At 48.1% G+C, this 67,408-nt stretch overlaps 4 protein-coding genes across 5 annotated transcripts; all 4 read left to right on the top strand.

The window, feature by feature from the left end:
• Positions 1–37,876: 37,876 nt before the first annotated feature.
• LOC120688616 (probable inactive receptor kinase At5g10020) lies at positions 37,877–43,515 on the top strand. Of its 2 annotated transcripts, XM_039970993.1 has the most exons (4): positions 37,877–38,303; positions 38,392–39,531; positions 40,393–42,024; positions 42,600–43,515. In XM_039970993.1, the coding sequence occupies exons 2-4, from the start codon at positions 38,610–38,612 to the stop codon at positions 43,187–43,189; spliced, it is 3,144 nt and encodes a 1,047-aa protein (XP_039826927.1). In that variant the 5' UTR covers positions 37,877–38,303; positions 38,392–38,609; the 3' UTR covers positions 43,190–43,515. The 2 variants fall into 2 exon arrangements, with proteins under 2 accessions (XP_039826927.1, XP_039826926.1); XM_039970992.1 differs by having other exon boundaries at positions 37,877–39,531.
• A 2,493-nt stretch (positions 43,516–46,008) lies between these two features.
• LOC120690690 (guanylate kinase 2, chloroplastic/mitochondrial) lies at positions 46,009–52,294 on the top strand. Its single transcript, XM_039973438.1, has 4 exons — positions 46,009–46,337; positions 46,428–46,559; positions 46,657–46,848; positions 51,602–52,294. Exons 1-4 carry the CDS (start codon positions 46,134–46,136, stop codon positions 51,938–51,940), a joined length of 867 nt encoding a protein of 288 aa, XP_039829372.1. The 5' UTR covers positions 46,009–46,133; the 3' UTR covers positions 51,941–52,294.
• Positions 52,295–53,408: 1,114 nt separating this feature from the next.
• Positions 53,409–56,108, top strand: LOC120688340 (membrane steroid-binding protein 1-like). The gene is made up of 2 exons (XM_039970622.1): positions 53,409–53,962; positions 55,488–56,108. The coding sequence occupies exons 1-2, from the start codon at positions 53,604–53,606 to the stop codon at positions 55,750–55,752; spliced, it is 624 nt and encodes a 207-aa protein (XP_039826556.1). The 5' UTR covers positions 53,409–53,603; the 3' UTR covers positions 55,753–56,108.
• Positions 56,109–58,659: 2,551 nt separating this feature from the next.
• LOC120688339 (F-box protein At4g18380-like) lies at positions 58,660–61,197 on the top strand. The gene has a single exon (XM_039970621.1). The coding sequence runs from the start codon at positions 59,543–59,545 to the stop codon at positions 60,845–60,847; it is 1,305 nt and encodes a 434-aa protein (XP_039826555.1). The 5' UTR covers positions 58,660–59,542; the 3' UTR covers positions 60,848–61,197.
• The last annotated feature ends 6,211 nt before the right edge of the window (positions 61,198–67,408 follow it).

The following is a 67,408-nucleotide window of genomic DNA, read 5'->3' as shown; positions in this document are numbered from 1 at the left end:
TATGATGAAAGTGTAAGGATAAATAAAGGAGACCTCTCATTCCATTCAAAAGGTATATTCTTTTAACCCATTGATAGTACGGATATTAAAAAGCTATAAATCCTACCTCATTAAATTACAAATAACCTTGTTTTTCAACTAAAAATTCAATTTTAGCCTAGCAAATGATCTTAGATTTGAGTGTGTTCTAGTCCTATTTGCTCAGAAGAACACCTAGTTTTTTATCATATTTTTTTCCTAATTTTTTACAAATATTTTTGAATTTTTAAATTTGAAAACGGAAAATGGCGAAAAATACCGGAATTCCATTTCCCGGCTACTAGCGGAAACGGAAAATTTTCCGGTTTTCCGGCGGTTTTCCGCCGGAAAGTTGAACCCTGGGCCATACCACCGTACTTCCAAGTGTTGCGACTTGCGACCAGCTTGGCAGCTTCCTGGATTCCTTTTGCGCCGGGCAATAGGCATGTCAGGCCTTAACTTTGCATTTTGTATTTTTGTATTTTTGGAAGGAAATTTTCAACATTTAAAGTATTAAATGTAGATTAATAAAAAACTAATTACAGATCTTGTCTGTAAACTACGAGACGGATCTAATGAGCCTAATTAATTCATCATCAGAGTAGCAATTTAATGTCTAATCACGTCCTAATTAGGCTCATTAGATTCGTCTCGCGATTTACAGTTCATTTGTGTAATGCGATTTATTTTTCGACTACATTTACTACATCATGCAAGCGATTTACAAAAAAAATTGTATTTTACGTTTTGGGATCTAAACAGGACCTCAATACTAATAGTGGCATCACAAATTCATAACTCAAATTCAGTCCAGCTAGCCAGACACCATTTTTATTCTCTGCTGCATTGGAGGAGTAGTTTGGGTGGCACAGCACTTGATCGCTCCCACGGGCACGCCTACTGCTTGCTGTATCGAAGGATAACGCCAGCGATGTCACTGAAATGTTGCAAGCTAGGGCAGCAAGAAAAGTCTGAATCCGGAGAGCGTTCGACTAGGTTAGCTCAAAAAACAGAGCAAATACCGGAGCAATGTGTTATGTCGACGCGAATGAAGTTATGTGAATGGGTTTCTGAAGCTACATGAAGTTATGTGGATGGGCTTTAACCATTCTTAATAACGAACTAAAAACAAAACCTTATTATCTCTTTGCCCTTTAAAGCTAAAGGAAGTTAGGAGTATGTGAATGAGTTTAGGAGATTTTTTTTTCTATTTCAGTTTAAAACCATTTTTACATAACATTTTTCCTAGATGAGGACATGATGATATCAGTATGTGGTAATCAACCACTGCCACAGCATTTCTGTTTGCTTGGATTTACAGGCACGTCAAGGCAGCACATTAGAATACTCCTCATGTGATACTCCCCGCTTTGACTTGCTGCGTCTCCGTCTCGTCCACTTGGTCCTTTCTGTTGAATTGTGACTAGGAGCTTAGGGGTAGTCTAATCCAAAGCCCAATAGCCACAAACTGATTAGTATTTAATAGCATTGCATAAAATTAAATATATGTGCTAAAGCCACCAAACATGATGATGACAAATATAGAATATGATTTAAAAAGTCTTTCATCCTTTGCGAGCGAAAGGTAAAGGTAGGTTTGGATGATATCTCATTGTCTTTGATTTTTATGGGCTGCTAGCATCCTAACCTCGTTCCCTAGCTAGTGCCTAGGTCAATGGCTGATAGCACCTAACAATCCAACAACACAGAACTGAAGGTTGACACGGTGCTGTGCCTACTACTACAGTTGTGTACTCAGGATTTTTTTTTTGAAAAAAAACACTTGATGTTTTCAATTTTTTTTTATCCCCTGGCGCTGCTTACTGCTGCTTCATGTGCATATCTACCCTTTGATCTTCTAACGTACACAAGGTCTTCTAAAGTATCATATGGCTGCTTTCATGCCGCAAAGCACGCAAAGCATCATTCGCCCAACCGTATGTGACGTGTGCTAACAAACAGCAGTTAGCTGAAGCCAGAATGCCAGAACAAGTCTATTCGATCAAGTGCTACTAGTTACAGGCGCAGTACACGATTGGCCGCAGGCCTGCAACCTATAGTGGCACTATGATCTAGTATGGAGTTTATTGTTGATAGGTCAACCAATTAGGCAGGCCGTGCCCAACCTGCACCCCCCCTGTTCTACTTGCGACTCCGAAGTCGCTGGTGAATGTGCTTATACACGTTGGCAGTGATGTCATGTTGAGGAACGAGGAGGTACTTCATACAAAACGAAGCTTAGTAACACCAAGTTATGAAAGGAGAGAAAAACCCATTCTTGCCCACGATACCAAGTACAATCACATAGCGTAGGTGCTACTGTTAAAGTGTTGATCTTTCTTCGTATGGAGAAAATGCGACACCCTTTGTTTGTACACGGCAAGGCGAAAGGCGAAAGGCCGGTCCATTTTGGGGCGGATGAAAGGGCGCTGTCTGGGCCCCCACTGTGATATCCGTCCTGTGACTATTGGGCTGGGATGGAAAGCCTAGTCAGTCAGTCATTCTTCGGATGGGCCATATCGGGAAATCGGTACCAGGTGTCGTGGGCCCGTCCGTCTGTCCAGGCCACAAGGCTCAAGTATCTACTACTGTCCCATTTTTAAACAGGTGTCACCCTGTCATCGACATGGATTACTGCACCCATAAAAAGCTCATACTGGAGCGTCACCGTTCCATTACCATTTCATGTCAAGACAGGGAAACCTCTTTATATAACAGCTGATTTAGCTGCAACCAGTGGCGGATCCAAAATATTATTAGAAGGAACTTTCTTCTATCTCTAAATAAAATAATTTTAGTTTCTTCTTGTAGTGTATTCATGTCAAAACATTCTAGAAAATACTTAGGAGGGGCTCTATAGATCTAGCGGTAGTGGGACTGGAGCTTCTCCAGACCTACCGCTGGATCCGCTCCTGCCTGCAGCTGGACACTAGAGTACATACTACACGATCCAGAAAACAACTCACGCACTAGGCAAGTAACTCCTTTCACACTCCGTTGGAAGCCCCAGCCTGCTCTCCCGGCGACAGGAACACGAAGGCAATGCCGCCATGTGCGGCCGGTTGGGCCAGGCATAAATCCAGCCGTCTGTATCAGGGTTCAATTTCCCGACCGGACCGGCCTAACCGCCGGGCTCCGGTACCGGTTTGCCGGTCCGGTTAGGCCGGTTACCGGTCGGAACCGGTCAAATGTGAATTTGAATTCAAATTTTACCGTGGTGGCGGTTCCGACCGGTATACCGGCCGGGTATACCGGTATACCGGCCGGTTTGGCCGGTATACCGGCCGGTTTTGTGTTGCGGCTCACTGCGGTATACCGACCGGTTACACCGGTATACCGGCCGGTTTGGCCGGTATACCGGTTGTTTAGAGTATTTTTTCGCCGCTTGAAAAATTGATTCCCGGTGTGAAATAAAAGGAAATTTCGACATGAGCTATGCACATTTTAATGTAAATGACCCTACCAAAGCAATGAGTTATAATTATGCATACAAATACAATAGTAATAGGGTGCATACAAATACGGAGTCATACACTTATACACATGAAATGAAAAGTTCAACGTAGGAATGGGAAGACCCCCATTTGAGATGCGGTTTGGTATTCGGCGGTGGACATCAAAGCGATACCTCGCACTCTAAGCAGCTCAGCCTTGTAGTGTTGCCAAGTTTGGCCCGTCCACGCCGATGTTGTCTGCCATTCCTGAACTAACATAGTGTAAAAATGGGGGTCTTCCCATTCGTACACCCATCTCGTCGGTGGCTGCATGCTGATGTCAGGAATGGGATAGTGAAAAGAGTGCCTCGAATCGCTGTAGGAGGAAGAAGAGTTCTGTGGACTGTCATAGTCCGTCGGTCCACCTGTTCTCCTCTGCGATTGCGGTGCTCCATGGTCGGTGTCCTGAGTAGCATGTGTGAACTGAGTTTCCCCTGCAATCAACCATATTTCATAATTAGTAGTCAATAGTCAGAAATATGTGTGTATTTATATGTGCAATATATACCTGTGAAACGAACACCACGAGCATGACCACTACCACCAGCAGCAGCATCAGCACCACTACCTCCACCACCAGCATTAGGCTGAGCACCGTCACCATCATCACCATCATCGGCCGAGCTGCTATCCTCGGACTCCTGATACGGAGGACTACGCTCACCTTCGCCATCATCAGTCTCGGTGTCGCTGCTCACTGGTTTTGCTGTTCCTTTGCCTTTTCGACGCTTCGAGTCACCCTTCTTAGGCCCCTTGTGCAACTTTCTCTTCCCTAGGTGAGTGTCACCTATATTTTGACGTGCCCAATCGCTGATGGAATCATTCCCCGTAGCCTCACGTAGATCTGACACGTTTATTTGATTTCTGACAATATGGGACGGGAGAGGGATCACCTCTGCCCCGCGCCCAGCCAAATGTTGTTTCAATCTAGTCGCACCACCTCCTCCTTTCTGCGTACGACAATAGTTACATCGCCATCCGGGATAAAGATTTTCACCGTGTTCCCACACAACATCTCTGCTTGCCATTGTCTATCTGCATACATGCACAACAAAAATATATCATCTAATATTCTTACTCCTACCTAAGTTATAGTGTCAAAAATCATCTAATACACCTAAATTAAATCTAGCTAAAATCTACTACATAGTGCAAAAAATCATGTAATATAAATAAATCTTCCCTAAATTCTAAATATACCTAAGTCATACACCTAAATCCTAAAACAAAACATCTAAATACACCTAAATCCTAGGGAAAAAAAAAACTAACCTGACCGCGGCTTACCGACGCTAATCGGCGGTTTACCGCCTCCCCATACCGGTAAACCGGCCTCCCCGGGCGGAAAACCGGACGGGACCGGTAGATCTGCTACCGGTCCGGCTTACCGGTGAGGGAGACCGGTTAGCCGGGATCTGAGAGCGGCTAACCGGCCTCGAGCGGCGGGCGGCGACTTCTGGCGGCGGACAGGAGTCAGTGAGGGGGGAGCGGGTGAGGGAGGCGCTGGTGAGGCTTCGGCTGAGGGACACGCGACGTTAAATGACCTCTGCCGCGCGATGGGCCTTAATGGGCCGCGGTTTTTTTCTTTTTCTTTTTTTATTTAACTTATAAATTCCGAAAACCATACTAAATGAACGAATTTTGGAGAAAATTTGACACCATTAGATTCATTGCACCTTGAAGTATTTTTAGGAATTTTTTGGGAATTTTTCATTTTTTGAATTCAAATTTAAATTTTGAATTTAGACCGGTTTCATACCGGACCGAACCGGTACCGGTCCGGACCGGTTTGACCGGTAACCGGTCAAACCGGACCGGTTACCGACGGTTCGGTTAACCCTGGTCTGTATCCTTCCCATCGCCGATGCAGACGACCAACCGGAGGGCGGACCAGAGCTTACCTGCACTGTAGCCGGGCCTGCCGGGCCGTGCATCTGGTCCCATGCGGCCATGCCCATCGTCCACGCACGGCCACTGGGGTATGGCTGCGGTGCCCGGCAGGCAGCCAGGGGCCACCAGGGCATGTGCAATAAAGATCATCCGCGCGCTCACATGCACCGCCACCACGCACAGGACCTTGCCTAACCTAACCCGCCGGCGGCCCTACTACTGCGGCGACCGGCGACTAGGCGGCGAGCCTGCGCGGCGGGGGTCGTTGAGTTGACTCATCGCCGTCTTTTTCACCAACCCACCGGCTTTTCACCTGCGTGCGTTTCGTGCCGCGGGGACATGCCGAACCTCCGTCTCGTCAATCGCCACGCCACAACCGGTCTCGCGAGCTGTCAGCTGTGATCGAGGGGGCCGGGATTAAAAAGGCGGAAAAAAAAGTCCGGTCCTTTCGCGCGCGCGCCTGTGGATTTCTGTGATGTACCGTATGGTTTGTGCTTTTTTTAGGAGGGCCTTTTATGAGAACGCCGTCGCCGTGGAGTTACGAGTGGGCGCGTACGGCCGGATTGCTGCGCTGGCGTGTGTCAGCGCCGGGCACGGTTCCAGCTCCGGTGCTTGAATGTCCATTTAGGGGTTGTTTAGTTCCCAATTTTTTTTGACCAAAATTTTTTGTCTTTCCTTTGAACACATACATAAAACATTAAAAATAATTAACAACAAAACTAATTGCACAATTTAGATTTACACGATGAGACAAATCTTTTGAGCCTAATTAGTGCGTGATTAGTCATTAGTGCTACAGTAACCCACATGTGCTAATGATGTGGTCAAAGGCTTCAAAAGATTCGTCTCGCGATTTCCAAGCAAGTTTTGAAATTAGTATCCAAAAAAAACCCTCCCGATATGTCGTGGTAAGGCAAACCACAGCCGGGTGGCGGAATGCACCCGCCTAAACCCAGAGGGTGAGTACTCGGGGGTTAGCTAGGACTAGTTCGATCTCGCTCAAGAACACGATGAACACAGCAGGTTTAGAGTGGTTCGGGCCGCCGGAGCGTAATACCCTACGTCCAATGTGTGTTGTATTGCCTTTGCCTCGAGAGAGTCTGCGAGAGCTTGTGCTGAGTCCAGCGTGCGTCTGTGTGTGCTCTAGAGAGCTCCCCGTGTACAGCGAGCGCCTCCCTTTTATATCTCAAGGGAGGCGCGTACATGGCCGTTGGGTCCCCGACAGGTGGGCCCAAACGATGTAGTATAAAATAACGTATTGTTCATATATTATGGTGTTGCAGGCGAAGGAAATCTCATTCCTGGATTCCCTTGCCTGCTCCTGGAATCCTCCGTTCAGCATGTCCAGGCGCTGTCTTGTCGAAACAGCGCCAGGTGTAGCTTGCGGCGTCGTCTGTAGTGTAGCTGAACGGGCCGTGTAGCTTGCACCGTAGGCGGCATGATGGAAAAGTGTCATGCCGTCGTATCCAATTAATGCGGCAGATGGGCTTTGCGCGGCTGCTGCGCAGGCGGCTGCACTGTGTACCTCGGTAAAATGCGATCTACAGTGAGGCCTGACAAAGGCTGCCCCGCGTGCCGCGGTGGCAGAGCACGCCTCAACCACCTGCATTGAATGCGGTGGGTGGGCGAGTCTTCCAGCGGAAGACTCGCGCCCGCGCCCGCGCCCGCGGGACGCGTGGCGGCTCCGGACCCCCCCGGTGGTATATTGGTTCCACCCGCGTGGGAGGTCCCGGACCCCTACGGGGGGTCCGAGCCTTCGGCTGCTGGTTCGGAGCTTCCCTACCCCAGGGTCACGTGGCGTCACCGGACCCGTCCCAGAGCGGGGAGCGGGTCCGGGGCCGTTTGGCCCGGTGAGGTAAGAGCCTGACCTGTGGGGCCGGCTGCTCCACCCCTTATGGCGTAGTTACGGACGATTACGCGCGTCCTGCCTTTCTGCAGTAAGAGTGGGTATCCCTGCTACGGGGTACCGACACAATATATGGTCAAACCAAGGTTTTAAATAGCGGGCTATGGTAAATAGCGGCGTATTTTTTTTCCGAGGCTAAGAGGCTATAGCGGAGGCTATAGCGGGCTATGGCAAATAGCGGTTTACTACTAAACCATGAAAAATACAAGTAATAGATGCACAAAAACATAGTAATTAACGAATTTTATAAACATAAATATGTTTCGAGGGCTACAGGAATATTAGTTAAGTTGACAATACAACAAAATTCATACAATCAAATATTAAGTTGTCCAAAAGACCAAAACAGTAGTAATGAGCTAAGTATAAGACTGTAGCGGCGCTAAGGCTACGCCATTTAGCGCAGCTATAGCACAATTTAGCGTCCATAGCTGACATAGCGGTATAAATACAAATAACGTAGCGGGGACTCTCTAAAAAAACTATAGCGGAGCTATAGCCCGCTATTTAAAACCATGAGTCAAACAATCGATGTGACATTTAAACTAAAAGTTTTCACTAACTAAACACCGCCTCGATACCCTAATTCTCTACACTCTCTGGCTCTCTGCGACCGGATCGCGCCGCATTTACTACGGGAATAAATTCTGGTATTCTACTCGCAACGTACATCAAAACTATGCAATTAGTTTTTTTATTTATCTACATTTAGTACTCCATACGTAAGTCATTTGCTATATTTAATGTTTCGATGTGATGGAGTTGTGATGGAAAATTTGGATTTTGGGAGGGTTTTTGAGGGATCTAAACACACCCCCGGTGTGCAAGGACAACGGCTTGGGCTGGGCGAGCAGAGAGGCCTCACTCAAATCCTCCTCCCACGGCCCGCCTAGAAGCAAGCGCGAGGCGAGCTGAGATTACTAGTTGCTGTCACCTGGCCCTGGCTGGGTCCACCATCGAGCGTGCGCAACGCAAAAGCCGATCGACCCCCGGCACCCGCAGATCTCCATGCGCGGAGAGCCGGGCCGTGCGTGCAGGCGCGCACCAAGGAAAAGAGAAAAAAAAAGGGCGCGCCTCCAGCACGGGCACGGCGGCGGTCCCTCGACCGGCAGATGATGCCCCGCGAGTGGCGCGCAGTCTGCCGGCCGCGGGCGCCGCTCCGGCGCTCCCTCGGGACGCGGTTACCGTCAGCATAGGGTAGGTACCCACCTGACCCCACCGGCTAGCTTGTCACCGCCGCTGGCCGCCGCCCACCACCCATCCCGCCCGCCCGGCCGGGGGTGCTGTCGCACCCCCTCGCCCACCGCCGCCGGACGAACTGCCGCCGCCACCGCCGAGCCGCCGCCGCCGCCGAATCCCTAAGGTCCGCCGCTGCCCACCACCACCCTGGCCGCCGGCGACCACGCCGGCGACCGCCCCCACCCACCAACCACCCCGGACGGCGCCGAGGACGTCGAGGACGCCGGGTGGGTATGTATCCCTATGCTGACGATAACATTTGCGCGCTCCCTCGTCCCCCTCTGCATTGGAGGGAATGACGCTTGGCGCGGACGCGCGAGCGACGACCTCAGGGCCTCTACCCGGCTGCCGGCTGCCGTGCCGGAGTACTTGCCCGCGCGCCAGGTTTTTGCCGTGCCCATGCGCGGCTCCTGGACCGGGCCGCCGCCGGAGTTAAGTGAGCCATTACGCAGGAGAGCCCGAGACCGGCGAGCGCCAACACCCTGCTCTTGTTTAAAGAAGGCGTGGTAGGTGATGCGTATTGATTGCGGCGGAGATTACTTAATGATGGGAAGCCCGCCGCGTGCGCCGGCAGCGCACTCGAGTTGCAGGCAGATGCAGTCGTCCCGTGCGGTGCCGGTGCGATCGATGCCAAGAACTACTGAAAACTAGCAGTACTAGTTCTGCGTGATGCCCAGTGATTTGTCCTGATTGCGCCCATCAGCCTGTTGCTTATCGCCGTACTAATCATTTGTGCGCTCGGGGACGGGGCAGCGGCTGTCCCCGTCGCGTACGCCCACTTGCTCGCGCATCATTAGGGCAGTCCCAATGCAGACTCCACTCATAGAGTCTAAGTCTCAAAGACTCCATCACAAGAAACTATATTTTCCAATGCAAAGTGTGTTACTTTAGTTTATATGGCCCACTTGTCTCTCTCACATTCATTCTTGATTTGCGTGAAGACTTGGAGTCTAAATAAGACTTGGAGTCTTGATTTCTCTCCCTCTCTCTTCCATAAATATACTGCCACATCAGCAAAACACAATAAATAGGAGCCTTAGACTCCATGGTAGAGTCTGGGTTGGGACTGCCCTTACGGCCACCAGGCGCGCGGCGCCACACCGATCCCGGCGCTACCAGGCTGCGGTTTTTAGTTTCCAGATGCTCAAACAGAGAGCATGAACAGTATAAAAATAATAATAAAAGAAAATACTTAATTCTTTAGTAATAACCAGAAAATTTAACTCTTTACATTGTGGAGAGAAGGGGCTATTTATACCCATAGTCCTCGGCCAGGCTTTCTTAAATTGCCCCATTCCAAACCATTTACAGCTCACTTACAGCCGGTTTCAGAGTAAAATTACAAGGTAAGAGGTGTACAAATCCGACCTTCTCACGTATTCACGTTTTACACGCATGTCCACTACCGACGAAGGTCCTGATGTCCTTCGTTTGGGTTGCACTCTGTCCCCAATGTCCTTCGGGTGCAGGTCCTGGGGCGATCTCGCGAGCGATCGTCACCCTTTAGGTATGCTTGCCTTCCTTTGTTGGAGCCCTGCAAACGAGTTAGGGAGCATTTCTAAGGGTGGGATCGACCTCCGGGAGTCTGTCCGAAGGTCCAATCCCCAACAGTAGCCCCTCGAGGGCGAGGTCCAAAGCCGACGGTCCGAACCCGCGTTAAAGAAGAAGATTGCGCGTAACCTTCGGGAAGCTCCCGAGGAAAAACATATCCCGAACCGTCGGCTGCAACGGTCGGTTTTGATTGTGCACGTGTCAGGCTCCGATTGCGTCGCTTGGGTGGCCGACTCATCGATTTTACCGTTGGTACTGTTGCTTTCACCCCGCCTATATAAGCGGGGGGGGGGGGGTGGGGGTAAAACCTGTGCCCTCTTGAGCTTTGCTTATCTTCGACGCTTTTCTGCTATAAAGCGCTTCTTCTGAAGGTTCCACTTCATGCGTGATCAAGCTACTCGTTTTTCTCGGTGTAAGTAGAATAGCGGTTCATGGCTCGTACTAAGCAAACAACGAGGTTGATCGAAGGTTCGTTTGAACCCTTTTTCCGAATTTGCCTTTCTTCGCTTTTGTGTAGATATGACATTTATTAAGAGGGCGGTTCTCCGCGCAGACTCTGATCCCATTGAACACCCCGAAGGATCCGAGGTTTCGCGTTCGCCAGCCCAACAAGAACAGGCCAGCGGAAGTCTGTCGGGGGTTTCAGCGAGTGTTTCCGACCTGGTGGGTCCTGAGAAGCGTAAGACCTTGCTCTTCGAGCCATCTGTCACCTCTCAGAGTACGATCGATTTCTATGTTTCAAAAGGATATTTTCCCGAGAGGGTGTGTCGCCCTCCTGGCCCAGAGGTTTTCCCGGTGCCTCAGACTAGAGAGGTGGTTGTTTTTAAGGATTTTTTTACCGCTGGGTTGCGTATTCCGATGGATCCTGTAGTTCCGAAGCTACTAGAGCCATTCAATGTGAAGCTTCACCATTTCACCCCGAATGGGATAGTAGTGTTGTCAAATTTTTTGTGGGTTGCGAGGACGTTCGGAGGTGGGGTGTCCGTTGATGCCTTTTGTAGGCTGTTTCAGTTGCACTGTCAGCCTCGGAAGGTTTTTGTGGATGATGATGATGAAGAGAGTGAGGCGCAGAATGAGTGTTGCACCTTAGTCCCTCGCAAGTCCAACAAGAAGACATGCTTGACCAAGGTTGTGCTTGCCGCAGCCCAGAAAAATAAATAGGAGGGGAACTGGCTGGGGTACTGGATTTATGCCAAGATGTAGGGTCGAGATGGCGGACTAGAGGGGGGGTGAATAGTCCTTTCTAAAACTAATTGCGCCGGCTAACCGAAACTTATGCAGAATTGAAACTATTCGCTTAGCCAAGACTTCACCATTCTAACTAGAACTCTAAGGCACCTCCAAAAAGATTCTACACAAAACAAATGGAGTGCCAAGCTAGTAAGAGCTCTCCTAACAAATCTAATGCCGAGGCATACAAGCCTAAGCACTAGTACTTCACAAACCGGGGGAGCTCCTACACAATTCTAATAAGCAAAAGCACAAAGCCAAACCTAAACTCACTAGATGCTCAATGACAAGGATACACAATCCAAATCCAAGAGCTCAACTTGCTTAGCTACACAATCTAAGCAAAAGCAACTAATTAAGCTACACAAGCTAACTAGTTACACTAGGATCTCTACTTCTAGCTACACAAGCAAGAAGATGATTAGCAAGCTACACAAGCTAACTAATCACTAGAGAGCAACTACACAAGCACAAGAAAAAGATGAATGTAAATACAAGGCTTGTGATTTGGAGAATGCAAACCACCGAGAAGAGTAGACAAGATTGACACGGTGATGTTTATCCCGAGATTCACTTGGATGCCACCAAGCTAATCCCCATTGAGACAAGCTCCAAGGTTGCCGCCGATCCTCTTGCTAGTGGTGACTCTCAAGTCACACTCTCCCACGTGGAGTGCTCATACCGAGCTCTAGCACATGATCCGGCCGGACCACTTGTTGCTCTTCACGTCTCGCTCAACTAGAGTTGCTCTTCGCGGCTCCCGCGGGGTGAGCACAATACCCCTCACAATCTCTTCTCCGGAGCACCGCACAATTTTCTTGCGGGCTTCAACTGAGCCTCTTGCCACCAAGCCGTCTAGGAGGTGGCAACCTCCAAGAGTAACAAGCACACCGGCTTGCAACACGATCACCTAGTGCCACTCGATGCAATCTCTCAAAGCAATCGCACTAGAATCGCTCTATCACTCGATCGGATGATTACTATCAAGTTAGAGTGAGTAGAGGGCTCTTAAGCACTCTCACACATGGACACCAAGTCCCCAAGGTGCTCAGCAACCTCAAATGGCCGGCCACTCCCTCTATTTATAGAGGGAGGCCACAAACTAGCCGTTACACTTAAACCCCGTGGAAACAGAGTTTTCGCGGACTGTCCGCCTCACAAAAACCGGACTGTCCGCCATTCAAACCCAACGGCTAGAACTGCAATGATTATGTGTCAGAGTCGACCGTTAGAGCCCCGGGCGGACTGTCCGCGCCCCTGGGGCGGACTGTCCGCGGTTCAAAACTTCGAACCAACCGATTTGCAAACGTCTCTGACTGAATCTGGAAATGACCGGCGGACTGTCCGCTCCCCAGGGGCGGACTGTCCGCAATTCAAAAAGTGAGCACACACAGAAACCGTAGTATTTCTGTCCCAGAATTTTCAGTAGGAGGCGGACCGTCCGCCCCCAAGGACCGGACGGTCCGCAGTTCATTTTGGACACCCAAGACAGAACTAACAAGTTTCTGCGCCCGTTTCAGCTTTTAAAGGCGGACCGTCCGCCCCCATGGACCGGACGGTCCGCAGTTCATTTTGGACCACCAACAGAGCCAAAAACGGCTATGTTAGAGCTCATCCGAGATAACGGCGGACCGTCCGCCCCCCATGGGTGGACCGTCCGCAGGTCTATTTCCAGCAGAAATGTACCTCGGTAAAACGGCCATAACTCTTAGCTCCGATGTCCAAATTATGTGATCTTGGACTCTATGGAAAGCTAATTCAGAGGGCTACACAACCCAACTGAATACTTGATCCAAAACACAATGGATCAAAGCAGTATTCCACTCCAAGGGACAACCTAATTTCCGGAGAAAACCGAAAAACCTTTCTTGCTTCCCAAAGTTGATCAACATCAAATCCAACTCTTTCTCCTTTGCAAATGTGCCGACACCAGCATGTGAACAACACCATGTGCATGTGTGTTAGCATTTCACAATCATTTTCAAAGAACTTTCACTTGATCTCACCACGCCACTCGATCCTAGCAACATCGCAATGTTAGATCGCTCAAGTGGCATTAGATGACCGATATGCAAACTAGTTTGCCCCTCTTTATAGTACGGCCATCTATCCTAAATCCGGTCATGCACTTCTCTACACAACCTTTGACCGGTGAAATGAAATGCCCTACAAGTCATACCTTTGCCTTGCGCATTCCATTTCATCTTCCCAAATGTTGATGCCACACAAGCACCAAACTCCATCAAGCCTTTTGATCATCATCATGAGTCAACACTTGGCTTGATCTTTCTTAAATGATATGATCCACTCCATATCATCACATGACCTCTTTGGTCCATCGATCTTGACCTTGCTCGCTCTTCACCGTTGCCTCGGTCCATCGGCGCCAAATCTTGCCCAAGCTTCACCGCCTTGCGGTCCCTCGCTTCAAAGCCTTGACTTGCCCTTCTCCATTGCAACCGGTCCATCAAGCCAAGCCTTGTCTTGATCTTCTCCACTTTGGTCACATAACTCCATGTCATGTCTCATATGCAATGAGCTTCTCGATCACACTATATGAGCATAGCATCAACCCTTAGCCATTTCTCCTCCATGGCACATGTTGCTCATATTAGTGTCTTTGTGTGGACTAATTTCCTGTGTATCTCACCTAAACAAGGGCCTTTCAATCTCCCCCCTTTTTGGTAATTGATGACAACTCTATAAAGATATGAAAATTAAGCATATTCCAAGCTAGCACTTCACACACGTGTAAATAGCTAACTTGGTTTGGATTTTATGTTTCTTATCCACCATTTAGACTACTTGAAAAAGATTGGATAAGCACCATAAAAATCCGACTTGGTAGTGATAACTCCCCCTACATGTGTGTTTAAGAGATTTGGTTTTAAACTCACACACATGCATAAATATGAAATTTGTGGGATTGTTATCACTACTAAGTGATGCTAAGGTATATAAGATAAACCTTTGAAGCGTGATACCAATTTGAATTGCATCCTTGAAGTTCATTCCTTAGCATCAATGAGTAACTAGACATTCATCAAAAACTCAAGATACCTCATGAGATCAACAATATTAGCAAGCCTCTTGATTCACTTGTAAAAAAAAAATGTCTAGCTACACTCTATGCATGCTAGTTATCAAATCATCAATCAAGTTCTATGACTAGCATACATCACACATAAGCAATGCATATATAAATTTTAAAACTTATGCAAATGCAAGCAAGCACATGAATATGCACATATCAAATGCAAACAACTAAGTTCATGAGCTTGCTCCCCCTACTTGTGTGCTCCTCTTGTCCAAGAATATTTATCCTCTTCAATATTGCTCCTTTTGATCCATGTCCATGATCGCACTCTCATCTCATCCCCCCCTTTGTCATCCAAGGATAATTCATATCTTTGTTCATTCCTCTCCCCCTTTGTCATCAATGACCATAAAAAGGGCCGAAACCACATGAAATTTGCCATGTGAAGATCAATGGCCACCACTTGAAGTTGTACATCTTGTACTTGTAGGGTTACCACTTGGATACCTCTTGTAGGCAATCATATGAAGCGCTTGTGGTTTGATACAAAGAGTTGGACTTGGGTAGATGGTTGAGTCTTGAATCTTCATTTTTGATGGACACTTTCAATTTGATTAAAATTGACACCACTTGTAACAACAACATGTGAAAGCATGAAGACCACATTGAAATGCCACATGTAGGATACTAGTAGGATTCTTGACCTTGATACCTTGTAGTGGGGCTCCTCCCCCTATGTCAAAGTGTTTGTCAATCTACTTGAATCTTGAGCTCTTCTTGATGAGGGTAGCTTTGATGATTTGAATTGATCACTTAAAGTTGAGGATCACTTGTGGGACCACCATTGTTGCACTAGTTCTACTTGAATGAATACCACTTGTATGACCATGTATATCACTTGTAGAGATACAATGATATACCTTGTTGAATCTAGTATCACTTGTAAAATCATGATGGACCACTTTGTTGAATTTGACATTGATAACCAATTCTTGAACTAGATTGTTTCCATGAGCTTCTTTCTCTTTGACTTGATCTAGACTACTTGCCCAAATAATTCAACTCGGTTTGAACCAATGACAAGCTTCTTCACACCTCATTCTAAGGGTTATCTTGACAATGTTGAGTTAAACACTTGAAAGCTCATTTTCTAGATCAACTACTTGGGTTTACTAGCTCATGAACATGTCATATGTTACCACTAGATCATATCAATCATAGAAGCAATAGTGGCATCACAAAATATTTAAAATTATTTTATTTTTCATGAATGATCACTATATATGACTATATGCATTAATCATGTCCTTAGCATAGTATGAATGCACATGTCAAGCAATTTCATCTTGCTATGTTGGAGTAGAGGATAGTCATTAGATTCCAATTTAGCTCTCCAACTAGCATCATGAAGTCCAATTATAATAGCTTGGTGAAGACAATGAATACCAATATAAAAACCATTCTTCACCCATATGAATTGAGAATTATTTATGATCAAGTGCACTATCTTGTTGGTGTTTGACTTGCTTCTTCTTTTTGATCTTTGCTCGCTTGAGAGAATACCACTTGAATATTCTTGAACTATCATGAATCTCTCTATGTTTCCAGCTCCTCTCAAAACCAAACCTATGTTCCTCAACCATTTGTAAGGATGATTCCAACTTGAGGACCTTTCAATTTAAGTGACTCAAGATCAATCCAATATTTGTCACTTTTTCTGGTAGATTTTGTACTTCTCAAAGAATACATCAAATCTCTCAAAGTACAAGTTAAATTGCCACGAAATTTTGTGGAGATGTGTGACACTAAGTCATATAGCAGCCATAAAAATTTGAGCTTCAATGCATTTTTAGATTGCTACCAGATTTCACATCTTCACTCATAGGTGTATGCTGAAAACTGCTGCACATGCATTGACAAGATCCACTCCAAAACCGAAGTATCCCTCATCATATTCTCATGAAACTTTTACAGCAACTAGTATCATAAGTATAGGGAATGCATACCAAATTTCAAGCCAATCCAAATAGATTTGATCATCCAACTATGGCTATCTTCTCAGCTTACTCAGATTTTCAATAAAGGACAGATTTTGAGCAATTGAGTTATACTTTATCGAATTGAATCAAACTTGATGTCAGCTTATTTGAATAAACTCACAAGACATATATCTAATCATATCTCATATTGAATGTCATCTCATGATCATATCCATTCAAACTAACTCAATTTTGATTACTAACCATTTAATCCATTCAATCATCTTGTAGCAAGCAACAAGAGCATATATATCCAATTAAAACATCTCATATGCACCCAAATGAATGTGTTTAACTAGAGATATACCTTTGTAGCTCATGATAAGTCTAGCTGTCAGGATCCTCCTGAAAACACCATGGGCGGACTGTCCGCGGACCTTGGCGGACCGTCCGCGCATTGCTCAATAGACAACCCATCGGTGTATCCGAAGATTGCAGGTTGAACCGATGATCAGCGGACCGTCCGCAGTTTTTTGGCGGACCGTCCGCAGTGTAATTTTGCGGCTTAAAACTTTTCTGCAGAGCCTCTGGTGAACAAGTCTCATGAATGGCGGACCGTCCGCCTCTTACCCGCGGACTGTCCGCACTACCAAATTTCAGACAGCCCAGAATTTTTCCAATTTTCACAATTTCAACTTTGAATTTGGACCATTGCTCAAATAAAATTCCAAAAATCACAAAACTAGCATGAACACCATCCAAAGACTCATATGAGTGAGTAAGAATGAGAAATCAAAAATAAATCAAGTAAAATCAAGGAAACTCATAAATACCCCATAAAAGCTTTGGAAAATAAAAAATTTGAAGCAAAGAGTGCACATAAGAACCAAATGTCATATGTACTAGTTTTCAAGCCACATTTGAGAAGTAAATGACATTTAGCTCATTTTTCAATTTGCAAAAAGATTTTTCATACAAAAACAAGATTTAACACAAATAAGTTTGCAAGCCATCAAATATTTTCAATGAATCACCCACAACATGATAATTGCACTTGTATGTTGAAAGCACTTTGGACTTCATAAGCTTGTCATGTCATTGGGTTGTATATATGCAAAAAGCTTCAATTCCTTGATTCAATCATAAGATCAAAAATATGAATTTTATTTGAATCAAGCCTCCAATGCTTTTGGTACCTAAACACATTCATCCACGTTTTGATGGTACCCAAACTAGGTTGGGTCCTCTCAAGTTAGGAGCAACATACTTTGGCAATGCCTTAGTATGAATAGCGGGATGTTTTGCAATAGTAACAAATGAGGTACCATTACCATCCTTTCTAAGCATAATATTTGCATCAATTGAAATAGGCTTAGAATTGTTACCTAAGGGACATGAATAGGCCATGTGTCCCCTTTCCCGGCATAAGTAGCATCTTCTCTTTTGTAGAGCCTTTTCTTCCTTACTCATTTGATGCTTCTCATAGTTTTCTTGAGTCTTCTTCTCAAGCTTGTTTGGGCAACCCGAAGCTAGGTGACCCAATATTGCACAACTATGGCACTTGATGTGAGCATGTGGATTCTTCTCTTGGATCTTGTTCTTGCTCAACATCTTGGCATCTTGAATGTGAGTTGAATGTCTTGTTCTTGCCTTGACACCCCTTCTTGTTCTCTTTTTCATCATATTCAAGTCATCAACTTGATCATCATGGTTAATCTTGACTTGAGGTTGGGGTACCTTCTCTTGTTCAACTTGTGGCTTTAGTTGAGGTTCTTGTTGCTTCACCAATTGCTTGGTTGGGCACATTGAGGTGAGGTGACCCCAAGTGCGGCACTTGAAGCATTTGACATGTTTAAGTTTCTCTTCTTCCTTCTTCAACTTGAGCTTTTCTTTGTTGGGGCAACCATTTGCAAAGTGTCCCATCTCATGGCATTGAAAGCACATGAAATGAGATAGCTGCATTTCTTCTTGCTTCTTCATCTTCCTATTATATTTATTCTTGCCCAATTTCTTGCCTTTGGCTTTGCTCTTGTTGGAACCAATGCCACTCATGTCACCGAAACTTCTTTGATTTTTTATTATGCTTTCAAGGGTGACTTTTGATTTTCCATCTCTCTATCTTGTTGATCAAATACTTCACTTGACTTTGGAGCTCTTTGTTTTCTTCTACAAGGTTAGTCTCATATTGCATAGTAGAAGAAGAACAAACATCTATATGTGAAGTACATGGCATAGACAATAAATCATCACATGAGGTGGATACATGTTTCTTGCCTACATCACAAGGGTTAGCAACACTTTGCAATTGATCATTTGACCCATGTGATGAGCTCTCACTAGTTTTAATTCCTTTATTACAAAGCTTGCTAGTGAGTAAAGCATGGTCTAGTACCAAGTTCTCATCAGCAACACTAAGCTCCTCATGAGTCAATTTTAACTCCTCATGTGAACAACTCATGACATAAAGTAGATGCTTTTGTTGTTCACATGTGTCTTTGAGAAAAGAGTTTTCTTTTTCAAATTTGATTGTTTTGGCTAACACTTCCTCAAATAATTTGGTCATGCTAGCATATTTATTCAAGAGCTCATCATATGAATTAGGATCAATCACATTGCAATTTGATACCTTTGTGTCACCTTATGACATGAAGCAATGTGATGATGGAGATGAGCTTGACGTAGCAATATCATCCGTGCATGAGCCAACTTGATCATCAAGTGTGCTTGGAGTAGAATCATAATTTGCAACACTTGAATCATCATCAATCATGTCAAGTGAACTTGTTGTAGATTGATTATCATCGTCATCACTTGACCATGAAGTGGAGCAATCTTCCACAACCACCATGTCATGGATGTGCTCATCATCCTCATGCACTTCCTCCTTGGTCTTATAATCATCATGATCATCGGAGGCCGCCCCATATTTCTCATTTAGATAACTCCAAATCTCATGGGCGGTCTTCATGTTCATAACCTCACCAAGTATACAATTATGCAAAGATCTAAATAAAATATTAGTAGCTTGGATGTCTAGATCTAGGCATTTCTCTTGTGTTGGAGTTAGATTTCCTTCATCTAACACATGAGAAAAACCTACATCCACCATCCACCACATTTGAGGGCAAATATATTTAAAATTGCATATCATCCAAGTTTTCCACCGTGTAAAGTGTGTGCCATAAAAAATGTGTGGACACTCAACATCTAACCCATAAGTCGCCATCCTCTCGGGTCGGTAAGGACCACAAATGAGAGACCTCGGCTCTGATACCACTTGTAGGGTCGAGATGGCGGACTAGAGGGGGGGTGAATAGTCCTTTCTAAAACTAATTGCGCCGGCTAACCGAAACTTATGCAGAATTGAAACTATTCGCTTAGCCAAGACTTCACCCTTCTAACTAGAACTCTAAGGCACCTCCAAAAAGATTCTACACAAAGCAAATGGAGTGCCAAGCTAGTAAGAGCTCTCCTAACAAATCTAATGCCGAGGCATACAAGCCTAAGCACTAGTACTTCACAAACCGGGGGAGCTCCTACACAATTCTAATAAGCAAAAGCACAAAGCCAAACCTAAGCTCACTAGATGCTCAATGACAAGGATACACAATCCAAATCCAAGAGCTCAACTTGCTTAGCTACACAATCTAAGCAAGAGCAACTAATTAAGCTACACAAGCTAACTAGTTACACTAGGATCTCTACTTCTAGCTACACAAGCAAGAAGATGATTAGCAAGCTACACAAGCTAACTAATCACTAGAGAGCAACTACACAAGCACAAGAAAAAGATGAATGTAAATACAAGGCTTGTGATTTGGAGAATGCAAACCACCGAGAAGAGTAGACAAGATTGACACGGTGATGTTTATCCCGAGATTCACTTGGATGCCACCAAGCTAATCCCCGTTGAGACAAGCTCCAAGGTTGCCGCCGATCCTCTTGCTAGTGGTGACTCTCAAGTCACACTCTCCCACGTGGAGTGCTCATACCGAGCTCTAGCACATGATCCGGCCGGACCACTTGTTGCTCTTCACGTCTCGCTCAACTAGAGTTGCTCTTCGCGGCTCCCGCGGGGTGAGCACAATACCCCTCACAATCTCTTCTCCGGAGCACCGCACAATCTTCTTGCGGGCTTCAACGGAGCCTCTTGCCACCAAGCCGTCTAGGAGGTGGCAACCTCCAAGAGTAACAAGCACACCGGCTTGCAACACGATCACCTAGTGCCACTCGATGCAATCTCTCAAAGCAATCGCACTAGAATCGCTCTCTCACTCGATCGGATGATTACTATCAAGTTAGAGTGAGTAGAGGGCTCTTAAGCACTCTCACACATGGACACCAAGTCCCCAAGGTGCTCAGCAATCTCAAATGGCCGGCCACTCCCTCTATTTATAGAGGGAGGCCCCAAACTAGCCGTTACACTTAAACCCCGTGGAAACAGAGTTTTCGCGGACTGTCCGCCTCACAAAAACCGGACTGTCCGCCATTCAAACCCAACGGCTAGAACTGCAATGATTATGTGTCAGAGTCGACCGTTAGAGCCCCGGGCGGACTGTCCGCGCCCCTGGGGCGGACTGTCCGCGGTTCAAAACTTCGAACCAACCGATTTGCAAGCATCTCTGACTGAATCTGGAAATGACCGGCGGACTGTCCGCTCCCCAGGGGCGGACTGTCCGCAGTTCAAAAAGTGAGCACACACAGAAACCGCAGTGTTTCTGTCCCAGAATTTTCAGTAGGAGGCGGACCATCCGCCCCCAAGGACCGGACGGTCCGCAGTTCATTTTGGACACCCAAGACAGAACTACCAAGTTTCTGCGCCCGTTTCAGCTTTTAAAGGCGGACCGTCCGCCCCCATGGACCGGACGGTCCGCAGTTCATTTTGGACCACCAACAGAGCCAAAAACGGCTCTGTTAGAGCTCATCCGAGATAACGGCGGACCGTCCGCCCCCCATGGGCGGACCGTCCGCAGGTCTATTTCCAGCAGAAATGTACCTCGGTAAAACGGCCATAACTCTTAGCTCCGATGTCCAAATTATGTGATCTTGGACTCTATGGAAAGCTAATTCAGAGGGCTACACAACCCAACTGAATACTTGATCCAAAACACAATGGATCAAAGCAGTATTCCACTCCAAGGGACAACCTAATTTCCGGAGAAAACTGAAAAACCTTTCTTGCTTCCCAAAGTTGATCAACATCAACTCCAACTCTTTCTCCTTTGCAAATGTGCCAACACCACCATGTGAACAACACCATGTGCATGTGTGTTAGCATTTCACAATCATTTTCAAAGAACTTTCACTTGATCTCACCACGCCACTCGATCCTAGCAACATCGCAATGTTAGATCGCTCAAGTGGCACTAGATGACCGATATGCAAACTAGTTTGCCCCTCTTTATAGTACGGCCATCTATCCTAAATTCGGTCATGCACTTCTCTACACAACCTTTGACCGGTGAAATGAAATGCCCTACAAGTCATACCTTTGCCTTGCGCATTACATTTCATCTTCCCAAATGTTGATGCCACACAAGCACCAAACTCCATCAAGCCTTTTGATCATCATCATGAGTCAACACTTGGCTTGATCTTTCTTAAATGATATGATCCACTCCATATCATCACATGACCTCTTTGGTCCATCGATCTTGACCTTGCTCGCTCTTCACCGTTGCCTCGGTCCATCGGCGCCAAATCTTGCCCAAGCTTCACCGCCTCGCGGTCCCTCGCTTCAAAGCCTTGACTTGCCCTTCTCCATTGCAACCGGTCCATCAAGCCAAGCCTTGTCTTGATCTTCTCCACTTTGGTCACATAACTCCATGTCATGTCTCATATGCAATGAGCTTCTCGATCACACTATATGAGCATAGCATCAACCCTTAGCCATTTCTCCTCCATGGCACATGTTGCTCATATTAGTGTCTTTGTGTGGACTAATTTCCTGTGTATCTCAATCATAAACACTTATTAGTTCACCTAAGTTGTCACTCAATTACCAAAACCAAACAAGGGCCTTTCACAAGATCGGTTTTCCGAATCCCGAGGGTTCGAATGAGGAGAAGTATCTGTTAGCTTCGGATATCGAGCCGTTCGATCACACTTATCAGCCTGCGTACAACAACCATGCGCCAGGTTTAAACCATGTGTGGAAGCTTTTATGACGGCCTGTCAAGTTTGCGGGGGCAGAGACGTGGTGGAAGAGTTTTTGGCTGCGGGGATTTGGCCTTTATGCGCTGGTTGGGCTCCTCGAGGATTCGAGTAGAAGCGTTTTGCTGGGATGGCGTATGACTTGACCTTTCCAGTTTTCGGTCTTCGGAGACCCGAAGGTTCTAGCGATGAGGTGATTGTTGCCGAGCTGGAGCGGGAGGCCTCGGACATCTTGGGCCTTGGAACAGGAAGGAATATCTTTCCTTGGTCGAGGTTTGCAAGAGGAACCTTTGTTTGAACAGATGCTTGGCGGAGATGGGCGTGGAGTATGGCCTTCGGCCGGTGCCTGCGGGTGCGGTTCTGAGGATGACGCCTCCGGGCAATGTTGGCTCCGATGTGGCGTCGAAGAAGTCCAAGGGCAAGGCTAAGAAAGAGGAGGTTGGGACTTCGGGCGAAGGTGGCGGAGGGGGTGGTCGTGGTCGCGGGATGGGGAGGATCGAAGGCTTCGGTTGCGAGGGCCGAGAGCGCTAAGAGGAAGGCGCGGGACGAGGAGGTTTCTTCGGGAGATAGTGGTACGCCCTCATTTATGGAAGAGCTCATGGGGACGGTGGGCGGGGAGATTGTAGTTCCCGAAGGGAGGCTTTTAGATCCCGTTATGATCTTAGCGATGAGTACAGGACCATGCTTTTTGGTTCCGACAGTCGGGTTGAGGTGGCGAGGGCACTGATTAACCTTTATTGTCCCCCCGAAGGTATAACAAAACGTCGGAGGATTCAGAGTCTCATTAAGACTGGCACCAAGCCTTCGGACCTTCCGAAGCCGCCTGAGCCGAGACCCACCGGGCCTGCGGCCGGTGCTCCGAAGGCTCCGGCGCCGGTGTCGGCGGTCGCCATTCCTACCCCTGCGACGGGCATCGAGGAGCGGGAGGTTTTGGTTGGTGAGACAGTGCTCTCTCTTAGGGCCGGGGATATCCCGGGTGGGTCCTCGACTCCACCTGCGGACAAAGAACTGGAGATGCTGGAGGGGTTGAACTTCAACGAACCCGGTAAGCTTCGTTACTTTGTTTTTCGTGGGCACTTGGTTTGTTTGTGACCTGAGGGCCCCTTTTTTGTTGTCTTTGCAGTTGTGTCCGCGTCGATGCAGCAGCTTTTTGCCGTGATGCAAGGGCCTGGCACGACCGGGATTCTCCCCCCTGAAAATGGTGAGGCGAAGCCCGATTCCGTTTAGCTTTTGCTCATTTTTTGGTGTGCCCGAAGGTGATTTCTGGCTTGGTGCAGAATTTAATGTAGCAGTGACTGAGGCTTCTACTGACACTGCCACCTTCGTGGTTGCTGACTTGAGCAAGAAGCTTGCCCAGGCCAGTCGTATTTTGATGCAAAAGACTAAAGCTGATGCGGACCTTCGGGTTAAGAGCGCCACCGAGAAGCTGAGCCTGTCAGAGAGACTACGGCGGGCTGAGGCGGAGGTTCTCGCTTTGAGGGATGAGAACGCCCAATTGAAGGGGAAGTGAACCAAGCTGGAGGTGACAGCGAGGGATAACGAGAAGGTTCTTGAAAACCTTCGGAAAACGGTGGAGGATGACGCAAATGAGAAGAATGCTCTCAAGGGTAAGGTTAAGGAGTTGGAGGCAGTTCAATCTAGGGTGGCGGAGCTCGAGCGGGTGTTCTCGGAGGTTGCCGCCCGGGCCGACGCAGTGTACCAAGAGTACAGGAAGGCCCTTGCTGCCCTTGGAGCGGAGCCTCTGCCCTTGCCTGAGCCGGCTGAAGGTCCCCAAGTTTTCTTTCAGCTTTTGGACTGGTTGCTATCGGAGTTCGAAGGGCTCGGAGAAGTGATGGGCGTTGCGAATGATAACGCGGCGTCCGTCTCCTTCGAGGGACTCGTGGGTAACCTGCTCCTAGCCGGCGCCATCGACCTCTCCAAACTTGGGGGGGATTTTCAGTATGTCCCCTATGAGAGTTTGTCTGAGGAGGTTGCCAGGATCCAGGAGGTCAAGGTTGCATATTTCTAGCGTTTCTGGGACCCTTCGGGAAAGGTCGCCGTTCAGACTCTGGCGACCGCTGCTGCTACTGCTGAGGTAGGGTTGATTCTATCATCCCATCCTTCGTTTTTCTTGTGCTTGTTTTTGGCTAAGCTTTTTCGTCTTGCGCAGGAGTTGATTCCTGATCAACCTTCGGAGGACAATCAGACATCCTAGGTTCGCAGGTCTCCTTCGGGGCGTGACGCCGGTGGTTCGTCGGGGGCTCAGGTCTAGAGATTAGTCTGTAGGAGTTTGTTTTGGAAACTTTTGATGCTTGGTCTGTAAATATTCCCATGATGCAGGATGTGAACAGCGCTATGGTATTGATGAGCTGGGAGGCTTTCAGCCTTGCTCATCCCGGATGCAGTGTGGCAGAATACTAATGCTGGTCCGGTCGTGATTCATTGTAATCTCTTTTGGTTTTTCGTCTGAATGTGACCTTCACGACGCTTCTCGAAGTGTATGCTATTCTCGCGATTGCCTTTTACGGGGATTCTTATTGTGCATCCTTCGGATTTCCTCTTTGCGTGCGTCCTTCGAGATGTCTTTCTGCGGGCATCCTTTGAGATGACTTCCTGAATGCATCCTTCGAGATGCTTTACGCATGTGCATCCTTCTGGGTGCTTTGATGTGTGCATCCGTCGAGGTGCCTTGTTATGTGCATCCTTCGAGGTGCTCTGTTTTGCGCATCCTTCGAGATGCCTTGTTGTGTGCATTCTTCGAGGTGCTTTGATGTGGGATGTGCGAGGGGATTTTCAAGAAAAATGTCTCCCCCCTTTCTCGCGCATGGCTCATCAAAGTTCTTTTTCGAAGTCTCTAGTGAGCTTCGGGTGATATACATTTTTTTTGAAAACATCTCCCCCCTTTCTGTTATATTCCTCCTGAAGGTTTGTTCGGTAATGTAGGACTGGGCGGCACACGCAGGGATTTTGTTTTTGGAGAAAAACGTCTCCCCCCTTGCCTGCGTGTTGTCGTCCCAAAGGATCTTTGCGTGTTGGGTAAAATTTGGCCGGTTTTTGTTGGATGCCGGACGTGTCCTTCGAGAAGTTGCTGTCGTCCGAGGCGACACTCGTTAGGGTTGTTTTTCTTGTTGGAAAAACATCTCCCCCTTCCTAACGAATCGTCGCCCGGGGGGCAGTTTATGAAAAAAGGGGGTTTCCCTCCTTCTTGTGGAATTTCGATTGATAATTTGTTTACTAACAAAGCAACGTGCGCAAATTTTGTATTTTGGAAAAACGTCTCCCCCCCTTTCTTGCGCGCTGTTGTCTCGAGGGGTTTTGTTCTTGTATTTGTTTCGGGTAGATCGAATGATGGGTGCCGAGGGTTCGGATGGAAAAACGTCTCCCCCCTTTCTGGCATCCATCTTTCGATTCTTCCGAGGTTATTTTTGGTTCGGACCTTTTGAAAGGTCTAAGCCCCTTGGCTTTCATTTTACACTTATTGTGCCTTTGGTGCTGAAGATTTTTTTATTCGGACCTTTCGAAAGGTCGAAGCCCCCCTGGCATTCGTTTTGCACTTATTGTGCCTTTTGTGCCGAAGGTTTTTTGGTTCGGACCTTTTGAAAGGTCAAAGCCCCTTGGCATTTGTTTTGCACTTATTGTGCCTTTTGTGCCGAAGGTTTTTTGGTTCGGACCTTTTGAAAGGTCGAAACCCCTTGGCCTTCGTTTTGACAAGTATGCAAAATTTGCGGATTCTGCATACTTTGCTAACTTACTGTTTTATGCAGCATGTAGATGCTGGCCGAAGCTTGCCATTTGGGCTGCTTAGGCGAAGGTGAAACTTTGTTTAGGGGAAATTCATTGCATTGAATTAGTTTATAATGGGTCCGCCTCGTCAAAAACCTCACCTTCGGTGTGGAGTTTCCCCCGGTGAGGAAAAGAGTACGGCCCTTTTACAATGTAAAAAGAACTGAAGGTATCTGTGAAGGTCCGCAATCGCTTATAGTTTCGCGATGCGGCCTTTTTACATGCTTATATGTAGTACTTTTTGAGGTTGTCCGCATTCCAAGGATGCTGCAGCTCAATGCCTTCGGCGTCGGACAGGTGATATGACCCTGGCCTATTGCTCTTGATTACTAGGAATGCCCTTCCCACTTGGATTGAAGTTTGCCGGAGGTTTCGGTGTTTGGCTTTCTTTTTAGGACCCAGTCTCCAACTGTGATGCTTTTTTTCACGACATTCTTGTCTCTCCACTTCGTGGTTTCTTGTTGATACTTTTCTAGGTTTTCTGAAGCTTGTAGGATGTCTAGTTCCATGAGGTCTTTGTCATCCGAGGGGATGGCCTGAACTTGGTGGGTCACCCTTAGGATTCAATTTTTGAGCTCCTCCGGTGTCATTGTGAAGCGTCCCCTCATAAGAGAAGACTTAAAAGTGATACAATATCAGTTTCAGGAGGCTGATAACACTTTTATTACATCAGATGGTACATCACCGTACAACTCTACGCGGAAGTAGGCAGTGAAGCGCCGCTGTCGCGAGGATAACAACTAACACCCACACAACAATATTAACTACGAAGAGGGGTCTTCAGAGTCTTGCGCCATGCGGAACTTCCTGCGGGTGACCCTATCCACAGGCAAAGTTGGGTGCAGGACGGGACCTCTACTCAACGTCTTCGGGAATGAAGTCTGGATCTTCCTCTGTAAAAATTAAGAATGGGGTGAGTACAAATGTACTCAGCAAGTCCAACCACACCCACGGAGGGGTATAAACAGAATATAATGCACGGGGTAATTCAAGGATAAGGCTAGGGTTTAATTTGCGGAAAGCAAATTTTTATGCAGGGGTTCAATTGAAAGAAAGGATTTTCAAAGCAAGTTTTTCTTGCTTTAAGGCTAGGGTTTAATTTGCGGAAAGCAAATTTTTATGCAGGGGTTCATTTGAAAGAAAGGATTTTGAAAGCAAGTTTTTCTTGTACCGGGTAATACGTAGTGTTGACCCACACAGGATCCAATGTTTAAGCTGCTACCGAACTCCTCATCCGCCGTAGCACACGACACAACTGCCGGACACTTTTCTAAAACCACTCACGCCAACCCATCCATTCCCAGAAGAAACACCAGTTATGTGACTACACCGTAACTCGCCCAGTACCGTGGGCACGGCTATTCGAATAGATTTTAACTCTGCAGAGGTGTGCAACTTTACCCACAAGCGGGGTACCGCAACTAAATCACCTTAGTGTCGGTGCATATCCCAATAAAGCCATTACCCAGCTTAGCTGGACTTGACTAGCCACCACGGGATCCACCAAGGGGTCATCGACCTTTCACCTAGGTTTAACCGGGGCATAAGTCACACAGAGCTTATCCCTTCTCCTTAGTCACACGTTGCTCTCATCTCTTCTGATGGCTATCAGACTAACTAGTGGGGTTTATGCTAAGTCGTTGCCCATACAACAGTCGAGTGGTTTGCACGATAGTGGAGTTAGGTGAGATGACACACCAACTCGGTCCTTAATTGTGACAAGATGGATATCTCCCTTCATTGCCCAACCACACAGGTTAGAGCACACCATTTGGCAATTCACACAGAAGTGTCATCCATCCCATCTAAACACATCTTTCAAAAATTCCACATTTTTTCCTTCCCACACACTCACACATTTTCCTTTTATAAAACAAGTTGGATCGTGTTTAAGGTCATAAGCGTTCTAGCAGCGATTAACGTCCAAACAATTCACATTCAGACATTAATTTAGGTGGTCAAGGAATGGTTATAACAAATCAAGGGGTGGCTATCCAACCATGTTTTCAGCAGGCAAAACATATGCAATTTTGTAAAACTGGGACAAAACATGCATCAAAGGATGAGATTGAACTTGCCGTCTTCAAAGCCTTCCGGGAAGTCCTGCTCGAGGTACTGTCCTTCGGGTTCGGGGTTGCGGAACTGATCCTCGTTCGTTTGCTCGCAGTACTGCTCGTCGATGGATTCTCCCTCATTCACACCGTGATCTATGACGCATACAGACAAACACACAATCAAGAAAAAGAAATAAAAGTTTTATCGTTAAGATTGAATCGGAAACAACTAAGATATGGGGATAGGAGTAATATTTTTGGGCGGTTTTCTAATGGCATGGCCAAAATTATATTAGGAATGGCGTGGTAAAGTTTCAGGTCGATCGGAGGATTTTTGGCGAATGAAATGATAGGTTACAGAGAGGTTTAGGGGTTGAACGGGGGTTCAAGGGCCTTTTTGTAAATATTTTTGAGGGGCAAGGCTTGGTTGTAATTTCAGAAAATAACTGGGCTATTCTAGAAAAAGATCAGGGGTTTATTTAGAATTAAGTTTATATGGTGAAAGGGTTTATTTTGGAATATGATAAAAGAGAGGGTTTAATTTGCAAAAAGGTTAAAGAGTGGGAGGGCTCTTTAAGAAATAATGAGAAAGGGAGGGTCTTTTGGGCAAAAAGCCCTTTCTTCTCCCTTCTCCGTTCTCCCTTCCCGCAGAACAGGGGAGGCGAGCCTGGGCGCCGGCGGCCCAGGGCACGGCGGCGGCCGGGGCCATGGGGGAAAGAGAGAGGGAGGCTCGTGGGGTCGACTCCCCCCTCGATTTCAGGGAAGAAGGCCCGCAGGGAGGTGAGCCATGGCGGCGGGCAGCAGTAGGCGGCGGCGGCCATGGTGGCGCCGCTGCGGGGCTCGACGGCGGCCAAGGAGAGGAGGGAGAGTGAGAGGAAGCCACTAGGACCCTGTTCCCCACCTTGGCTCGGGCTAGGACATAGCGAGGTGGGCTGTCCACAGGGGCCGGCGGCGGCGAGCAGAGGAGCTCGTGGCGGCGGCGCTGCGGAGCTATGGAGGAGGCGAGTGGCGTAGGGTCCTACTTATAGGCGTGGGAAGGCGGTGGGGCGGTGACCGCGTTGGTGACGGCCCGGCGAGCTCGGCGGAGCACCTTTAATGGCGTTCGGCCTCTTGTGAGTGTCGCGGAGTGGCGCGCGGGCGGCGAGGACGACAAGATGGCTCGGGCAGGCGCATGTGGGGGAGGGCCTGCCGCTGTGCGCGAGCAGTGTGGCTCGACGGCGAGGCGGGGCGCTGTGCGGCCGGCGGCATCGCTGCGCGCGGCCTGTGCGGCTCGGGCGGCGAGGCGACGGCGCTGTGCGGCCAGGCGAAGCACAGGAAGGCGATGGTGGTACTAGACGACGGGCGGCGCGTGGGCAGGCGGGCAGGGCGGGCCGTCAGCGGCGGGCGGCGAGGGGCTTGGCGTGCTGGGGCACGCACACGCGCGCGTGGACGGGAGCGGGGGTGCACGCGGCAATGCGTGGGGCAAGGGCGGCGGCGAGCTGAGCGGCGCTCGGGGGCGCGCGGCAGAGGAGAGGGAGGAAGGAGAGAGAGGGAGGAAAAAGAAAAAAGAAAAGGGAAAATGAAATGGAGAAAAAGAAAAAGAGAGAGAGAGAGAGATTCGCGGCGGGGATCGCGGCTGGACGCGCACGCGCGCCGGTCGGGCATGACGCGCGGGACGAGGGCGAACAGGGAGATGGGACAGCGATGGATTCGGATGTCGGGACCGGTTTTTCGGGAGATCGGGCGGGGAAGGTCTGAGCTCAACGATGAAAAGTTTTGAGAATTATTTTTAGCGCGTGTTTTATTTTGGTAGATTTTTTGGGATGTGACACATTGCTTCGGCACCGTAGAGTAGTCTGAACGGGGTGAACTTGGTTGTTCTTGATTCTGAGGTGTTGTGGGACCAGATGACCTTCGGGAGTTCGTCGGCCCATTTGCCCTTTTTTGATCAACCAGACACTTTTTGATGCTAGCGAAGATGATGCCGTTGGCTTTTTCGACGGCCCCGTTGGATTGCGGGTGGTACACCGAGGCAAAGATTACCTTCGTGCCCACACTATAACAAAATTCTCTGAAGAGCTGTGAATCAAACTGTTTGCCATTGTCGACGGTGATTTCCCTTGGGACCCGAACCTGCAGATAATTTCTGCCAGAAGAATTTTTTAATTGTTTCTGATGTGATATTGATGAGGGGCTTTGCTTCGATCCACTTTGTGAAGTACTCAACAGCAACTGCTGTGTACTTGTAATTGCCTTGGGCTGTGGGCAGCGGTCCAACTAGGTCAACTCCCCATCTTTGTAGGGGCCATGTCGGGGGTATCAACTGAGTTGACTCCGAAGGTTTGGAGGACTTCGGGCCCATCATTTGGCAAGCTGGCATGTCTTTACAATATGCTGGGCGTCCTTCAGTGCCGTTGGCTAAAAGAATCCTTGCCTAAAGGCTTTACATACAAGTTGTCTGAAGCCTATGTGGGATCTGCAGAACCCGGAGTGGATTTCCTTGAGGAGCTCGATGCCTTCGGCTGTGGAGATACATTTTAGCCATGGGCTGGTGACTCCTGATTTGAACAGCTCACCCTCGGAAATTATATAGCCCCTTGCTCTCTGGAACATTCTCTTCTCCTCTTTCTCGTTTAGCAGTTCAATATTTCCCCAAAGGTATTCCATTATGGGAGTTCTCCAATCTTCAGTTGAGATGACTGAAACTTGCTTTTCTTTCTTTGGCTTGACCGAAGGTTCTGTGATTTCTTCGAAAAATACATCCGAGGGTAATTGTTCCTTTCTGGATGCTGCTTTTGCCATCTTGTCAGCTTCGTCGTTCATATGCCTCGGGATATGGACGATGTCGAAGCCCTTGAAATGCTTCTCCATGGCTCTGACGACATCGAGGTACTTGATGAGCTCTGGTTTTCTTGCCTCTGAGTTTTTTCAATGTGGCCTCTGACAACCTTCGAATCTGTTCTGACTATGAAGTTTTGATGGCCGAGGGCTTTCATCTTGCGAAGGCCCAGGAGCAAAGCTTCATATTCAGTGGTGTTGTTGGTTGATGATTCGAGGTTGCCGAAGCTTAGGTGCGCCGCGTATCTTGTTTTTGCTCCTGAGGGAGATTCTATGATTGCAGCGACGCCTGCTCCATCATTGCACCAAGCTCCGTCGCAGTGCATGATCTAGGTTTCAGTCGAAGGTTCCTCCTTGAAGGTTGGGGATGTCCAGTCGGCATTGAAGTCTGCCAATACTTGTGACTTGATGGTTGTTCTTCTCTCGAAGTCTATGTAGAACTCAGAGAGTTCCGAAACCCATTTGGCAATTCTGACTGAGGCCTCTCTGTTACTAAACAAGTCATGCAGAGGTTGATCTATGACTACGATTATCTTATGAGCTTCGAAATAGTGTCGAAGCTTCCGAGCAGACATGACTACTGCATATGCAATTTTCTCTAGCTCTGAGTACAGGAGATTCGAGCTTGCAAGAGCTTCGGATACGAAGTAGACAGGTAGCTGCTTCTTCTTCCCTCAATTTCTTTCTCAAGCACGAGCGCTGCACTGACGGCAGAGTAGGATGCTGCGATGTACAGGAGCAACACGTCCTTCGGGTCAGGTGAGGTCATTTTGATCATGTTCGGGAGATGATTTTTGAGTGCTTGAAGGGCTTCGCTTTGCTCGATGCCCCACTCGAATTTGTTTGCATTGCGAAGGACCTTGAAGAATGGTAGGCTTCGGTCAGCAGAGCGAGGGATAAATCTATTTAGGGCTGCTATCCGCCCTGTGAGTTTCTGTACGTCCCTGATGGACTTAGGCTCCTCCATGTTCCAGAGAGCTTTTACTTTGTCAGGATTTGCTTCGATGCCCTTTGTGGACACGAGGCATCCTAGCACTTTTCCCTTGTGAACTCCAAAGATACATTTGTTGGGGTTTAAAAATAACCCTGCTTTTCTCAGACTACCGAAGGTTTCAGCCAAATCTGTCACATGATTGCTCCTTATTGAGCTGGTCACAACAATATCATCAACATAAGCCAAGACATTTCTTCTGAGTTGGTGCTCTAAGACCACCGAAGACATTATTGAAAAAGACTGTCCTGCATTCTTTAATCCTTCGGGCATCCTCACGAAGCAGTAGGTGCCGAAGGGTGTTATGAAGCTTGTTTTCTCTTCATATTTCTTTCTCATCCATATCTGATGGTATCCGGAGAAGCAATCCAGCAGAGATATTAGTTGACTGTTTGCTGCATCATCGACGACTCTGTTGATTCTTGGCAGCGGAAAGTCATCCTTCGGGCAAGCTTTATTGAGGTCAGTGAAATCGATGCACATGCGCCATTTGCCATTCTTCTTTTTGATCGGCACGGTGTTTGCCAGCCATGTTGGGTACTTTACTTCTCGAATAACATTTGCATCTAGCAGTCTCTGGACTTCGGCCTTGACTGCTGCGACTTTTTCATCTGCCATTTTGCGAAGCTTCTGCTTCTTCGGCTTGATGTTTGGGTTGATATCCAAGCGATGCTCAATGATATCTCTGCTGACACCCCGTAGGTCACTGGCGGACCATGCAAAAACATCTTGATTCTTGCGGAGGAACTCGAGAAGCTCTTTTTCTTCCTCGGGCTCGAGGGTTGCATTGATAGTCACCATTTTGTCGGGTAGATGCACGTCAAGGGGGACCTTCTTGACTTCGCAGTCTTCCTCGAAGGTTGCTTTCTCATTGTCTCTCTGCTGCTCTTTGAAGATAACGGACTTGGATTCAGTCCAAAGGTTGTGGACATTTTTCTGGCCTGGGGTGTATCCCCGCTCTATGTCCCGCGCAAGCTGCTGGTCCCCGCGAACGGTGATGACCCCCGCGGGAGCTGGAATCTTCATGCACAAGTACAGTTGATGAACGATAGCTTCGAACTTGTTGATTGTCCCCCTTCCTAGGATTGCGCGGTATGGGTAAGGCATCTCTACCACATCGAAGGTGATGTGCTCTGTTCTTGCATTGGCTGTGTCTCCGAAGGACACAGGGAGTGACAGTTTGCCGATTGCGTTCACTCTCTTTCCTCCGAATCCCATTAAAGGGATATCCAAAGGCTGAAGCAGGCTTCGGTCGATGCCCATCTTGTCGAAGGTGTCAGAAAAGATGATGCCTGCAGAACTGCTAGTGTCAACTAGTATCTTGCCAATCCTCTAGCCCTGAATATTTGCCTCGATGACAAGAGCATCTGTGTGTGGGTAGCTGATGAGGTTGACATCTTCTTCGGAGAAGGTGATCAGAGAGTGTGACCACTGGGTTCTCTTGGTTGGACCTTCGGAGACGATGCAATGGACTTGTCTGAAGTAGTCTCTGCGTTGTCTCTTGTTTTCAAAGTCCAGGGTGGAACCTCCGGAGATGGGCATGATCATCCCGAAGGTTGGTAGTGCCGCGGGTTGGCTATTTGTGGTTTGGTTTTCTTGTTTTGGTGGGTGGGTTGGGGGTGGTGGTAGCTGCCCTTGTGTTGGCTGAGCTTGGATGGCGGGTTGACTGGGTTGTGTTTGGGGGTTTGGCTGCGACTGCCAGTTATGGTTGTAGTTGTAGTTGAACATGAGTGGGCGGTATGCTTGGGTAAATGGGGGGTGGGGGTGGAACGAACGAAGGTTGTGTGTACTGTATTTGTTGAGGTTGAGTTTGTGGAGTCTGAGGCCATGTAGTATGCCCAACTAGCTTGGCTTTTTTCTCGGACTCCATTCTCTCAAGGGTCTTCTTCTTCTCCGGGCACTGGTTTGTTATATGATCAGAGTCAGACCCGTGGAAGTGACAGAAGAATTTTTTGGGCTCACGCGAAGGTCCGCGACCTCGGCCTCTTCCTCTGCCGCGACCTCTGCCCCGTGCTCCGGACGAAGGTTGCTTGTCATTTGTGTGTTGCGGTTCCGACTCTGGTGGTATCATGAAGGGATCAAAGGTTAACTGTTCCTCTTCATCTTGTGAGGGTTCCACAGGTAGAATGAGTTGCTGAGCTGGCTGCTTCTCTTACTGCCATGTTTGCTGATTGTATTTTTCTGTCTGACGCATGATTCTTCTTTGCTCTACCCTTCTGCGATGATCAGCATCTAACTTCGCGTACTTCTCTTCTTCTGTATAGAGCTCCTCCAGGGTCCTCGGGGGCTCTCTTGTGAGATGAGAAGCAAGCTGGCCAGGCAGGAGACCCTCGATGCATTTCTCGATCGCATCTTTCTCTGGGAAGTTTGGGATTTGAGCATTCTTCTGAACGAACCTTCGGAAATAGTCATAGAGAGGCTCGCGGCAGTGTTGGTATTTAGCCTTCTGAATCCCTAAAAGTCCTGGAGGAGCCTTCCTTTCAGCTGGTACCAGTTATTGATTGATTGTTGGGGAAGGTATGAGTACCAGTTGGCCACAGAACCTTCACAAGCCATGACGAAGGACTTGGCCATGGTTGAGTCGTCACCTCCGGCCGAAGCAATTGTTGCTTCGTAGGCCATGAGGAACTGGGTTGGATCAGTTGTAGCATTGTACTTGGGGAGCTGTGTTGGCTTGTAGCCGAGCGTCCATGAAGTTCATTGCAGAGCGACTGAAAGTGGCGAGGTCGGGTCAAATGGGAGGTTGACCGGTGGTGGCCTTCGGTCTTCATTGTGAGCGAAGGTTATCTGGTGGATGACGCGGTTTTCTTGTTGGGCAGAACCTTCGGACATTTCTTGGTATGCCCTCTGCAAATTCTCAACTTCTGCCTCCATTTCTACTAGTTTGCGTATGGCCTCGGCTAGCTTGTTTGCCTGGTCCAGTGCCCTCTTTTTGGTGGCGAGCTGAGCTTTGATGTTTCTTTTCTTCATTTCGAGGGCCTTGAGCTTGAGTGCTGCTTCTGTGAGTTCCGCGGATTGGGTTTGATGAGCTTCGGTGACTTCGTTGTCTTCAACCGGATCTCCATGAAGAACAGCTTTGTTGGTGATGTCTTCAATTCGTGGGTTGGCTGCTTCGTGCTGCGGTGGATAGCCGTCGAGGACATGGCCAGATTCAGTGGAGTTGCTTGTGGTGCCAGCGGGGGCTTTCCTCTTCGCTGGGGCCATCGAAGGTTGTTTTTCGAGCTGGAACGGTGGGCGTCGTTGTTGGGATCTTAGCTTCTTAGATGCCCAAACAGGGAGCATGAACAGTATAAAAATAGCAATGAAAGCAAGCACTTAATTCTCTAGTAATAACTAGAAAATTCAACCCTTTTACACTGTGGAGAGAGGGGGCTATTTATACCCCTAGCCCTCGGCCAGGCTTTCCTAAATTGCCCCTTCCAACCCATTTACAGCTCACTTACAACCGGTGTCGGGGTAAAATTACAAGATGAGATGTGTACAAATCCGACATTCTCACGTATTCACGTTTTACACGCATGTCTACTACTGACGAAGGTCCCGATGTCCTTCGTTTGGGTTGCACTCCGTCCCCAATGTCCTTCGGGTGTAGGGATCCTTCGCAGGTCCTGGTCCTAAAGCTTGTGCTTATGAGTGATCAGTCGCCACCTTCGGCAACTCGAAGGTGAGCTCCTTCATTCATCGCAGGTCTTCAACCTTCGTGCTTCTGAGTGACCATTCGTCACCTTCGGCCACCCGAATGTGAGCTTCTTCGTTTATCGCAGGTCTTGGTTTTCAAGCTTGTATTTCCGAGTGAGCTTCCTGTCCTAGGGCGATCTCGCGAGCGATCGTCACCCTTCGGGTATGCTTGCCTTCCTTCGTTGGAGCCCTGCAAACGAGTTAGGAAGCATTTCCGAAGGTGGGAGCGACCTTCAGGAGTCTGTCCGAAGGTCTAATCCCCGACAAGCAGACCAGGAACGACGGCCACACGCTTGGGCTGTGTTTAGTTCCGCGAAAAGTTCCCAAAATTTTTCACTGACGCACATCACATCGAATCTTACGATACATGCATGGAGTATTAAATATAGTTAAAAAATATAACTAATTGCACAGTTTGGTTGTAAATGACGAGACGAATCTTTTGAGACTAATTACTCTATAGTTGAACAATAGTTGCCAAATAAAACCGAAACATGCTACAATAATTTTTTCGCAAACCTTTCGCGAACTAAACACACCCGCGAGAGAATGCTCTTATTCCAATGCATGCCGCCGCGGGCAACAGGGCCACGTCTTGACGGCCACCCACCGGGCCCCGGGCCTCGGATCCGGCGGCGGCACCTGTCGCGTCGCGGCTGCCGCCCCCCGCGCGCGTCGGCGTCGGCGTCGGCGTCGGCACGGCCGCAAGCGAACAAAGGCGTAGATCAGGCGCCACCGCAGAGGCCGCAAGGGAACAGACAACAAAGAGCGGGCGCGGAACGCACGTCCTGCCGCGCGCTACCGCGCACGGAGAAGCGAACAAGGAGGCTTCCGACGGCGTCGGCTTGTAGCCTCTCCGGAAGGACCTCCCACCTCCTGTCCTGCCTGCCTCTTGCCCCTGTCGTGGCTCCTGGTGACCTGGGAAAAGAGAACGACCGCCGGAATGGTGCAAGAAGGAAGGTCGCGTGCCTCTATCTTGCTCCCTTTACCTTAAATCAGGAAGACAAGGGAAAGGTTTTGTTCTGTCCGAGTATGTGGCCACAGACCTGACCATCATGTTTCTCTAAACAAAGGAGGGGAGACCTAACCACGGCACAGAATAATAGTAATACTGATCCAGCTGCTCGCTTTGTCCGGCCCATCCAGTTGTAGAGATATAATTAATCAGTTCACCAGAGTTTGCTTGATCGGTCACTTCAAAATCAAAAAAGAAAAGAGAGTTTGGTTGATTTGCTACAGAAGCGACCAAAGCCAAACCAGCGGTCAGCCACGACGGCAGGGGCATGAATTAGCAACAGTGGAGACTGGAGAGCACTTGCGAGTGGCGATTACTAGTAGCCGGGGAGCACCGGCATGGCGCCGAGGACAGGCGCAGGAGGCAGGACCGTGGAGACCGCGGCTCTGCAGCGCTGCAGCTGCAACTGCGCACCGGCAGCCGTCGTGCCATCGTCTCCGGCTCCCTCCTGCTGGCCACAGTCCCACTACCAAGCGCATCCCGAGCAGCCAGCGAGGCCAGCGCATGCTTGGTGGCAGTGTCGCCGTAGCTGACGCCTGGGCCTGCAAACTGCAAAGTAGGGAGAAAAAAAGGAAGATTAGCACCCGGCGCCGTTGCCCTCGCGGTCTCGCCTCAAATCATAGCGACATGAGTGCTACCCTTCACACGCTCAACAGGCTGGGAATCTCAAATCATAGGACCCATCACCATAAAAAGTGGCACGCTGCAAGTCAGTCATGCTAATTGTGCGGAGGAGGATATATTTAGAGTACTCTACTTTTGTTGGAGGGAAGAGTGGAAAGATGGAGTATGTTAGCAGTGGCTACTACACTACTGTTATCTCGGATAAGGGTCCGCTCGCTCGTGTACAAAAGGTACCTTTGTGTAGTAAAGCCACGCGGCCTCGTTCTTAATTTCGGATCTCTGATCTCCCAAAAGGAATTCGCAGTCCCGTTCTTTCTTTCTTTCTTTTTTCCCTGCACGGCCGCGCTTTTGGGTTGACAGTGCCAGTGAAACGCCTCGATCGAATCAGGTGTAGTAAAAGGGCTGCGGTCACCGGAGCCTTTCCAGCTGCTCCATCTCCGTCCCTCTGTACCACCTCCACCTCACCCCCTTCCTCCTCTTCCTCCCCCCTCCCAGCCCACTCTCCTTCGCTGCATTCCACCCGGTCAGTGCCAGCAGTGTGGTGGTCTCGCACCGGCGCGAGTCCCTCTACTCCATCCACACTCTTCTGTCTCTCACCCACCCTCTCCACGCACGCCACGCCATTGCTGCTGCTCCTCGTCGTACGCCCAAATGGAGCAGCAGCCCGCATTCCGCTATCACCTCCGTCGAGCGCACTCGCTCCACCACTGACGCAGGGGAAGCTCCAGCGCGTCGCCGCCGAGAACGGCCTCGCCGTCGCCGGTCCCTCATTCATTCTCCCTGCCGGATCCTCCACCCGCCGGCCGCCGCTCCTCTGTCGGCGTAGAGGGGGTGGAGATCTGCCAAGGCCCATCCCGTGTTGCTGGTTAGTAATCCTTGGATGAAGCTACTAGCGCAGCGCCATTTCCTTTCTTGGATAACAAAATTCCAGCTTGCACTGTGCACATTTGCAGCGCTGCCCGTTTCTTGATGTCTCAGTCCTTGACCCCGTTCTTCCTGGTTGCTCCCTTCTCGTGCCGGCATCCTCGCTTGCATCCGCAATCCCTTCACTCGGTTCCAAGGGGCTTAAACCCTATCCTACCTGCTTCATCTCAAGCTCAGTGTTCCGAAAAGTTGATCTAATTTGCATGAACACTGGTGCAGTTGCCTGGTTGCAAAGAAGGGTCTTGCAATGAGGATCATTTTCTTGTGCCTCTTGATCTGGGCCGTGTGTTCCGCTGCCGTGGCGGGGGCTGCTGGTTCAGACACGGAGGCACTGCTGGAATTCGGCAGAGGCATCAGGCAAGACCCGTCCCGCCGTGAGGCCACCACCTGGAACCCCACGAGCGCGCTGGCCGCTGACGGCTGCCCCGTCGATTGGCACGGCGTGCAGTGCAGCGGCGGCCGGATTCTTTCTATTGCGCTTGACGGCATTGGGCTCGTTGGGAATGCTAGCTTGTCGGCGCTTGCGAGGATGCCGATGCTCCGGAACTTGTCCCTGTCAAACAACAAGCTGGAAGGGTTCTTGCCGCGTGAGCTGGGGTCGATGGCGTCGTTGCAGCTGCTGGATCTGTCGAACAACAGGTTCTCAGGTCCAATTCCCTCTGAATTGACTAAGCTGGCTGGTTTGGGGTATCTCAATCTCTCTTCCAATGGTTTTCATGGTGCGTTGCCAATGGGTTTCCGGAACTTGAGGAAATTGAAGTATTTGGACCTTCGTGGCAATGGCTTCAGTGGCAAATTGGACGACATTTTTGTGCAGCTGCAGAGCCCAGTCCATGTTGATTTAAGCTGCAACCAGTTCTCAGGATCCTTGACGTCGATCTCTGACAATTCATCTATGGCTAGCACGCTTCAGTACTTGAATATTAGCCACAATGTACTGTCAGGGACATTATTTGACAGTGATCCGATGCCTTTGTTAGACAGCCTCGAGGTGTTTGATGCAAGTTTCAATATGCTGAGCGGCAATATCCCGCAGTTTAACTTTGTCATCTCCCTCAAGGTGCTGCGTCTGCAGCATAATAATTTTTCTGGCTCCATCCCAGAAGCACTCTTTCGGGAGACCTCTATGGTGCTGACTGAACTTGATCTTAGCTGTAACCAACTTACAGGTCAGATAATTTTCCTACTATGCTTATCTTAATATTGCATTCATCTCATTATTGGGCATGCATCTCTCCACAATATATCCCTAATGCTTTAACCAACATATCATAATGAGACCCATGGAAAAAGTGTGCATTATTAAAACAATGGGGTTCATTTTCGTTGCCCAGCCATGATCTTGTTTTTTTTCGCTATTCAATATGGGTGGCCTTTTTTTGCGAGTTGACCATCCATACGATTTTAAAGCCTACAAATGGTGTTTATCTGCTGAAACACCTAATACATATGAAGAAAGTTGCTTATTTCCTTCTTTCGACGTCTGCACAAAAATTTCTAAGTCTAATGTACCGAATATTGTTATAGTAATCACCCTTATATTCCAAAAATACATTTCTTATCACTGCTTGCTCAATTTTGTGGCTGTCAATGTGCACAGCTAAAGCGATGTTACGCTAGTTGGCTCAATTTTTTTTTTTCCTCTTTGGATCAACAACAGTGAGCAAAGGGAATAATATTTGCTGATCAAGTTTGGTCATTTCCAAGATATGTTGTACTAAATCAATAAGGAAAATGGCGACATGAAATTTAAGTTCTTAACAATGTTTTATCTGTGGTAGTTTGTTGATTACATTTTTGGGAACTATCTTTTGAAGCTTCAAGGAGAGATTAAATGTTTGTGAGATTCATAAATCTTTTCATTTTAAACGAGAATTGAAGGAAATCAATAAAATATTCTCGTATATACACTCCAGTGCCGCCATGCATCATATGTTTTAAACCATTCTTTTTCTATATTATCATGTATAACATTTTAGCAACCATGATACCGAGTGCCTCTAGTTTCTCTCTCTTTTTCTCTTACACAGGTCCAATTAAACGTGTAACATCGACGAATTTGAAGTACCTGAACTTGTCATGCAATAGCCTTGAGGGAACTTTACCGATCACATTTGGAAGCTGTTCAGTCGTTGATCTGAGTGGAAACATGCTATCTGGGAACTTATCGGTCGCCCGAACATGGGGAAATTATCTCCAGACGATTGATCTGAGCTCAAATAGATTAATAGGAAACTGGCCAAATGAGACAACCCAGTTTTTGAGGCTGACGTCATTGAGGATTTCAAACAACTTGCTAGCAGGAGAACTGCCATTTGTCCTTGGGACCTATCCAGAGTTGATTTCAATTGACCTCAGTCTCAATCAGCTACATGGAACTTTGCCTGGAAATGTGTTTACAGCGGTTAAGCTGACCTTTCTAAATCTTTCAGGCAACAGCTTTGAAGGAAATCTCCCCCTCCCGAATCATGATGGCAAGAACTCAACATCTATTGATCTGTCCATTCTCCCCGTGCAAACTTCAAACCTATCGTTTGTTGATCTTTCAAACAATTCTTTGAATGGTTCACTGCCAACGGGCATTGGTGATTTAAGTGCATTGACATTGCTGAACCTTCGTCAAAACAACTTTACTGGCCAAATCCCAAGAGCAATCACCAAGCTTAAGAATTTGCTATACATTGACTTATCAAGCAACCAGTTCGATGGTAGCATACCTGATGGCCTCCCTGATGAACTTGTCCAGTTTAATGTCTCCTACAATAACCTGTCTGGCTCTGTTCCGAGCAATTTGCTTAAATTCCCAGATTCATCTTTCCATCCAGGGAATGAATTACTTGTTCTTCCTCTCTCTGAATCACCAAATGGCTCTGACAAATCAGATGAGGGAAGACACGGCATGAAGCGGGGAATTCTATATGCATTGATTGTATGTGTTGTCGTATTTGTTACTGGGATTATTGTGCTTTTGCTTGTTCATTGGAAAATCAATAGCTGGAAGAGTAGCGAAAAGGGTACTGGCCAAGGTAAACAGCCTGTTTCTCAAGGTCAGAGTGCTCAGAGAAGTGCAGAAACTTCAACAACTGAAATGCATGATGTATCCTTAGGATCATCGCCTACTGCAGAGTCTGGAGCCGTTTCATTGCCTGGTAAGGAAAGACAGCATGAATCCCAAGATGTGCCAGTTGATGCTGCTTATTTCAATGAGCCAATTGCTAGTAGCTCGGCCCATAAAGATAACACCACGTCAATGATGCCTTCTTCATCATCATCACCTCCTGATGCGCGAACCCAACATCATCACTCTATCCTTAGAGTGCACTCTCCTGATAAACTGGTTGGGGATTTACATCTCTTTGATAATTCAGTTGTTTTCACAGCAGAGGAGCTCTCTCGTGCCCCTGCAGAGATAATTGGCAGGAGCTGCCATGGGACATCCTACAAGGCTACACTTGACAATGGATACATGCTGACAGTGAAGTGGCTGAAAGAAGGTTTTGCTAAGAGTAAGAAAGAATTTTCGCGTGAAATAAAAAAGCTTGGTAGTGTCAAACATCCCAATCTTGTTCCCCTGCGAGGCTTCTACTGGGGCCCTAAAGAGCACGAGAGGATCATCATATCAGATTATGTAGATGCCACATCTCTATCTACCTACTTGTCTGGTAAGATTGTTTCTTCACTCCTCGCTCTCATCAAACTAGGTGTATAGTATTGAAAATTCAAAAATTTGCATGTCGTTGTATCCTTATTTAAAGATTATACTATTTTTTTAACCATACATCACCCTGTTCATTATCGTAAATTATGTCTTATTGTTGGTTAAAACAATTCAAATATGATCTACCTATAATAACAATTTGATTTGTTGAGCTTTAATAATATTATGCGTATAATTATTTTTATTTTTGTTTTATCTTGATTGATTGTTGTTAGCTTTAGTTTTTATTAATAGTATATGTTTGTAACTAATACATAGCTAAATGATATTTTATATTTAATTTTTCATAATAGCATTGGTGGGTGATTTTTAATTAGGCGCAGGGGTATTTTAGGCTAATTTTTATCATAATGGCAGTTGTGGGTAATTTTTATTTTTCTATTTTTCTCCGATTAACGTGGGAATTTCTAGGCCTTGAGAGCGAACATGGAGGCTTCGTTTGTTGGCCAAATAATAAGATAATAGATTCTTTTAGTATCCGATCCGAGCATTTACTGATGAATATTTTGATTTCTCCAGAATTTGAAGAGTGGAATCTCCCACCTCTGTCAGTAGGCCAGCGGCTGAACATTGCGACCGACATTGCCCGCTGTTTAGATTACCTGCACAATGAGCGTGTTATCCCACACGGCAACATTAAGTCGTCAAATGTCCTGATTCAAAACTCCACTCTATCTGCTCTGGTAACTGACTACAGCCTTCACAGGCTGATGACTCCAACTGGCATGGCCGAGCAGGTCCTAAACGCTGGTGCACTAGGCTATTCCCCACCTGAGTTTTCAAGCACCAGCAAGCCATGCCCGTCTCTTAAAAGTGATGTGTACGCTATTGGTGTCATTCTGCTCGAGCTGCTGACAGGGAAGATTGCTGGTGAGATCATCTGTGTGAACGACGGCGTGGTCGATCTGACGGACTGGGTGAGGATGTTAGCACTGGAGGAGCGTGTCTCGGAGTGCTACGACCAGCACATTGTGCAAGCTGGGAGCTCAGACGGCGGCCCAAAGGTGCTTGATGACATGCTGCACATTGCGATCCGGTGTATCCGGTCTGCATCTGAGAGGCCGGAGATCCGGACGGTGTTCGAGGACCTTTCGTCCTTGTCATCGTGATCGGAGTTCTTGGTAGTGTACATCTCGTACTTACATCAGCTTGTGGAAACTTAGAGAGGGTATACTAACGATTGCTAGGATTTTGTGGTGGTGTGTGTAGTCTCCTTGATCATTCGTTGGTTGGGTTGCTCTTCCTGGGAATAGTATATTCGTCTTTAGGTAGTCCACAATTTTTAGCAGTAGATGATTGTGAGAATAAGTTTGTGCATTGTGATTTCAGACATCAGAAAGGAAAATAAATAAAGATGTGATTTGTTGTTCAATTTACTGCTGCAGCACTTGTAACAGATTAGGCAGCAACTTTTGTGACAGTATAATGTAGATTCTGGCAACCACGAGTCTTTAGCTGGAGGAACAAGGGAGATTATCCTCATGTTGCTTCATGCTTCCATGTATTTGATTCCGGCAGAAATGCGCGGCAGATTCTTGCTTCTTAAATAAGCAATGCATCAAGAGGAACTTTGTTGCAAGAACATATGCTTTGTCAATAACTAGAGGGACGTATATAAATGCGTTGCCAGTTCTTTTCTTGTGAACAAGGTGATTTGTATGCCATGTAATGCGCAGTTCTGCATGTCAAAGCTGCACAATAATTAATAGGTCATTAGGATCACTAATATGATTCTTTTGGAGGTGCGCACCTATAGGTGCTTTTTTTTTGCCTCTTGATGCTTATCCATTTTGAACCGTTGGATCGAGCCTCGTGAGCCATCCATTCTTCCCCCAACCATTGTAAAAATATTCAATAAAACAAGTACAGACTCTGCAGCCTTAAGAACGTATGACTCTGAACTCTGCTTCACGCCACCATTATTGCAGACGGTTCCTAAAATTCCATCCTTCCCCGGCAAACAGCTCCAGCACCAGGCCTTCCAGCTGTCGGCACTTGTTCCTTGAGAAAAATTTTCTCTTCTTCTTTAGATAGCTGCGACTAGAACCTGGTCCAATATGTCCCCCTGAAAATACCTGCAAGTACGAGTTAATAAGTAATCGATTGAAAACTGCATCATTTCGAATCAACCACAAAGCCCAACACATCGCTGTTGCTCCAACTAAAAGTTGTTTTCTAAGCTTAAGAGGAAAACCCCTTAGCCATGAACCCAACATGTGTGAAATGTTGCTAGGTGATTGAACTCCGAGAGAAAAGAACACCACATTCCAAACAAATTTTGCCACATGGCATTCGAAAAAAGATGTTGTATAGTTTCGTGTTTATCACAAAAACAACACCTACTTCCCCTTTCCAGTTTCTCTTTATTAAGTTGTCTTTTGTTAAAAGGACACATTTTTTTAGATACCACAAGAATATTTTTATTTTTGTATAGTTTAGTGTTTATCACAAAAACAACACCTACTTCCCCTTTCCAGTTTCTCTTTATTAAGTTGTCTTTTGTTAAAAGGACACATTTCTTTAGATACCACAAGAATATTTTTATTTTCAACGGTACTTTCGCCTTCCAAACAATGCATTTGTCATGAATCCTATCAGCCTGCATCATATTAGTATACAGGGATTTGACTGTGAAGTTTAGATTTTTGGTCAGTCCCCACACAAACACATCACTAGTTTCTGTCAGCCCTGTACTCACTATTTTAGATACTAGCTCAAGCCACAATCTCAGATTGTTATTCACTAAACTTCTTCTAAAAGACACAATCAGTGGCCTTGCTCCAAGTACACTAGCCACAGTTTGATTTTTCTTTCTAACAATTCTATACAGAGTAGGGTACTGCAACTTTAAAGGTTTATTTCCTATCCACCAATCCTCCCAAAACCTTGTCTACAGTCCATTTTGGACCACAAACTTGCCGCTTTAAAAAACTGATCTTTTATTTCCATTAACCCAGACCAAAACTGAGAATCTCCAGACTGTTTTGTGACTTGTGTTAAAAGACTTATTACCTAGATACTTCCTCCTTAGGAGGGTTTGCCAGGTACCTTCCTCATTCACCAATTTAACACAACCATTTACTCAGCAAACAAAAATTTTGTACATCTAGATTTGTGATTCATAGACCTCCAATACTCTTAGGTACACACAAAATACTCAATCTTGCTAGCCTGTACTTCTTCTTATGATCATCACATTGCCAGAAGAACCTAGATCTATAATAATCCAACCTTTTTAGAACCCCTTTAGGAATCCTGAAAAGGGACAGCATGAACATGGGCAAATCGATCAAGTTATGGAAGTATAATTCTTCATCCTTTGAATTAGACACATCCTTCGGATTGGTACCACAGCGGATTTATCTTAATCTTTAAATTTGAACATATTCCTCTCCAAATCAACAAATAAACCAGTCTATCTTTTTTATATAACAAATAGACAGGAAGAGAAGCTCGCAAGTTCGTCTGATAAAATTATTGCTATGATAATCTATGGAACACCGTACCAGCTGAGATATATTAATAGAGGGTGATAAAGATCTGACGAGACCTTCAACACGTTGCCTGAAGGAAGAACGATCATCAATAATTTCATTGCACCTTTATTCTATATAATTGGACTGATACACATGAACTAAACTATTAACCATAATAATACAATAGGCATATAAAAAATAAATCAGATTTATTTATATTTTGTTCGCATTAAATATTTTTTCAAAGCGCATATTTATTCATGTGCGAACACGCGTGCATGAGATACAAGTACTAAATATTTGTTTTATATTAGTTAGAATGATCGCTAAACACGCAAAGTGATACTAAAACGTGTTCTTATATTAATAAATAAAAGTACAAATAGGAATGCAGTATGACCATTACACAATTCGTTTTTATCCCTAGAACACGCCATTCTCAACAGCAGAGCAACCCCCCAAAAACCTCTCAAACCCCTCTGCCATCGGCCATCCTTTCCTACTCCAAATCTCCAATCCCCGCACCCACCGCTCCCCTCCACCATCCCACTCCTCCGCTTGTTCCAGAACCTTCTCGATGCTTCTCTCCCGCAGGTTCTCCTGCGCGCTCGCCGGCGCCCCCTCCCTCGTCCGGGGCCGGCCCCTCCGGCCGCTCGCCGCCCCTGCCACGCCTCCAGCGTCCCGCCCACCGCCCCGCCGCCTTATGTCCTCCTCCTCCGCTGGGTGGCAGCACGCGTCCCGGCCGCCTCCGCCGCCGCCGCCTCACCCCGGCGCCGAGAAGGTCCCGGATAACACCCTTACCCTGTGCTTTTCTGCCCCTATCTCCATCGCCTAGCGCGTCCTGAGGTGTTTGTTTGCTGCGCCACTGCAGGATCAGCTGTTCCGAGGTCTGGAGGCGGCGCTGGGCACCACGTTCAGCTCCGAGCCGCTGGCGCCACCGCCGCAGCCGATGATCCTCGTCATCAGCGGGCCCAGCGGCGTCGGCAAGGACGCTGTCATTAAGGTGCTACCCTGCAACTGCTCCCTGCCTTTGTTGCAGTGTCGATTCATGTTTGGTTTCGTGCTTTGGCTTTACAATGCCGGGTTGGTTTGCTCTCCAGAGGCTCCAAGAGGAGAGGGAAGGGATGCATTTCGTTGTGACCGCGACAAGCAGAGCGAAGCGGCCAGGTGAAGTTGACGGGAAAGACTATTACTTCATCACTAAGGAGGAGTTCCTAACGATGATTGAGAGGGATGAGTTGCTTGAGTACGCTCTTGTTTATGGGGAGTACAAAGGGATCCCCAAGCAACAGGTATGATGTCCTGGTTATTTCTCTTCACCAATAGTTTCTGTTTTGTCTTCAAAGTTTGTGTTCATGGCCACGTTAGATAAGTTAAGGCTTAGGACAATGCATACCTAATTATATTATTATTGCCATTGTACACTGACAACGGTTTGCCTATGCACTTATGCTGTTATGTTTATGCAATGAGTAACCGGATATCCTATCATTGCTGAAAATCATGCTGCACCTCTAGAACAAGAGGTAAGGGTATCAGCGGTGAAGCTAAAAATTTATGTCGAAGTTGTTCTGGACTCAAGTGACGAAAATAAATATATGAAACACAGAACCTTTACTGCACAGTACAAAAGTTTAATATATCCAAATTCAGGAAGATGGAAATTGCCTGTTCGACTTGAGAAACTATCCTATGGCTATTCTCCTTTTGTTTTCCCTGAAACACAGATGCAACAGAATTGCACTGTTGACCTAATACCTAATAGAAATGGAACTCATAGCACAGAAAAAATTTAGTTGCAAATATTTGCCGCCTTTAACTTGCAGAATTGTATTATAAATTTGTGTAGAATGCTGTGGCTAACAAATCTTTAAGGCTTCGTTTGGATGTTGGTATTGAGGTGGTGGAATTGCATTGGTGGAGGAATGCTAATGCTTAGTGGAAATGGAAATGGTCTTCAATGCCAAAGCTGCTGTTTGGAAGTCTATGTAATTGCTAGTTGGAATCAAATGGTAACAGCCAATTCCAATTCCTGTTTGGATGTGCAAACTTATGAATTGTAACTTTTAAGGAGTTTGAACATTATACATTGTTGTACATGTATGAAAATATAGTTTTCAAAACATGAGGATTATAAGAATGGTTATATATCACTTTATAAATAAAAAATGGATAAATTCTGAATAATTATAAAAAGAGCATGAATACCATGAAAAATCTTGTAAAAAGTAATAAATGCAACAATATCACAATAAAAATATATAGGCAATAGCATGATATCAATAGCTTCTAATAAATGCAACAATATCACAATAAAAATATATAGGCAATAGCATGATATCAATAGCTTCCAAGCCTGTTACATTTGAAATAGTGCTACACTCACAAAAGATATGTTTTACGGCACTGGGTACGCCCTTTTTCACAAAAGATATGTTTTGTCCAACATAACAGGAAGCACTTAATTAGGTTAGCAAATTCTTAGGCATACATTACAACCATACAGAACCTCGCTCCAATGTTCTTAAGGCGCTGCGACGACTCGTGGCGACCTACCCCCCTCACAACGCCTAGGCGTATAAGGCGCGTGGCGAGGCGACGCCATAGACATATTCTAAATATACCATAACAGCAAAAAATTTAGTAGCATATACATACCTTTGTTGAGCTGTTGTACCATACATGGCTCAATTAGTAAACAAAAGAGGCACAAATCATAGAGCCACTAACAGATGAGTTGATTTTAAATGGAAGAGCCTAGCAATAGAGGCATAGAGCAGAGCAAGGCAGCAAGCGCAAGCAGTAGAGGGAACTAGGGAAGGGACACACGAGCACCAGAGTAGAGGGAAGGGAAGGGAAGACCGGAGATCGGAGATGGATTACCTGACCATTGCAGTCTAGCAGAGGAGGCCGCAGATGAGTAGAGGAGGCGCACGGAGGCAGCGGAGATTGGAGATGGATTACCTGGCCATTGCAGTCTAGCAGAGGAGGCCGCAGATGAGCAGAGGAGGCGCACGGAGGCAGGGGCGCACGCGGCCGTGGACTGCTCGGATCCGTCGGTTTCCGCCGGCCCGCGCAGGAGCGAGCACGCGCGCGGCTCGGCGGTGGGGGTACGTGAAGGCGCAGAGGAGGCCGGGCCGCACAGGTCTCGCGGACGCGCGGAGATACGCAGGGCCGCACAGGCCCTCGCGGAGATGCGCGGGGCCGCTAGGGTCGCCGTCGCCGCCTCGCCGAGGATCCAGGCCACCACCGTGAGTTCTCCCGCCTCTCCTCTTTGTTTCCCTCTCTTGATTAAGCCAGGACTCGGCTTTTGCCGCTCTATTTCACGCCCGATTCCCTCCCGCTCTCAGTTTCCCGCCCGATTCCCGCCCGCCCCTCGAATTCCCGCCTATCCCGCTCGAGTCCCCGCGCGGCACCTATGTATGGCGCCCGCCTCGTCCTCCAGGACGCCCAGCGGACGCCTTTCGACGCCCAGGCGGACGCCTTGCACCTGAGGCGGACGCCATAGGCGTTCTGTCAAGGCGAGGGGGATGCCTACCTCCCCGAGCACGCCTCAGCGCCTAGGCGACGCCTAGGCGATCAAGAGCCATTCCTTCCAATCAACCACACCCATCATGTTAGTAGTGATTTGTTGCTTTTTGTTCCTGTATCTCCCTTGGTCAGCCACAGCAACACATACATCAACATGACACCCATCTAGTGCTCCAAGTGCATTGCCAAACCATTTCCATTTATAATCATCAGGTGGTTGAACAGAAGGATCAGGAAGCTTAACAAATTCCGCACTTAGAGATAGAATGGCTGTCAACACATCATTAAAGTGCCTACTGATAGTCTCTAAAGACCGCTTGTAAGTGCCGCGCAGCAACCTCATTTTTAAACCATGTCCAACTACTAGCAAGAACATAGCAACCTTTTCTTCCACACTAACATATACACTGTCATGGAGGCCACACTTCTCACGCAATATGGTGCACAGGTCATGAAAGTTTCTTTTAGTCAATCGCAAGTTATCATAGCATGTAACTTCAGATGCATCATACATTTCTTTGAGCAAATACTTCCTAATATAGTGCCTGCGCTCATCATCACTAAAGCACCCTAACTCCCTTGGTCTCCTCTGATCACTAAGGTATGCAAACCCAAGAAGAACTGACTCAAAATATAGTTCTGTAAACACAATCCTTCTCTTCTTTCTTCTTTTATTTTCTTCGATTATATAAGAAACCAAATCATGATCTGACATGGTGTAACTACAATTCACATGCATCATTTGTAAGAAAAAATTCTAACACACGCACACAAACACCTTGGCATTCAATAAAAACACATCAATTAGGGATCGCGTACCTTGACGAGTCGGTTAAGAGAGATCTTAAAGATTGGGATATCTCTGAGGAGGTAGCTTTGGATAGGAGCGCTTGGAGACTAGCTATCAACGTGCCTGAACCGTGACTTTTGTGTCTTTTGGGTTTCATCTCTAGCCTACCCCAACTCAACCAAAATCAGAGAACCAACCTAGAAAAAAACACACACATCAGATAATTCCAGTTCTTGTGTGCTGCAGTTCAATAGGAGAGAAGAGAGGGCTACAGGGAGGTGCCCACGCCCCGTGCCCTCGCCTGCGCGCCGCAAGACCGCTTCCTGGCCCCGCCTTCGCGCCACGGCACCGCGCCCCGGCCCTCGGCTGCTCCCCGCCCGCGCGCCGCGGCACCGCGCCGCGTTCGGGTGCCGTGGTGCCGCCCCGCTCGGCCGCTGGCCCCGTCGACCGAGAGATTCGGAGCTGGGTCGCGGCATCGGGCTGTCGGGGGGAGGGAAAGGGGTCTCGTGCTTGGAGAGGGGAATCGATGGAGGATGGCCGGAGATGCCAAGGACGAGGAGGGAGGGGAGGGAACCTGCGGCGGCGGCGCCATCTTCTTCCTTCAGCCCGTCGCCCCTTCCGTTCCTCAGCGGCGGCGGCTTTTGTTTTTCGGGAGCGCGAACAAAGGGGTACGCGGATATAGAGAGCGGCGGGAGGGGCGGAGGAGTCGATTCGGCCGAATTCAGAGCGGGAGGGCTCGGTATTGCTGGCGGGCTCCCGCGGGCGTGGCCGAAACTTTCGTGGTATTGCCATTCGATTCTACGGGCCAATATCTAAACGATCCAAACAGCAGAATTGGAGCAGGTTGAATGCCAATGCCTGATTCTGGGCCTCAATACCAACATCCAAACGCAGTGCAAGTCACTTTTCAACTTGTTAAATTATCTAATCGGTGTCTCACTAGGTTGGTCTGATGGTTTATAACTGTATATCTATACAGAGTTAGTCACAGGAAATCTGTGAGCTATGTAGGTTCAGCTCCTTGTCTTACCCCAGCTCTGCCCCTTGAAAGCAAAGAATAGGGCTCACTCCACCTTATTTGCCAAGCAGGGTAGCTCATGCTCGTACTGTAGTCACAAGACTGCAATAGTATATATGTTTGCAAATGATAGTTATCATATTTGCTACACATATCAAGTAAATTTGAGTCATGGGTACAGCTATGCTTTGGAATTTTTGGAAAAACATTACCAGATCATGGTTTGGAACTTGTAACCGTAACAGCTGAGGGTTTCTGAATAATGGTTGCTTTAGTCCAGAGGTAAGTTCTATTCTTCATTTCTGCCATTTTTGTTCATCTTTGTAAACTGGTTGCTTGAACCTGTTATGTGATGCTTGATAGGAGGTTCAAACTCCCATTATCTAACAAATTGTTGATTTAGTTAATTTTGTGCCAATTCTGTCTTTCACGTTTCACTGTCTCCAGCATGCCATCAATCTACAGTATGTGTTTTTATTTTCAATGGCAGTTATAGTTGATTGAAAGAATTTGTAAGCATCTGTTGACATTCATTCACTGTACCGAAAATCATTTCTGAGCAGAATGGACTGAATGAATCTATCCACATAGTAGAACCTATGCAATCGTGTCTTGGTGTTTTTGAGTAAAATACTATACAGGTCTGAAGGAGTGGTCTATCTACACAAACTTGAAACTTCTAATATATTTACTTTTGGGCATCCAGATTCGCGACTACATGGCTAAAGGCTGTGACATTGTCTTGAGAGTGGACATTCAAGGAGCAGCAACTTTGAGAGAAATACTTGGTGAATCTGCCATCTTCATATTTTTAGTTGCAGAGAGTGAAGAGGCACTTGTTAAAAGGCTAATCCACCGTAAAACAGAAACATCGGACATGCTTCTTGTCAGAATTGCAACAGCCAGGGAGGAGGTGAGACGCATGCACAATTTTGACTACGTGGTTGTAAATGCTGAAGGGAAGCTTGAGGAGGCTGTTAAACAAGTTGAGTCTATCATTGATGCTGAGAAGGCTAAAATTCACAAACGGCCTGTCAATATCTAAGCTAAAGCTCATGTGACCTATGCCTAATATATTCATCTGTTTGAAGGGAAATTATCTGTACGACCTAATCTGTCCAAGTTTGCTGAAGTGTGAAGGAAATTCGTTACAACAATTTGACTAAGTTCAGGTTTCAGTAGTCAGAAAGTTCAATGGATTGCTGAGTCACAGGAATGTAACATTTTATCTTAAGCAGTCTGAGATACTTTGCGGGCTGTATATTCAGTTTTACTTTTTCGTTATTTGTCTCTATTGTTAGTTTACTTCGGTTCCTAGTTCTAGCGGAGGGCATCTGAAGGGCTGTAACAAACTAGTTTCAGATGATATCTTAAATGATGTTTTCTCTTTCTTTTTTCATACTGACTAGTGTTTGCTAGGCTGCTTGGGCATGCACAAGAATTAGGTGCCCATTATAGCAAAATTGCCACTTTGGCTTCAAAATAAAATTTACTTTGTTCTTTTCAATGTTAGAATAGATGTTGCTTGGATTATTCCTCTTGCACAGTGCAACCCCTGAAATCCATAATTCTCAAGGATTTCTGCGTGCATGCATGTTGAATACTGCTAAACCATTTCTGAGCTATTCAAGTATTTGGTAGTCCTCCATCTTTAAATATATGATATTTTTTAACTAATTACTTTGTCGTAAACGTCATATATTTTTAAATGGAAGGAATAACAATTCTCACCTGATTGTTCATACCATGGCCTCTGATTTGCAACATTAATTTAAATATTGTCACAGAAACATATTTAGCTTCAGAGCTCATGGCCTTTTGATTTTCTTTTGCAACCATTATCGAGGCTATACTCAACCCAAAGAGGCAGATCTGATCTTTGCATAGCAGCAATTATGAGTGTTGAAGACTCTAAACCGTTAAAACCAGCCCAAACTGGATGAGTGGGAAAAGTTGTCCCTATTCTAGTACTTCTGTAGTTGGTGTTCGTAATTAGGGTTTTGGACACCCCTTGCACCACCAATTAGTTTAAGATATGCTTTTATCATAATGTTATTTTTGTGTGCGAAAGATTTATCATAACGTTATTGATTCCATGAGATAAGTAGATAACCTTCCGCCTGTCTTGTGGCCTTTTCCTGATATAGGCCCTGTTTAGTTCCCAAAAATTTTCAAGATTTCCCGTCACATCAAATTTTTAGACACATACATGAAGTATTAAATGTAGTTTAAAAAAATAAATAATTGCACAGTTTAACTGGAAACGATGAGATGAATCTTTTGAGCCTAATTAGTATATAATTGGACACTAATTACTAAATAAAAACGAAAGTGCTACCGTAACCAAATCCAAAAATTTTCGCGAACTAAACACACCCATAACAGGCCCAGCAAAAGAGGCCCATATGGTACGGCGACGGCGGGCCAGGCCCGGGCGATGCCGGTTGCGGCGGCCTTACGCGCAGGCGCAGCGCAGCGCGTGCCACTTTTTTCGCCGCCTGCCGCGTGAGGGAGCTCGGCTTTTGCGCTGCCACTCGCCGTCGCTCTGGTTGCCGTCCCGGACCAACGCAACCAAACCTTCCCTTCCATCCCCCGCGAGCGAAGTCGCCGAGTCAACAACATCCGGCACCGGCGGCGCCTAACCCTCCCTCCTCCTCATCCTCCAAATTCCAAAAACCCAGCTAGGCTCGCGCTCGCGGCGAACCCTAATGGTGGCGCAGGGGATAGCGGAGGCCCTGCAGGCCTACACGGGCCTCACGCCGGGGGCCGCCGCCACCATCCTCGCCCTCATGCTCGCGACCTACCTCCTCGTCTCCTCCCTCTTCGTCGCCCCCGCCGCCCCCTCCCCCGCGGCGCCTCCCAAGCAGCCCGAGCAGCAGCGGGAGGAGGAGAGGAAGGGGAAGGAGCAGGAAGAGGAGGAGGAGGCACCGATGCCCTTCGTGTTTCCGGACCCCGTCGAGGTCGGCGAGGTCACCCTCGAGCAGCTCAGGGCGTACGACGGCAAGGACCCCGCCAAGCAGATCCTCATCGCCATCTGCGGCCAGGTCTACGACGTCTCGCGCGGGAGGTGAGGATCGCATTCGATTCCGCTTCCCTCTGATTTCCTCAAGATGCGGGCGACTGATGTGCTGCCCATCCAACTGATTGTGCTACTTTGTAAACCAAACCGAGCTGAAACCGTTAGGACTTCAGAGGAAACAAATACTACATAGTTGCACGACCAAATCATTGGGTGGCAAGAGCTGATTTTATGTTGGAGTGACAATAACTGGGTTTTAGCCATTGCGCGCAGTAAGTAGGTTTAAATTTGCCAAACTGGTGGTGTTTAACTGTGGATTGTTCATTTCACTCAGAAACCTGCTGGGGCACTAATACCTGGGAGTTATGGTTTAAAAGTAGATCGTGTGCCTGGGCACATGTTCAAATAGTTTGGCAGCCAGCAATCCAAGCACGGATACTATAATCAGCTTCCCTCTGATTGCTGCTCATTTTTCATTTTGGGATGACACGTTCAGATGCACCAGTATCTAGATGTTTCTTGTTTTCCTATGGATTGGCCTAGTCTATAACATATGCTGGATTCCTTTATCATCATGCTCGGAGTGTATAAATATTTATTGCATTCATCTATGCAAATTAGAGTTTATTATGTACACACTAGCTATACATGAGAGTGATGACAGATCCTTGTCTGACATCTTGTAAAGAAACCAAAACAATCAAAATGAAACCTAAGTGTTATGCTTACATTATCTAGTACTGCTAACGGGCTGTAGGCTTGCAGCCTAGTGGTTGTAGTGCCTTAGTACCACCCCACTTGACTCCCGTGGGAGTCCTTGGCAGCACAGAGCAGGGTTTTTTTCCCAACCGGACACCCCAAACCGGAGCCCTCCGGTTCCGGTTTACCGGACCGGTTTGACCGGTTACCGGTAGAAACCGGTCAAATTCAAATTTGAATTCAAAAAACTCAGTTCAACCGGTTCGTACCGGTATACCGACCGGTTAGACTGGTTTATAAACTCAGTATTGTTTATCCTGCAGTCTGCAATCAGTAGTGTCTATTGCTACTGTCGGCTAGTCTTAATACCTTGCTTTGTTTAACTATGGTTCGTCTTCCTAGTCTGCTGTTTCATCAGGCAACAAGCATATTCTTGTTTGTTGAGACTGTCTAGATTCTTGAACTCACACTGTAGTTTTCTATTTGGATGTTCCTTTGGTCCATATACTGCCAAATTATTAGGTATATAGGTCTGATCTTCTATTAATCTTCCACAAAGTGTGTCTGTTTGGATTCTAATTTTTAGATGTGAACTTGGTAGTTGTGCATTGTATTGTATGTCTGTGATTAGTGGCTGACTACTGTGGATGCTTGTGCAATGTGGAGCATGCATAGTTCTATATGACATTTGAAATAAGTTCTGTTTAACTTTATTCATAAACAGAATGTTTGCCTTGCATGAGATTCTGCTATGCTGGAATGCCCTTGAGCAGTAGGCCTCTGTTGCAAATAAGATGTTGCCCGTGTAATTATAGGCATATTGATTTGGTTTATTGCCTGCTCATGATTGTGTTCCCTGATATTTTCCCCTCAGGCTCTTTTATGGCCCTCAGGGACCATACTCCTTGTTTGCCGGGAGGGATGCAACCCGGGCCCTGGCATTGATGTCATTTGACCCTAATGACCTCACCGGGGATTTGGACGGCCTAAGCCCCGATGAGCTGGAGGTGTTGCAGGACTGGGAGGAAAAATTCAAGGAGAGGTACCCGAGGGTGGGTCACCTTGCCTGTCAAGACGCAGCAGGCAGTGGCCGCCGCAACGCCGCTCAGCCTGACCACGAGGACGGAGGGGACGCCTAAGGCCTAACTCCATCGTCGGTTTGCAGTTTGCTTCGTCCCCAGTTTTCTTCTCACTGGATCCCAGGCGGTAGATCTGATGCGCTCACTATAGTAGGTGGCGCTGCCCGCGTCACCGCGTGTTGTATGTACGTGTGACTAATGTACCTTACCTGCCCGCTTTTGTTTTGGTGGCTAGTGGATTAGGGGGGAGGTTTTGAGTGGCAGAATAACTCTCGAGGCTCTGAGGGAACAGCCCATGTGTATACTGGTGCGTGATTTGTGTCATGATTCCTGGCTTTGTTGCTCGTGTAACAACGATCCTGCTGTCAGCCAAAGCGCCATAATTCGCCAACGCACAGCATAGCCCGATTACTTTTTCTGCCCTGTCGGAGAGCTGCATCCGCATCATGTCCGTTCTTTTTATCAGATTCCTCGCTTTCCACACATGATGCGTCTACGGTTGATTGCTTGAGCTGGCCCTTTTGTTCTGTGGCAGCAGCGAGTTCGTTCCTCTCTTTTGAATCGTTTTGCAAACGACGCGGGGTCGGGGCGCCGGACTTGTCTCGCCAGCCGGCTCCCGCCGTGGCTGATAATTGATTGTCTCCTCTCCTCTCGGCTCTCCGGGGCAGGACGGAGCAAGAGGCAGGCAGGTCCGGGGGCAGGGGAGCGCATGTCCGCTCACATGGCGTGTCCCGGGGAGCCGAGCACGGGGGACCCCCTCGCTGCCTTCCCTCGGCACGTACGCGCCACGGCTCCTGAGAGGTTGAGGAGGGCGGCACCACGCAGCAGCGCTATCCCTCTATCCGTGGCCTAGTCGCGTCATGTGGCGGTCCGATCTGGAGCAGGAGCGCACCCCCCACCCCGCCCGCCATCACAATCCATGGCGTGGGCGGGCGCCACCACCGCCTCGCTCAACCACCCGTCCCGCCGTAGTCCCCTGTTTCTGCCCCGCAAAACAGAGGACTGGACTGCGAGGAGGACCGGCCAGCCTACCCGTGCCCGACCCGGAAATTTACGCCGGCAAGCTCGCGCCTTTCGTTGGTGCGATGGTGGCCGACCTACCCACCGGCCGTGATCTCTCCTCCGGTGAGCCGTCTCGAAAGCCTAACCTTCCTGCTCCCAGCTCCAGCAGCTTCGGAATCGGAACGATCTCGTCTGGTAGATCGATCGACCGGAGCGCGTCGAGTATTCAGGATGGGGGGGCCAGGCTTCTCAGCCTCACTGTTGCTGCAAAATATCGTGGCAGGCGCCGGAAGGCTCGCATCAATGCCTCTGCCCTACATGGCGTCCCGCCCGGGGTTATCAGGATCGGGCGGCGTGGTTCGACTTCCGAGTTCCGACACCGACGTCGTAGATGAGCGCGTTGGTTCGTCGGTAACGGACGCTGCGTTTCCCTTTCTCCGGATTTCTCCCAGACCACGTACAAAAATCCTGTCGTTTTACACGAGCCTTCTGGTCCATGCCTCCCTGTTAATGCCGCGGTGCACCCCACCGTACGGCGATTCACAGAGAAGACGGAGAGCTACAGTTTCACCTGTCAGATTGGGTTCCCTGTCTGCTACTAACCTCCGTCAGTGCTGCTGAATTCTACTGTTCCTATTCTTTTATTGATAAATAAAGGTGTCTTTCAATGGCTGTCAACTGCTAAAAGAAAAATGAGAGCGAAGGTTATCAGGTACTAGTAGCATTCTATAGCTCATCATTTAGGGGAGACCCTCACTGTCATTTCTCATCAATGTTAGATCGATCAATTCAATGCTCCCTTGGGTGCCATCTTGCACGGACGGTCTGATTGCACGAGTGGTGGTTTTCGGCATAATGCCTCAAAGCGCCCTCCGGAGAGCCCTCGAAACGCCACCCCCCATACCCGAATCTCCATCCATCAGGGAAGGAGCATGCCCGCTCCCGCAGTGCGGCGGGCGAAAGCAACGCCGGCCGGCCGGCTCCCAAACCCCGAATTGAATACACATTCCCCGTTCTCGAGAAATCGGGAAAAAACACATTCTTAAAGCACAAGAACAATGCTCCAGCTCCAGCTCCATCTCCATCAATGAGTGATCTATCGTGTGACTACGCTACAGGAGAGGAGAGGACCTGATTGGCGTCCATGAGGATGGCCTCGACTCGGCAGGCGCCTTTTCGCTGGGTCTCTACTCTCTAGGGTGCGAGAGCCCATCTCCTCGCTCCCTTCCCTGTCGCCGCTGGCTTCGGGAGACCGGCACCGCGCCTCGTTGGCAAACATGGCATCATCAGAGTTCAGAGATCATCAGACCCATGCACGCAATTGTTTTTAGGAAAGGAAAGCCAGGCACTGTTCGATTGGCTGGTGTTAGCACGAGTACGGACAGTTCATGCTTGGCTAATCATGGAGCCCCCTCCCTGTAGACGCATCATGATACAGAGCAAGTAGTGTTGTCCAGTATAATGCTAAGACTGCATGATGGTTCTGGCTCAGTTCTCTCCCAATCATACGAGTGAGAGAGCAAGTAGCGGGGCGTGCATATGGTGTACAACTCACGCGCCGAGCTACCGCATTATTCGGCGGTTGGGGTTGTTCCTTCTTCTTGCGTGCGAAGCTGCCCCGGCCGGCCACAGGAGCACTCGTGCGCGGTTGCACACGCACAGAGATTTTTATTTTTCACGGGCGGGTATGGTACGTTTTTCTCCTTTATCATATCATGTGTGTCTGAATTTGAAAAAGTGTGGATCGACCTAGCAAATTTCACGCAATTTGAGCCCTTTTTTGAAAAGTAGAGCGCCCCCTTTTTTCCCACTGTTGCATTCGCAATCTGCCTTTTTCCTAGCCAGAATGTACTACTACTTGAATGTACTACTACTTGTTACCGGAATCACCTGCACCGTCTAGTTCAGGACAATGGCACCGTTTTCTAAAGTGAAATGTCCTGGCGAGCGACAACGATTTCCTCGCTCTGCCCACGGCCGTGCACGGCACGAGCTCGAGGACACGACGAGAGCCGGGCGATCCCTCCGGTGGCGGTGAGGCCAGCCAAACCCCACGGAGACGGTTACGATCCTTTCTTCTGAAAAAAAATGAGCACCGCACAGCGACGCGAGTACTGAACTCTTGCTTTTGGGAAAGGACTGGCCGTTCTTAGGACGCTTTAATTTGCTGCGGGGGGAATTAAAGAAAGGGGCCTTTTCTTCCCCGTTCGGAATAGAGAATGCAGGGGCACCCATCATCCTGCTGAGTGCAGCACCAGCAGCTCGATTGGGTTTTGGTTAGAGTAGAGTGGGTCATGATTAGCGCGAGCGCCTCTTTATCCCGGGGAAAAGGCTGCACATTCGATCTCATAGATCTTGCTGTCGCCCTCCCCCTTTCTTTTTGCAACGAAAACCTCGCTTTCTTCGCGCTCTGGAATGGCTTCTTTTTAGAATCTGATGAATGTTGATTCTTGCATTACATAACTTGTCCAATTTTCGTTCAAAATCTGTAGTTTTTGAATTTTTTAATGAAAAAGGTCTTATACTGATGGACAGAATAAGTGTGCTTCACAGTGAAGGAAGCAAAATGGCGTCACAGGTGAATGGGCAATGTGAAGGAATGACGAGGTACTAATTACCGGGTAGTACTGACTACCACCGAGAGTACCGTTGCCCAGATTCTGCAGGAAGGGGATCGAGTGAGACGAGGAGGAGGATTAATTGATTAACCTAATCTCGTAGGACCAGGAGGGTCAGAGAGATAAGAGGGGAACGGTAGGGGGAAAAAAACGAAAAGAATTCACTCACCCTCCCTCTCTCCTCTCTAACGGTATGATTAGGGCAGGGCATCCGACCCCGACCGCCAGCCATGGCCGGGCTTAACAAACGGTCGCTCTCCTCCCCCGCCTTTATAAGCGCCTCTGCCGCGCCTTCACTCGCCACCACCATCCCCTTCCTACCTCACCTACTCTCCCCTCCCCTCCCCGCCTCCTCATCCTCCCTGCTCCGGCCGCAGCGGCAGCGAGAATCCGAGGCGGGCAGCATGCAGTCCAAGCACCGGATCTTCGCGGAGGACCTGCTCCTCGCCGCGGAGGGGGAGGACCACTTCGACCGGGTGCCGGACTCGCTGGTCCTCATCATCTTCAACAAGCTGGCCGACGCGCGCTCGCTGGGCCGCTGCTCCGCGGTGTCGCGCCGCTTCAACGCGCTCGTCCCGCTCGTCGACGACGCCTGCCTCCGCATCGACCGCGTCATCCCGGCCGACGGCGCGGACGGTGCCGGCGTCGACGCGCTCGGCCTGGCCGGGGCGCCGCGCCCGCGCGCCGTGCTCTCGCACCTCCTCAAGGCCATGCTGCAGGCCGTGCTCAAGCCCTTCGCGCACTGCGACGCCAAGTCCGGCGCCGGGGCGCACGGCGCCAAGCACGCGCAGCTGCAGCACCACTCGCCCGCCCAGGTGCTCAAGAACTTCAGCAGCATCCGGAACCTCCGCATGGAGCTCCCCGTCTCCGACGTCGGCACCGACGACGGCGTCATCCTCAAGTGGAAGGCCGTGTTCGGCAGCACGCTCCAGAGCTGCGTCATCCTCGGCGGCACCAAGGTGGAACGGGCTGCCGCTGCCGGCACCCACGACGCCTCTGTGCCTGCCGCCGCCGCCGCCGCCGACTCTGATGCCACGGGCGACGACAGCGGCAGCATCCCGGAGTCCTTCTACACCAACGGCGGCCTCAAGCTGCGCGTGGTCTGGACCATCAGCTCCCTCATCGCCGCGGCCACCAGGCAATACCTCCTCCGCGAGATCGTCAAGGAGCACCCCACCCTGGAGCAGGTTGCGCTCACGGACGCGCACGGCCAGGGCACCCTCAGCATGGGGCGCGACCAGCTCAAGGAGTTCAGGGACAAGCCGCTCGCCGCCGCCGCCGCCGCCAACCGCACGCAGGTGCCCGCCTGCAACATGAAGCTCCGCTACGCGCCGCTGCTGGAGCTCTCCGACGGCACGAGGATCCACGGCGCCACGCTCGTGGTCATCAAGCCCGTCGGCGAGACCGGTGGCATCGGCGGCGGCAGGAAGGAGCTCGACGACTTCGTCGCCGACACCTTCGACGGGCCCTTCAGGGAGGCCGTGGGAGTCCTCAGCAAGCGCCGCACCTACCTGCTCGAGATGAACGGCTTCTAGTCTAGCTAGGCTCCACCTCCGGACCTCCCTCCCGTGCACTGCAAGACTGCAACGGCCAGAACAGCAACCACCTCCATGGCTCCATGGCAATGGGCAATGACGACTAGGTTGCTCTGCTCGCTTCAGCTCGGCCCGGCTCAGAGATCGGCGGCATACTGAGGTGTTCCTCCTTGTAACAATCAACGCTGATGCCGCGCTCGATCTCTCATCTCTCGTTACTGCCTTGGCATCGTTGTGACACAATAATCGAATGGAGTGGGCAGCACCTGCAGCCACTCCATTACATTTTGGTGCTATGATGAATGGATGAATCAATGGATGGAATGAAAATCAATCACATTTTCAGTCAAGTGTTGTCCACTATACTCGAAAAGTTCTGAGATGAAATCACGGTTTCAATCAATGAATGGGATGAAGCAATCCCAATTTCAATCAGGCGTTGTCGAGAGTACTCTGAAATTCTTGTTGCAGCTTATGGTGATCGGAAATGTTTATATGCTCTGGGGTGAAAGAAAAACGAATTTGTCTTTCTCGAATTGAAATGAGAATTGCATTCACACTGACTGGACAATGAATCATCTGTGCTCTGAATCCCCAAAAATTCCTAAAGCAAATACCCTCATCCCAATAGTGGATAAACTGACAGGTCCATTCTTGTCCTGGGATGCTTTTTTGTGGCTTGCTTTGCTTCACCTGTGAATGGTGAGCTAAGCACTGAGTGACCATGAAGTCTTGCGCTGCCCTTTGCTACATTTTGGGGACTATGAACTGGCCATTTTTGCTCCCTTTACCACATCTGCATTGCTGGATTGATAATAGTTTATCTGAATAAAAGTCACCGAATTTCAACAATGCGTGATTTTGTTCCTATCCAGTTGTCCAGACGGGCAGCCAGCATGTATGATATTTTTCACCAGGTACGGTACAGCCATTGTCCTGTGGGATGCTTCTTCCTTGCACGCTCCTCCTGGGAACATTACCGGGCATAACACCAACTTGCAATTGCTTAGCATTCGGAATTAGGACACGATTTCTTAATCCACACTTCAATACAGTAAGCGCAAGCACGACACCATTTCGGACCGGCTTTCTTAATCCACACAGCACATTCCGTGCTGCATCTACACGCCAGGGCTAAACTTATTTATTCCGGGCCGCATTCTGTATGCTCCATCATTGATCCTCAGGAAGACGAAGGCGATGTCAAAAGTTCAAAACGCTGGGAGAAGAGGCAGTTGAGATGCCCTTATCTGGACTTGCCTCCCTAACCTGATGCTGGAAACATGTGAAATTCTCGCCCCAATTCCTGTCAATCCGCTGCCCTACCAACGGCTACCGGCAGCACTGTCATTGACCTCCCCATCCATCACTCGCCGAGCCTACCCAAAGCGGATAAAGAAACATGCCCTGCTGAGCTTGCATGGATCACCCTGAGGCGGACGGGCATGTGTGCGGCAATTAGAGAGGGGATTAGCCGCGCAAACACATGCCTCCAGCTATTTGATTCCGTGGCTTATGAGCTCGGGTGCTCCTCGCCCTCGCTCGTCCACCGTCGCCAACCGCTGCGGGTGATCGATTGGGGAGGAGGAGGAAGAAGACTCCGTCCGGTTTCGCGTTAGGTGAAGGATGAACTGTTCTGACAGCGGGAAATGGTTTCTCCAGCCACCATTTCCATTTCTTGGGGGCAGCCTCGATCTTCCTGGGCTTGAATATTCGAGCGTGTTCAGTAGGAGCTGGAGGACTGCGACATGGAAGGTCTTAAATTTATTGTGGCAGGAGAAAAGATAAGAGAGAGTACGCTCCTTTTGAAAAAAAATCGGTTTTTATTTAAAAAAAATCGGTTTAGTATGAATATATTTTTCGTATTGCAATTGATTAGTGCACTAATGGCTGTGCTGTTCCTTGGTTGGTAGGGATTAGTGCTGCTCGGGTGCGGGGCAGACGAAAAGGAGATGGATGACCCTTGGACTGTGGTTGGGTTAACGGCCAGGTCCCCTTTGCTGCACTGCCCTGCGTCCTCTTGATGTGATCGTTGATGGCGTCCGTCTCATGGGTAGTGACAAGACTGCCGCTTCGAATCGGCTCGGAGACCAGCATCGGGATCAGACGGCGGCGCACCACCACAAATGGGCAAAAGTGCTGCAACCAATCGAGATTTGGTTAAGATCAGGTTCAGAACTTCATGTCTCCTTAAGATCAGCCTCGGAACTTCATGTCCGTTTCATTCTGTTTCCTTTTTTTTTGACTTCTTCGGGCACGAAGCACCAGGAATGTAGAGATTTACCGTCCCAACGGCAACGAAACGGGATCTCTGTTGACGAAGAACTAGGCTTATAACCCGCGCATTTGCGCGATTAGTATTGAAAATTCAAAATTTACATGTCGTTGTATCCTTATTTAAAAATTATACTATTGTTTTACCATACATCACCCTATTAGTTATCGTAAATTATATTTTATTGTTGGTTAAAACAATTCAAATATGATCTACCTATAATGAAATTTTTATTTGTCGAGCTTTAATAATATTATGCATATTGTTATTATTATTTTCATTTTATTTTGATTGATTGTTGTTAGCTTTAGTTTTTATTAATAAGTATATGTTTGTAAACATAGCTAAATGTTATTTTATATTTATTTTTTTATAATGGCATTGATGGGTGATTTTTAATTAGGCACCAGAGTATTTTAGGCTAATTTTATCATAATGGCAGTGATGGGTAATTTTTCTTTTTCTTTTTTTCTCCGATTAACGTGGGAATTTCTATACTTTGAGAGCGTACGTGGAGGCTTCGTTTGTTGGCCAAATAATAAGATAATAGATGAACACATATATCTATTCAATCAAGTAGGATGCGGCTGAATCTCCTCGGCAACTGGCATTCTGGATCCAAGGCAGCCGCGCGCTCAACGGTCGTGTCTCATCTTGGACGTTCATGTGACGACGATCCGAGCGTTATCCGGACATGTTCATCGTGTCTCATCACCTCAAGGGTCAACGCTAATTTATTTTTTCTACACACATAAAAAAAACAATAAGACTGCCTGCATTGGGAAGCAGGACGAGGGAATATTAGTCCATATGTGCTTACTATCTAATCAATGCGCTAAACTAATGCGGCCGTATCTTGACAGTGCAGAAATGCTGTGGCGTCCAGTCCATCTGCGGGCGATGCGGTGTCAGTCAGTGCCCTCTTCTTACCGTTGGCGTCACGCACGGCACGGCTGCTCCCTCCTACAGCTGTGCCCTTGTGCTGTCCAGCGATCAGGGGGTTGCTTGGCTTCCAGGCATTGGGTTGAATTGAAAGGGCAAAGGTAAGCCTACCTTGGCGATGAATCAATCAAGAGGTCTGGGTCTTGTTTTCTTTTTTTCTTTTTCTTTTTGATGAAAGGGTCTTGTTTTCTTTCGCTGCAAGAGTCGCTGTACGTGCCTTTTCGAGAGCGGAAAAAGGTTTCGCTGAAGAGTGAAGACACGAGCAACGCGGAGCAGAGAAAGGAGGCAAATGGGCCAACAGGACGACACACAAGATACTACGGAGTACGTACTCAGCAATGCATTAGCATGGGGCTGCAGGCAGATTGCTTGTGGTCACAACAAGTGTGTCGCCGCTGAAAAGTTTGGAAGATGCAGGGGGAAACGTCAAGTGGTTTCGTCTCCGTTTCCAACGTTCCGTTGCGATTATCTTCTTCTCGTCAGATTTTGATTCCTTTCTGAAAGTTCCATCACCAAGAAAAGGTGAGATCTCTGGTCTTGGAGAGGAGAAATGAATTCCTAGAAAATATACTTGATTCATACGCATTTCTCGCCCATGAGAACATTATTATTCTCTGGAAAGATTATCCGGTGATCCATCAAATCTAAATTATACTGGTTCCCTAGTCTAAGATTAGTATAGTTCCTACTTCCTAGTCTAAGAGGAATGGATAAACCCCACATGGTTGTCTGTTAGACTGTCTCCAGCGGCGCCCTCCATCCCGCCCCCTACCCCGAGAGGGAGGACGGGGACGCCTGTATGCGCTCCAATGGAGCCCTCTACACAGGCCTCCATTTTGGAGGGAGGAGAGAGGTCCCCCACAGGTAGGGGGCGTACGGCCGGCCTCTACCCGTGTGTGGGACCGTCGAGTGGAGGAGAGAGAGAGTCCAGATTTTGATTAATAACAAGTTATTTTAGTTTTGAGGGGAGAGGTAATTAGAGGAAAATAGGTAGTTGGAGTTAGTTGGAGAAGAAAATATAAAATATTGGATGGTGGGGTATAGGGGGTGTGGTATGGAGTGTATTGTTGGAGATGATTTTGATATAGAGTGCGGAATCTGTTTAGAGGGAGGAGAATATTCCTTTTAGGGGGTGGATTTTAGAGAGTACCATTGGATACAGTCTTAACCTGTCATGATACCAACTCGTCCTCTACCAGTAAAGGAGGAGGAACATTAGCACGGACAGGGAATATCGAATGAACCATCTTGTCCACTAACGGGGACAAGACCATGGCCCACAACAGCAATTCCCGGGCCTTGTTGCCCTTCTTTAATTTCCCAAGCTTTTACAAATGGGGCATTACCCATTTCTAATGTCCCTGTTGGACAGCCACGGATGCCTATCTAAACACCAGGTGTTGCTGTCATGGAAAAGAGGCCTCTCTTCTTTAGAAATGGCTTTAGCCCTGTGGGGGCAAAAGAAGGAGCCAATTTGCAGAGGGGGAATTCAGAAATGGTGGCATCCCACACCCATCAGCCTTGAAATGGTCTTAAGATAGATCACGGAACCATGGACTGGGCTTAGTCAATTCACAAATATCTGCTGCTAACTTGACAAGAATCCATCAACTCATCAAAAGTTTGAGATGAGCACTCCCTTCCCTTCCTCGCATCAAGGTTCCACTACCAGACTTGCGACGTGCACTATAAACGGTTGGTATCAAATGAGTTGCATTTAGTACCAACTTTTGACGATTTATCCAGATGCTTAAGTTAGCGATGAAAGATGGATAGATCATCTCGATTTAAACAGCGAGATCTTATGACGGGTGAGATCCAATTCACCAGTGCCGTGCATGCCCTTGGTCTCATACTCCGTCTCCATTCTGCCACGTAACCGACCCCAGGAGCGAAGAACACGCCGGCCGTAAGAAACGGTCGACGGCACTGGACCATACACGACCCCATCACTGGAACTACCCGATCTCATTTACATCAAAGTCGCCGATGGCTGCAATACATGGCGATCTTAAATTCTTAGTGCCATTGATTCATGACCTGCATTACGAAGCAGCACTGACAGCCAAGGGAAGAAAAAAAGAGAGAGAGAGGAAGAAACGGAACCTATCACCTCTGAACGACGGACGTAGCAGTACCCGTGCCACAAGTGCCCGTGCTCTCGTAGCTGCAGAGCTTATCGTCCCCGGACGGGTCCCTATCCCTGAATCCATCGTTACAAGGATGAAGCGGCCGACACGTCGTCTCCCCCCCCCCCCCCCCCCCCCCCCCTTGAAACACTGTCGCGGCATCCTTGTCGCATCGAACAATCAATGCGATCCCTTTGCCTTTCTCACTTCGGCTGTGTTTAGTTCTTTGCATATAAAAATTTTGTGTTGAAATTTTACTAATTTGAAGTACTAAATAAAGTCTATTTATAAAACTTTTTACATAGATGAATTGTAAATCGCGAGGCGAATCTAATGACGCTAATTAATCTATAATTAGCGGATGGTTACTGTAGCATCACTGTTGAAAATTATAGATTAAGTAGGCTCGTTAGATTCGTCTCGCGATTTGCAGTCTATCTATGCAAAAAACTTTGTAAATAGACTTTATTTAGTACTTTATTTAGTACCCATCCAACATTCGATGTGACTTTTTTTTTGTATTTACGGGATTTACGAGTAAAAATCTAAAACAAGGGCTTCAATTCTCCTGCTGAACTGAACATTCATTCAGCGAGAGGCCAATCGTTGCAGGCATACACTGAACTAAGCAGTCGAGACTGGGCTTTGGGCGATGTCCGGAGACATCCCTTCGGCGCTGCACATTCAGTGGGCGTGACCGGGACAGCTCACCGACGCCGGGGGGCCCTCGCCGCCCCGACAGATCACTTGGATTGTGTGGCATCCGCATCATTGATGGGGAGACCGAGCCCTACGGCGATATATTCCTCCTGTCCGGGCCTTCCTCGGCCGGGCACATCAGCACATCCATTCTCGCCCGCTGCGACGGCCGGCGGGGCAGCCGGGCAGGGCCGGGGGAGGGAGTGTCATCACCGAGCGGGCCCTCCCTGCCTGCTTGTCTGACCACGGCATCTCTCGCCTTTTTCGGGTTGGGCGATCGTCGTCGACGGCCGCGTTGATTGATGGAGAAAAAGGCTGTCGACTGCGACGCCGGACGACCGGGGCCCCGCCGCTGCCGGTGACGTCGCCGTCGGACGGCCACTGGAAAAGGGCCGCCGCACGACACCTCCTTTTCGGGGGCGCGTCGCGACGTGCAGTGAGGAGGCGGCCACCCCGGCTCCCCTGGCCGTATGGCGACGGGCGGGCGACGACGCCGGGGTGACAAGCGCTGGTCGC

The sequence above is a fragment of the Panicum virgatum genome, chromosome 9N (assembly GCF_016808335.1).
Source record: "Panicum virgatum strain AP13 chromosome 9N, P.virgatum_v5, whole genome shotgun sequence".
Classification (NCBI taxonomy): domain Eukaryota; kingdom Viridiplantae; phylum Streptophyta; class Magnoliopsida; order Poales; family Poaceae; genus Panicum; species Panicum virgatum.
The sequence above is the reverse complement of the archived record's forward strand: the minus strand, read 5'-3'. Positions and strand labels throughout refer to the sequence as shown.

Bases quoted from the DNA above. Each gene is read 5' to 3' on its own strand.
- LOC120688616 (XM_039970993.1), top strand. From the start codon at position 38,610: ATGAGGATCATTTTCTTGTGCCTCTTGATCTGGGCCGTGTGTTCCGCT. The intron at 39,532-40,392 runs GTCAGATAATTT...TCTCTTACACAG, and splicing joins TAGCTGTAACCAACTTACAG to GTCCAATTAAACGTGTAACA. The intron at 42,025-42,599 runs GTAAGATTGTTT...TGATTTCTCCAG, and splicing joins TCTATCTACCTACTTGTCTG to AATTTGAAGAGTGGAATCTC.
- LOC120688339 (XM_039970621.1), top strand. From the start codon at position 59,543: ATGGCCGGGCTTAACAAACGGTCGCTCTCCTCCCCCGCCTTTATAAGC.
- LOC120688340 (XM_039970622.1), top strand. From the start codon at position 53,604: ATGGTGGCGCAGGGGATAGCGGAGGCCCTGCAGGCCTACACGGGCCTC. The intron at 53,963-55,487 runs GTGAGGATCGCA...TTTTCCCCTCAG, and splicing joins TACGACGTCTCGCGCGGGAG to GCTCTTTTATGGCCCTCAGG.
- LOC120690690 (XM_039973438.1), top strand. From the start codon at position 46,134: ATGCTTCTCTCCCGCAGGTTCTCCTGCGCGCTCGCCGGCGCCCCCTCC. The intron at 46,338-46,427 runs GTCCCGGATAAC...GCGCCACTGCAG, and splicing joins CTCACCCCGGCGCCGAGAAG to GATCAGCTGTTCCGAGGTCT. The intron at 46,560-46,656 runs GTGCTACCCTGC...TTTGCTCTCCAG, and splicing joins GCAAGGACGCTGTCATTAAG to AGGCTCCAAGAGGAGAGGGA.